Source organism: Benincasa hispida, chromosome 2 (assembly GCF_027475165.1).
Source record: "Benincasa hispida cultivar pf3 chromosome 2, pf3_genome.v1.1, whole genome shotgun sequence".
NCBI classification, from domain to species: Eukaryota; Viridiplantae; Streptophyta; class Magnoliopsida; order Cucurbitales; family Cucurbitaceae; genus Benincasa; species Benincasa hispida.
Window position 1 is genome coordinate 47,757,650 of NC_143479.1, and position 72,089 is coordinate 47,829,738.

The 72,089-nt window shown below is 33.8% G+C and overlaps 2 pseudogenes across 1 annotated transcript; both read right to left on the reverse strand.

Annotated features, from left to right (window-relative positions):
• Positions 1-13,227: 13,227 nt before the first annotated feature.
• On the reverse strand, positions 13,228-14,116 carry LOC120072097 (tryptophan N-monooxygenase CYP79A68 pseudogene; annotated as a pseudogene).
• A 377-nt stretch (positions 14,117-14,493) lies between these two features.
• Positions 14,494-50,150, reverse strand: LOC120072096 (tryptophan N-monooxygenase CYP79A68-like; annotated as a pseudogene). Its single transcript, XR_016527813.1, has 4 exons — positions 49,089-50,150; positions 48,038-48,677; positions 14,798-14,904; positions 14,494-14,686 (listed from the first exon to the last, which is right to left on the reverse strand). The product of XR_016527813.1 is annotated as a tryptophan N-monooxygenase CYP79A68-like (transcript).
• Positions 50,151-72,089: the final 21,939 nt, after the last annotated feature.

A 72,089-nucleotide genomic window follows, 5' to 3' on the forward strand; every position in this document is an offset into this window, starting at 1 on the left:
GCATAGGGGTTGCTTAGTGAAGTCTAGTGCTACGAGCTCCCTAAGAGTCTTTTCACGTCCAGTCATTACTAGTAAACTTTCAGGAACGCTTTCTTCTCTGGATGTGTCTTCAACACAAATATTTCTATCAAACATAGCTTGCTATCTTCTCTCTCTCCTGATTTTCTGCTCCTCCCTAGAAATTTTTACAAAATACAACTATTTAAAACCTTTGAGAATGTGAGTCATGCACCAAAACATAAAATTGATTAGCAAGGAAAGCACTACAAGCCTAAAAAATCAAGAAATACGTTGGCTCCACAACAATGATGCCAATTAGGTAAGCCACTGGATTCATCGTGGCCCGTGAACCTGTGCTATACAAATGATATTTATATGCACTAGACAAACTACTTCAACCAACTACTAGTACAAGCGGCATGTCTGAGGTCGAACCACAGAGAGCCGAATTGGATTCCTCAAAAATTGAAACTGGTAAGAAGTAACCAGAGGGGCTTTATGAAAATAGCGAATTAAAATTGCACGAAAAATCAAATTGCCCAATGTGAAAAAATGTGTAAAAATATCAATTGAATAAAATACTTAGCTTGGGTAGTTCTAGTTTATTTTATTCTTTTTCTATTCTATCATAAACTATTCAAAAGATATGCGAGAAATTCAAATTGCAACTTATCCTACTCGTTTAGAATCTTAACTGGTAGTCCATAAAATCAAGTTAATTAAAGGAAAAGCGAGAATCCTCAACTAATCAATCAATTAATAGGCATTAAGATATGAGGCAAAGCTAAGCCAAACAATTGGTTTCTATCATTTAACCAATTGTTTGAGTGAGAATTATCTAAGTTAGAAAGTAATGCTTATTAATTGAAATCCTAAATTAACTTCACAGACTTACTTAACTTTTGCTCTTCTAGGTTATGACTACCTAACGATTACAAATTAGGGCCAATCAAAGCAATCAATTATACGTGCATAGCTAATTTATCAGATTATCCCATACAAGACAATTAAATAATAAACTACAGATAGATTCTCATAAAATTCATAAAAGTCTCACATAATCAACATAGTCTCAAGAACGAGTTGGAAGGAAAGTAAACAACGAAACCCAAACTATGTTTTAACCCTTTAGCCACAAATCATCTTCTAATTAAATACAATGCTAAAAGGGATAGAAGATTTAGAATTCTGGTCAAAAGAGAGACAGAAAACCGAGTAGAAACAGAGTGACGGCCAACTATTCAAATGTGTCTAACCTAGGTTCGGACTAATGGGTTACTTATAGAATCTTTGGCAGCATCGCAACGCTATAGACAGCGTTGCGGCACCATCCTGCTTTCGCACGGTGCTCCAAGTGGTAGCATTGCAACGTTATCCTGTTCCTCGATCTTCTGCTTCAAGTCGTAGCATTTTAACACTACATGTAGTGTCACAATGCTACCATGTTCTTCATGGAATGGGTAGCTACTGTCTTATAGCATTGTGACGCTCTGGTTGGGTAGAAAATTTCAATTCTTGGCCTTCTTTCTTTATTTGTTCAATTTGGCTTCTATCTTGGCCATCTTAACGCCTTTTTTTCCTAAACACTTCATTCCAATGCTTTTATACTCGAGTCCTACAAAAAAATTGATTTAAACATATTAAGTAGCTTAACAATTCCGAATTAACTAGAGGAAAATAGTAGATTTCCGATGTTATCAAAGCTCCAGAAAATTGTGAAAAATTAGAATAGAATCTTGGTAAAAAAAAATGATAAAGAAAATGTGGTGAATCCTAAAAGACCTCCCAAAGACGGTACAGTGAATTTTCTCAATTATGTTTATAAAGGTGATGTAGAGTTAATTGATAAGGAGAAACTAGATCATTCATTTACTGGGTATTGCAATTCTGCTAATATTTTTTGTGAATGTCAGTGTGGGTGAAAATTGGTGATCTCAGGTTCTTCAGTCCATGGAATAGTGAAGCCCCCTTGGGATCCTATTTGACTTGGACGCCCTGTCTAGTTAAAGACGTTAAACTGAGCACTTCTTAGGAGGCTACTCAAGTGTTTCTAGTTTTTATTTCCTTGGCATATTTGGTTATTTTTTTTTAAGATATAGAGCTATTTCATGTTGTTTTCTTATGAGCCCTAGGATTGTGATAATGTCCAGGTACTTTCAAATTACTAGTCTGCCATCTAGATTCGTGGATTCCCGTTCTTGCCCAGGTTTGTATCACTCATCTGTGGGGTGGTTTGCTTTATTTTTCATGCATTGGGGACAATGCATCATTTTTATTTTTCATGCATTGCAACACTATTGTAATTCTTCTTAAAGAGCAGTAGCGCCATCTGATGAGAGGAAGAAGAGTTTAGAGAGGAGTATAAAGAAGAGCGCTGGGAGAGTTTGACTTAAGGCAAAGAGCACTCATCTGCAACGTGACTCCAAGTAGGAGATCAACTTGGAATTCGTTGGCAAAGATCAAAAAGATCATAATTAAGATCCAGTTACGGTGAATGAGATCGTTTTTTTAGTTCTTTAATTCATTTTTTCTCAATGATGAATTTTCTTTGTTTAAAGATTATTATTAGTGGAATCATGTGTAATTAAACTTTTAATTCTAGGGTGTTGTTGGATCTTTTAGTTTCTTGAATGAATTCTTGATATTGTGGTTGATTAATTCTTGATTAGGTTTCTAAACTATCTATTCTTAATTCTTTTGGTTAACTGGCCATTAATCAATTAATCTACGGCCAATTCTTCTACTTGTGAAAGAAATTAATTTGCTGGACATGGTTTTTTAGATTGTTATTCAAGATTGCATGAAAATGATTCAAGAATAAAAAGGGGTGTAATTAAAGGTTTTTAATACAATACTAGTTTAAGCAATGGGAAGAAATTCAAACTTGATAAACTAGAGTTGGAATGGATTGAACATGAAAAATGATTTCCCGAATTCAGAACTTCTAGCCTTAACGAATCTTTATTAGTCAATTGCATGTCAATTTTCATTTGTACACCCTTAATGAAACAGCACCCTGGAATCGAACTCTTCTTGATTGTCTCTTTCTTTTTATCAGTTGCACTTTAATTTCATTCATCAATCAATTTTCTAGTTCCTAACTAAAATCAATAAAGAACTACAATAGCTAAGCTTAGGAAAAATTATTCATGCGAGTCTCTGAGGACAATACCTGATTTTAATTGGGATTTTATTACTTCGATACGTATGCTTGTGTCCACCATCAGTGGCATTGGATGCACTTCCTCAAGGAGTTGGCCTTGGTGCATCTTGAACACGAGGAAAATTATATTGGATGCATAAAGGACTATACTTGGATGCATACTTGAGAAATAAAGAGGATTAGTATGCTTGGATACTTAGGAAAAATAAACAAAGAAAAAACCATGCATTGGAAAGGAGACAACAATCAAGAAAGGAGGAAAGAAGGAAGGTTTGGTGCATGGTGTGGAAACTATACATCCTAAAGTAGAGCATGGAGGTCAATTAGAAGTTCAAGCCACGTAGGTGGGGATTGGAAGTAATAGAGGCAAAAGGAGAAGAATAGTTGGATAAAAGTATAGAAGGATGTGGCGAACTCTGGGTTGAAGAAACATTAGAAGTTGGCACTTAGAAGCATGAGTTGGTGCATGCAATTAAGGTGGCTACTTTGAGGTGAGAATGCTTTAGGACTTGACACTTGGATAAAATTTTAGTAGGAGATGTCAAACAAAGAGGTGAGGTGAGGATGACAAGGATTGCTTGGAAAAGCCTATAAATACCAAGAGGAGAAGCCCATTTCATTCATTCATTTTCTAAATCTCTCAAAGGAAAGTAGAGAGGGGAGTGTGAGATGAAGAACTTAGGTTGTTTAGGTGAAAAGGATGATGTTGACCATTACCAACATTGTTCATCGACAAGCTAGGCGTGCAACTGAGGTCAGGGAAAATAAACTTAGGGCCAAGATGTTATTCTATGATTATTTTTAGCCCTAATTTTGGATTCTATGTTAAACTTGGATAAATTCAGGACGAATTGAAGTTTGGGAAAATTGGGGATCCAAGAAGAAACTAGAAAGCTAGAGAAGGCTTTGAGAAAGAGGAATCCTCGTCGGTGAATTGTGAATGGTTTATTTTCAAATATTTTGGTTGATATTATATACATATATGGCATTATATTTATATGTATGGTTTGGATTGCTGGCATGATCTATTTTGCATGTTTTCTACTAGTTGAAAACCCTGAATTTAAACAAGTATGTTTTATCTATGATTTTAACGGAAAAGGGTTTTCATCAAAATACCTTTTCTATCTATACATGATTTCTTGATAATTATGATTTGGATTGGAATCTCTAGATTTTGTTTAGAAACTTTCATTTGGAGTGGTTTTGATTGAAATGATTTCAAACCACTAAATTGTAAAAATAGTTTTCATACTATATACCCTGAAAGAAAGATTCTTGATACTCAAGGACAAACAGAAGGTATACGGGAAATTCAAGACTTCCAGTACTGAAGGACAAGAGAAGGTATCCAAAAAATCCATAACTTCTACGTGCTTGTACGAAAATTATTGATGCTGATTGTAATGGATTCATTCTACTTCAGCTAAGGTTTTCAATGTTGAGTGATTGAGCTTACTCTACCTCAACTAAGGTTCTGGGTACAAGATTTGGTTTGGTTTTCTGAAATTGGATGTGGTTCATGTGGATTTTATTCATGGATATATTTAAAGAAATTTATGATCATGTCATACTACTGTTTATTATGTTTCATTGGTTGATGCTCGTGTTTTGGAATTTATTTGGATATTCCACTATTCTTCTATTGGTTTACATTGAAAATAGTTTTATAAAAGGTTTTCAAAAAGAAAAACCTATGTTCATACAAAAACACCACTCACTGGGCTTCCCAACTCATACTTTTCAAATGGTTTGTCACCCCCTCTCCCAGGTAACAAAAGTAGAGAGTTTCAGGTGCCACGCAAGGTCAAGGTATCCCACACTATAGGAATGATTCGCTGTCTAGTTTCATTTCAGGATCTGGTTCTAAGAAGGTGTCACACCCCACCCCAGATTCACTATTAAACCTAGAACGAGATGTGATTACAATAGACCCCGAGTGTGCAATGGAATCTATTGTCAAAACTTATGTTAACTTAAACTTAACTTATTGTATACTTCATTGAACTTAACTTTTATCTAACAACATTTAACAAAATCTTAACCTGGTGGCAGATAATTGATGGCTAACTTTGCTTTAAACTTAAGAGCAACTTGGTGGAAAAAATAAAAGGAAAGAATGAGCTTGCCCAATGAGTCATGAAATTTTATAGAAAAATAATTCGAACAAATTATAATCATGCTAAATAGACTTCAAGCTCTATAAATCAAGTAAAATATGAGCAACTCAAAAACTTGCAAGACTTATTATGTTGAGAAAACCATATGCATTTAGTTGTAAGCATAATATGATCTTGTAAAAAAAAAAAAAAAAAACATCACTAAACCTATACTCCAACTTACTTTCATATTGGCGTAAAGTGATATCTGATAGAGTAAACTAACATTCAACAGAAGAAATCATAATCAATAAGCACTCTAATTACTCATAATTTGAGTTTAATAACATGCATTAAAACAACTTTCAAAAGAGGGTTTCATAAACATATTATCTTTGATGAAAACCCTTCAAATTCTAGCTGAATTCCACAAATTGTCCTTCACTCTTTAAGTAAACCACCAACAGGATTTTCTCTACTATCCCCAGTCTTGGATTGTGTGTTGGAAACATTGAATTGAGGGCAATTGGGTTGAGAAGGAAGAGGGTTTGGAGAGGAAAAATACAACAGAGTTTCAATGGACTTTCAGCTTGCATCCTTTCAAATTGAAGTCAAAATCTTAAATTTACCGTGGAGGACCATGCACTTCAGGATGTAAAGTTGATGCCACTACAATTTCCATTGAAATGTAATGTAAAGTTGATGCCACTACAATTTCCATAGAAATGTAAGTGGCTTGAGGTGGATTAGTGAGTGGTGGATTTTCCCACTTTTTAATCTATAATCCAATTTTTTTAATAAAATTTGATTAAATAAAACTTAACTAAAATTGACTTTTCAAATTTCAATTTTTAAATGAAGTTTATAATTTTGAATTTTCAAAAAATCTAAAATTTTAATTAATCAAATTGCCAATTTTGAATACAAATTTCAAAATTGATTTTCATTAAATTAGATAATTAATTCAGGGTTCTTTTTTTAATTATAGAAAAATAAACTAAAATATGGAAAAATATGGAAAAATTTTAGAACTATCAATAATAAACGCTATAGACACTGATAGACTTCTATCAGTGTTTATCAGTGATATTGATAGACACTGATCAATGTTTATCATTGATAATTCGAAAAAATTGTTATATCTTGTAAATATTTTCAACAGTTTTACCATTTGAAATAATTTTTCATTAATTAAACTAATTAATTAATTTAATTTAATATAAAATATAAAATATTATATTTACTTCATCAAATATTTAAATCATTATTTAAATATTTTTCAACTCTCCAATTTTGTTTATTTTTAACAAAATTAAACATTTTAATTATATCAAATACAATTAATTAAAAACTCTAATTGAATTTGAACACTTCAAATTCAAAACCCGAATTTTGAATTTGAATATTTTATAAATCTGCTCAATTCACTAATCTTAGATATAATTAACGAGCTAGTAAAGGGATCTTATGGATCTACAGATCATGACCTCCAACGATTTGAGATTAATTGGCTAAACTCTTTAGACAAAATTAAGCAATATTCGTTAACTACCAAGACACACCACTATAGCTCGATATTTGCACTCTCCTCACTGTAGATATATTTAAGTCCACTTTAACCATAATCAGAAAGTCAATCCTTCACAGGTTGTTCGTATTTACAACGAGGTCAAAATTACCGTTTTACACCTATAAATACATGTTTGCTCCTTAAGCTCCCATTGATCCTCATTGAATAATTTGGTTTACAGTCCAACTAATAAAACATGACTCTCTTGGTCATGAAAGGTTGGGGCCCCATTCTTCAAGACCAGGAATCAGTATTTAACCATAATTAGTAAGTCGATCCTCATAGATTGTTTGTATTTACAGCTAGGTCAAATTATCGTTTTACCCTTGTAAATACATCTTTCTCCTTAAGTCACCATTGATCCTCTGTTGAATAATTGGTTTATAGTCCAACTAATAAATCTTGTCCCTCTCTACCAAGAGAGGGCAATACCCCTTTATTTAAGACCATGAACCAGTACTTAAGAGAACAACCTATCTACTAACCCTAAATTAGGTAGAAGTAAATTTCTTCTTGCAGGACTATGTCCCCAGCTATCTATCCGGTTTTATCCCCAAAATGGGAGGCTTATTGAGCAACGTTGTTGAATTACTCTCACCTATGTAGATCAAAGAATAATCTCGAATAAGCAGGAGTCCATAGTTAACTCAGGATTAAGATCAAGTTACCGTTGGTCATCGAATTGAAATAGTCAGTTTTAACAGTAAATGGTCATTATAAAGAAAAATGACTATTTTGAGGTTCGCTCTTATGCAAATATCTTTTGCATAGAATGTCCCCACTTGCATGTCTCCACATGAACGATTTTGGGATCACATCGTTTGTATCAATATACAAAATGAGCCGCATCCATAGTGTCCTCAGGATGAGGTACCCAATTTCATCTATATACTTATAGACCATTTTGACTATATACTAAAATTCGATCCACTTTTGTCTCTACATAAAGTTAAAGTATTCATATTATAGTCATGAATTCATTAATTGGATTGTATAACATAATGAAATTTCATTAACACATTTGTTGAATAAATTCTTCGACAATACTTTTATTGATAAATAGAATATGTTTCTAAAATTTACGAATTTAAAAGACATTCCCAACACCCTCACACATCAACATATAGCTTATAGTAAAAATACTTGAAAATATCCACTAACATAATTATGGACCTTTGCATGGTAAGCAATCCCAACTTCGGTCGAACATGGAGTTCCAATAACCATTGGTATTAGGTTATGAAAATATTATCAATTTTCCTTTAACAATTAATTTCAAACCTTTTCCTATCAATTATAACTCGAAAATTGCACATTCACACGCTACCTATTTCCCTTGCACTTTTGTACTTTCCCCTCGTCCCTCTTAAATAACAATATCATTTTACTTCTACCCATGATGTGACCGTTCATTCATTTCCATCCTTTTTCTTCCTTTATCTCTCTTTTTTTAACAAAATATTATTTCTCACTCACAATACACACATTTGCTCTGTCTCTCTTTCCACTTTATGAATTCTTCTTCTCCCTGGTATCCTCTATTTTTCTTTTCTTTTTTATTTACAAACCCATACTTTCTTTGTTTTCACAAGTAAGAATAGAATCTATCGATTATAAGTTTAGTCTCAATTTGTTATTCTTTTTCCTCTAAACCCCTTTCTTTCCACTTAATCCTACCAATCCTTAGCATTGACGCCGATTGAACACCATCCATGGATGCTAGAGCAAAAAGAAGTGAAACAATTGGATTTTAATGGAAAATGGGATAACCCCACTTTTTCCATTCAATCACATCTCATGCTACTAAATTAATTGAAAAATGAAGTGGCTCTTTCTTGTTTAATCTGATATGCATGTTTAACTTCTATATATTGAGATTTAAATATCAGATTAAGGGATTCATGATTCAGAAATCAAAAATCACAAAGAGGAAGTTTTTCCTCTTGTTCAACTTTAAAAAACCCACGCTCAATTCCTCTCAATTTTAATTCTACCCACTCAATTTAAAATCTGAGATTAGTAGAAAAGATTTTTGTACTAGTCTACTGCATAGATTGTTAAAGAGATCTGTGGACAATTCAAGTAATTTGGAGGAAGCATCAAACGTATTCATCAGAAACCCTAATATATTTAAAATCATGAATATGCATGCTTTTTGGCTAAAATTGATGTAATTAGAGTGCTTAGATCCTTAATTGCTTCCGAGTGTTGAATGTCAACTCCATCATTTTCTAAATAAAAATGGTTGTTATTAGTTTTTTCTCTTAATTTGATAGACTTACTTTTTTAGATTTATAAGTAATTGTCCATTGAGTTGTATATAGTGGTTAGTTATAGAAGAATTTCCAAGCATTTAAGGAGTTTGTTATTGTTTATGTTTCCATTGAGTTGTTATAATTTCTATTAGTAGGCGAGGAAAGATTTGTAGTTAATTAGTTTTGGACATTCTTTATTAGGTAAAAACTCTTTTAGATCCTTGTAGACTTAATTAATATGCTATAAAATAGTATATTCTTGAGAAACTCTTTTTGTAGTTCAAGATTGGCTAGTTCAGTGTTTAAATTAATTTGTAAGATTATGGTTAAGGTAAGAACTGTTGGATTATATCAGCAAGCAGCGGAAGCAACAAGGATCAATAAGCACTTTAATTCATTAATTTTGGCAGAAACTAAAGCATGCTATTGTAGAAATAAATAGGTTTCAAGTCATACCTTTGTAGAAATCTTGAATAAATAGGTTTCAAGTCATACCTTTGTAGAAATCTTGAAATCTCGATTTTCAGCTACAAATCTCTCCAAATCTTGTTGTAAACCACCTGAAGATCTTCCCCATTATTCTTTTGGTGCTCTAGATTGAGTTGTGGAACTCAAAATAATCTTGAATTAAGGGAATTTGGAGAGTAACTAACAGCAACAACCCAATTGAAGAACACCTTCTTCACCACGAATTTTTCAGCAAAATTTCTACATGTTGCATGCCTCAAATTCACTCCCATCTTCTCAATATATTGCAGACAATAATGTAAAGAAGATGACTGCATGAGATGCAACTCATGCTTGGAGTAATTGAAGCCTAAAGATGGTGGGTTATGGGTGAGCTATTATGAAGGTGGATGGAAAATACTGAATTTTCATTTGTGCCTTTTCCCATCTTTTTCAACTTTTACAAAATTGATTTCAAAAATCAATTTGTTTTCTTATAAAATTGATTTCAAAAATCAATTTGTTTTCTAATAAAATTAATAAATAATTATTTAAATAATTTAAATAATTCTAATTAATTTAATATCAAATATTAAATTAATTTTACACAAGCACACCTTTATATATTTAAATCAAATTTAAATATTAATTCTCCGATTCCGTTTAATGCTTAAAATTAAACGTGTAATCATATCTCATATAATTACTAATTCCTTTAATTATAATTTGAACGTTTCAAATTAACTTATCACGCTACTCTAAAGTTAATCCATTACGAGGTAGTAGGAGAACCTCACAAATCTATAAATCATGGGCTCCAACGATTCGAGATTAATTAGCTAAACTCATTAGACCGAATTAACCCTCATTCATTAACTTATGGGTCACTCCACTAAAGCTCATAGTTAGACTCCCCTACTATAGATATATTATGTCAACTCGATATAACCATGATTAGTAAGTTAACCCTTCACAGGTTGTTAGTAATAACGGCTAGGTCAAATCTCTATTTTACCCCTGAAATTATCTCTTATTTCTTAAGCCCCACTGATCCTCTTATGAACAATTGAAATGTCATCCAGTCACCAAATTAAGTCTCTTTTGAGTGGGTCCCTTGTTCAAGACCCAAAATCAGCACTTAAGGGAACAACCTCTCTACTATCACTAATAGTGGGTAGGAGTGAATTTCTTCTTGCATTCTATGTCCCCAACTATTTATCTGGTCTTACCCCTGAAATGAGAGGTTATTGAGCCGGTGCTATTGAACCAACCTTCACATATGAAAATCTAAGGATAATCCTGAATAAATAGAAGTTTATAGTTAGCTCAGGATTAAGATTAAGTTACCTAAGTCATCGCTTTGAAATAGTCATTCTTAAATAGTAAACAGTGTTATAAAGTAAGAGTGACTGATTTCGTGGTCCGATCTTGTACAAAACTCATTTGCATAGGACGCCTCCACTTCTAATGTCATAACATGTACGAATTAAGATCGCTTCATTTGTAGCACTTTACAACTCTTTGTAAAAACTACAGAGTAGGTCGCATCTAATAGTGTTACCAGAATAAGACACCCAACCTTATTCATATACTATAGATCATATTGACTATTTACTCGAACCTGATCCACTTTTATGTCTCCACATAAAGTTCAAGTACTCATGTAATAATCAAGTGATTTTTAGGTTCATTGGATTTCTAATAAGCAAAACATCTATTCAATAGCAACTTATTGAATTTTCAGAATAAGTTCTATTGTTTACAAACCACGAGTTTTAGGACATAAAATCCAACAAAAACATCTCCCTTCAAAATTATTGTAGTTTAATTAAGAATATTGTACTAAGTTCTCTAAATTATATTGGAAGAGAGGTTTGTGTTGGAGTTGTGACTAATTTTAATTGCTTTATAATTTTTCTCAGCACTTGAAGCTTCTATTTAAAGCTTTAGATTTGTTTCGGACATGTTCAGATACTTTTCAGCTAGGTCCCAAATCATTTTTTCTTTGTTTTCCAAGTGAATTTGTTGTTAAGTTGTTTATGGTTTCCATTGAGTTATATGTGTATATAAGTCTTTTGGTTTATGTTATATATTTTGCAAAATTCTAGTTTGTTGTGTTTCCTATTGAGTTTAGGAGAATGTTGAGTTTATGTTGAATCGTTTATGTGTTCCTTTGTATTTATGTTTATGCATTTTATAAAATGAATTTGGGATTTATTAGTCTTTCGTCTTAGTTTAAAAATATTCAAGAAAAAAGTAAGAAGATGCTTGAGTTCAAGTTGGGTGTGGTGATGTCGACGACTTCATTAGAAAAAAAGCTAGGTGGTGAAACTGATAAGTATTTAAGCTAAAAAAAGACAATTATTTAGGCTCAACAAGTAATTTTAAGACTTTAGAGTCTTGTACCTATTACAGTTACTAATTTGTTGATCTTTATAAGTTGACTATAGCTTAAGGAGGGGGACGAATAACTATATTACTTTTGTGAAGTAAAAGAGTAAATTGTTATGTCTGTTGAAAGTTGTGTATACAAATATCTTATTAATTTTATTATATTCATATAAATATCTGTTAGTCAACCTTCTTTGATGTCGGTCAGTACCCCTATAATGTTGGTTTTCGACTTACATTATAGCTCAGCTTTGTACTGGTGATAATAGGTATATATATTAAATTGAATATTATTTTTTTAATTAATCGAATACTTTTACCGACACTGACATATGTGTCAAAAGATACTTACAATGATCATTGATCCAAATTTAGCAACAATCTTATATGTTGTTAAAACTTAATTTTTAGAGACAATTTTTCAACGTCACTGTATAACAAAAATAGCGACAAAACATCTGTTTCTAAAATTACACTTTTAGTAATGCGTTAGTGTTAGTAAGCGTCACGTTTTAGTGGCATGCAGTGAGTATGTCCTTGAAACTTTCGATTACGCGGCTATCGCAACATTCACAATGATGCGCCTCTACACATTGCTAATACTTTTGGCGGCATTTTTTTTTTTTTTTTTTAGAAATATGTTTTACTCGTCGCTGAAAGCTGTTTTTCTTGTAGTGTCTAAAAAATGGTCGCACATTTACTAGACACTCAAGAGAGGTTAAAATTACCTTAAATAGCCCTTAACGATTCCATATGACCAATTGAACTCAATTTAAGTCCTAATTTTTCACATTTTGCACCCTAAGCACATTTCTTTAAAATAACAAAAATAGTCCAAAAATCACTTTGAAATCTAAATTTATTCATTTTAGAGTAAAAATATCAAGGTGGGCTTAGAAAATGCTCACCAACATCCAAAATGGCTAAGGCAAGGCCAATCGGGAATGAAAATGGGTGTGAGCGTGCTGGGGTGCGCAGGAGGCGCTGAACATGGCACAAGGCACGCCCGTGCACTGAAGCTGGTGGGCGTGAGATGCACGCACTGGGTAGGTTATATGCGGCTGATAGGCTCATGGCCTAGGCAACGCTGAGCGGCAGGGTGGGTGTGTGTGGGGGTGGTTGGGCTGCTGTCTTCAGTCAGTGTTTTCCCTACTTCAAATCGATTTTTCAAAGCTTCAAAACACAATTTCCAATCCAATAAACCTCAACTAACTTTTATGGAAATCGAGAGAGACCTTTTAACTAGCTTACCAAAAATTTTGGATACCTAAAAATCCTCCCCAAATTCCCTTGAAAAATCCTTCAAAACAGAAAACTCTTGTTTATAATGAGTTCATCATACTTTCGAATGATATTCAAAGCATTTTTCATAATTTTCTGATGTCCATCTAAATCAAATGACTTCAAACAAGGCATGAAATCTGATATAGAAAATGCATGAACATGCCTAAGAATGGTCAGCAATGCTTGATTACGTTCTTCTTCTTCAAAAGTTGGCCCCCCATCTTCCCTTCCTTTGCCATAGTATCTTCTATTGAATAGCATTTGTCTAATAATGTTACCGCAATAATGTTGTGTTATACTTCTAAGATTAATCACTGCACCTCCTATCTTATTGTTGGTTTGGGTGAAAATATAGCGTAAAAGAGTATCAGCTTCGATGGTTCTTTGGCCAAGCATTTAATGGAGAGTTGATGGATTGAGTATTTCTGATGTGAGGATTCTTCTCATCTTCTTTCATTGGTCTCCCAATGGTGACAATACTGTGGAGACATATCCACGAGTTAAGATATGAACAACGTTGGAAGTAGAAGAACGTGATGCAAAGACAGAATCATAAGTCTTAAGAAATTCAAGAGGAGTTCTGGAGAAGTGACAGGGATTATGTAAGTATTTTCGAGGCGTATGGAAGCAATTTCAGTATTGAATTTCTTCATTACTGAATGAATCCATTGGTGTGTTGGGGATTTGTTGGTTAACATTGTTGGGAGGCAACCGACGAGAGGCCACGGCTTTGGGCCAGGTGGGAGAGGTTGTCGCTGGACTGAGTATTTTCTTCTACAGTTATAAATTGGGAAAACAAGATAGAAGTGAAATCCATAAATACAAACACAATGAAAGTTTTAGACGTTATGGCTATTGGAGAGTTTTGGTGTGCCAATTAAGTAATGAATAAAAAAGCAATTACCATGGCTTTCTCTCACTCCGTCAATGTGTAATAGATGAATGCTATGTAGCTACCTTTCACTTTGGAAGGTCCAACTTCTTGTTCTTATACTCTGAAGGCCCAACTTCACTTTGGAAGAAATGATTTGGGGTTCACAAAAGAGCTCAAAAATGGGAAAAATACAAGTTCAACTTCTTGTTCTTATACTCTTCACTGTTTATCAAGTAACAAATTCCCAAAACTCTCACAATAGTGTTGCAATCACAAGAAAAGAATCATTGTCACACCTTAACTTTTCACTTCCCGTTTCAATTGCCATTTAAAAAAATTAAACTGCCTTCCTTATCGATCATAGTAAATTAGATAAAAAATTGTGAAGAACTTCACACAACCCACGAGCTTCAACGGATTTGATCCGGAGCTCGAAGATTGGAACAGATCTGAGTTGAGACTGGAAGATCTGGCACATGCACAACGTCGGCGAGTGTCGGACCTATGAAATAGAGTTGAATCACCACATTGATGACTGGATCAGAAGACCTATGAGTAGATCGGGCAAATAGACGACTGGATCTGAAAAACTCACGACCAAATCTGCAGATCCGACACTGATGACGAGCTAAATGGCGAACAAACCTACACGATGAGTTGAATGGTGATCAGACCTACACAAGATGACGAGCTAATCAACACCGGAGATCTGACCTGCACAAGTTGCACGAGCGAACAGAGGTTTGACTTGCACGAGTTGCACCTCCACGAGCTGATGACAAGGTTCCAGTACGAGTAATGATGAACGATGGCAAAGAGGTCTACATGGTGAATGATGATGACGAATGGTGATGATAGTCAAAGCTAAGAGGTTTGGAGGAGAGAAGTGAGAAAGGAAAGAGAGAAAATATAGGCAAATAAAAAGAGGATATTTTTAACTAAAGAAAAAAATGGGCATCTACAATATCGGTTTAGCTTAATTAAAAAATATATCTTTAATCTCGATTTCAAACCGATATTAAAAAACCGCTTTATTTTACAAAACCCTGACATTATACCTCTATTTTTAGCTTTTCCAACTGACATTAAAGCCCAAATTTGTTGTAATGTGTAGAGAATCTTGAACCCATCAAATCATTTTCGTCTATGGGGGAGGTAGAAGTCTTAGTTTATTGTTTTTTATTTAATTTTTTTATCTTTTATATTATTGTTTATTTTCGGATTTTTTTTCCATTTTTATAGATTTTTTGTTTCAGATATTTTTTTTAAAATTTTTTTATGTCTTAATTTGAGAGTTTGTTTGTTTTTTTTTTAAATATTGGAAGTATTGAAACTTATTATAAATATATATAAAATTTCAAAACTTGTTGGAAAAATAATATTGTAGTTTTAGAGTAACTATCTCTTGAAAAGACATCAGTATTTTACAGTGCGATTTTGTTGAATAAACAAACATTATAATTTGGTATCTTAGGGAATATTAATTTTTTTTTTTTTCCCAATGATGAAAGAAAGAAATTTGTTGATTTATTCTATTTTAAGTAAGTATAGTTACTACCACATAATGGTAGTGGGGCAAATTTGTGCAATTCGGGAGACTAAGAGGACCTCCTTTCATAATTTGATAAGGAGGTGCACACCTAATAGGTTATGATATAGCTATCTCCAATCTTTAGTGAAAAAGATTACTGTTGTCCAAACACAAAAAAAAAATTCAAAGAAAAAAGATTCATGTACATGCATCAACATAAGGAAAATAAAACATAATATATTCACATATTAACACAGTTACTTAATACTTATTGAAATTGGGTATATCTAACATAGATTGTCACAAGTTATACATCATGTTAGAGCAAGATAGATGTTAGAGATTTGGAATTGGCTATATATTTGTTTAAGGTTGTTTGAGTTTGTTTCTTGGACTGTTTGAGTGATGTCACAGAAGTTGTTTCAGATAATGTCTCTCAAGTTACGATATTGAATGTGAATTGTTTCCTTCTTCTATTGTGCTTATATAAAAGAAGGGTTTTAGGCTTGCCAGGGTTGGCACATGTGGAATGAGATTGGAGCATAATCGTGTTTCAGAATCTTTCACCAAAGCTCTCTGTAATTCTAGTAGTTGTGAATAGGGGTAAGAATCGATTGATCAGAGTTAACCAAACCGCCATCAAACCAACTATACTTAGTTTAGTAAATGTTCAAACCAACCTCGACCGTCGAAGAGTAAAAGTCGGTCGGATGGTCGGTTTGATCGTTTTATGCTTTAAAAAAGATTTTCAAACTTTCTGATTTGTAATTTTCCCAAACCGACACCGACTAACCGACTTCGGTCCAGTCAGTCGGCTTATTTTTTCAGTCTATCATGCCCATCCAAAGTTGTGAATCAAGAAGTGAGAAAGTTATTTTGTGGCATGTTGCATATGTTGGGTTATATGTCCTAAAACTTGTAGTTTGTAAACAGTTAACATATATGAAGTTTATTTAGACAAATATTGTTAAATTAAAATGAATTAATTGTTTAATAACTCTAAATCCAATAAACTACGAACCCTTGGCTATTGTCAGGAATACTTGGACTTCATGTGGAGACATAAACTAGATCAAGTTCGAGTAAAATAGCCTAAACAATCTATAGTACTTGGTTTATGTCGAGTACCTATTTTTGGAGATACTATTGAACACGGCCCGCTTTGTGATTGTTACAAATGTTATAAAGTGTCATTAACGATGTGATCAGTTCATTCATGTAGAGACATGTGAGCGGAGGTGTTCTACACGATGAGATTGTGTAAGACTCACCACGAAATAGTCACTGTTACATATTAACACTGTTTACTGTTAACACTGATTAATTTCACTTCTTGATGACCTAGATAACTTGATCTGAATCCTAAGTTGTCTATGAACTCCTGTTTATTTGGGATTGTCCCTTGATCTACTGCTCAATATGCCTCCCATTTCAAGGATAAGACTGAGTAGATAGCTGAGGACATAGAATTTGCAAGATGGAACTCACTCCTACCCATTTTAGCTATTAGAAAGATTGTTCCCTTAAGGGTTGATCCTGGGTTATGAATAAGGGGCCTCATCCTCTCGCTGGCTTAAGAGGGAATGGATTTAGTGATTAAGATCCTAAATCAATTGTCATTAGAGGAACAATGGTACTTAAGGAGAAGAGATGTAATGCGGGGGTAAAACGGTAATTGACTTAGCTATCGATGACAGTTATATCAAATAGATACAAAATATATCTATAGTGAGAGGAGTGCAACTACATGTATAGTGGACAGTCATGTTAGTTAAGGAATGTTGATTAACTAGGTTAAAGAGTTGGATTGGTCAATCTTGGATCATTGAAGCCCATGATTTGTAGGTCATGTTATTAAGGAATGTTCAAATTTATTCTTTATGGAAAATTGTATTTTATAAGATATAATTTACAATTAAATAATTAATTTTTTAGAAGAGTATATTTTATATTAAATAAAATACTAGCATGAAAGTGTTTTAAAAATTGATTAACATGATTAATCAAAATTAGATGTCAAAGTCAATTTAATATGTGATATTAAATTTTTTATTTTTATTTTTTTTATTTAGTTAAAATTGTTTTAATTAAATAATTTCTAAAATATGAAAAATGTATTTCATATTTTTTTCAAATAGAATTGATTTATTATAAAAAAATTTAATAAAAAATTAGTTAGTAGAAAAATCCAATTGTTAGATTTTCCCACTAACTAAGTGGATTATGAAGTGGCTCATGCTAAGCTTGACACCTATAATTTATGCTAACAGAGTTTGAGGTGGAGACCATGCAAGAAGAGTTTTTGCATGTGTTTTGGTTTATAAAGAGTTTTGTTTTCCAAATGAAAAGGCTAATGCTTCCTTGATTTTTGATCATTTATCTTCCACAAAATCTCTTTTACTCTCCAAAATAATTTAGTGAAAATTTCCTATCTTTTCACTAAAAATAGGTCCCACAACCGTGTTCTTCAACCAGAGAATAGTGAGGATTTACCGTTGGTGGTGCCGATTGCTCACAGAGACAAAGATTCTTGTGGAAACTACCAAGGTTATATTTATAACCCACTTTGCCTGCTTAATCCTAGTTCTTTAATGTAATTAGAGCATGTTTTATCAATTGCTTCTGCTATGCATGCTTCTTTTATTCCATTAGCATCATAGTTTTTGAGTTATTCAAAGCAATCGTTAGAAGAGTTCTTGTTCTTATTGGATCCTAAGACATCATTGGTTGAGAAGGAATTGAATAAACCCGTCCGTCCACAACTCCAGTGAAACCTGATCCAATTTAATCTAGATAGGAACAGCATAAAAAACAAAGGTTTTAGGGACAATACCTGGAGACCACTGACGAAGTAAGATGGGTTTGCCACCCAAGTGCCATGGACCATTATCCATCATCCAATCACGCGATTTCGATTTAAGGATTTTGAAAATAATCAGACCATAAACACTTAGAAATAAAAGTATTAAATATCATAAATTTAAAATATTTAAACACTTACAAAAATAGACGTTAAATTGAAAATAAAAGTATAAATCTCATAAACAGTTTATACCATAAAGTCATAAAAACATTAAAGAAACAAAATTCAAACCTATTATATGAATATATGAAACTAATCTTAAACAATTAGAAACAAATGTAATATTCCACTTAAAATATTAAAAATTATTAAACACACGTGCATGCACGTGGTGAAATATTAGTTGATTGAAAAACTCCATAAATTAAAAGTTGTAAGATTTATGATCAACTTTTTAAGAGCATATTTAGAGTCGGTCGGAGTGGGAGTTGTTAACTCCCTCAATCAAGTATGTTCTACATGTTATTTTAATCTTTTCCTTTAGATAAAGGATGATTTGACATTATATACCAATTGGATGAACCTTAAATAATGAAATATATTTCACTCCAATTGGATGAACCTTATTTATTTATAATACATATTTATAAAGTTAAATAAAAAGTTACTCAACTTGTCGTAACTATTTTGGTTATCGATAACTAAGAAGTATTTAATAGATTCTTGAATTTTTAATCGGTATTTATTAAAGATCCATTTGGATTGACTTGAAAAAAAAATATGTTTCAAAAAATTCATTTTTATTTAAACATTTTATTGGTACCAATTTATTAAAAATACAATTGAAAAGTTATTTTGAACAATTGTCAAACACTTCAATTTCTTCGGAAATGATTTTTTTTTTCAAATTAAACACTTGAAAATGTATTCTAAACACACCTAAGTCTCTGAAATCTTTAGAAGGTGTTTAATAGTCTTTACACTTTAAATTTGATGTCCAATAGATCATTCAATTCATTGTCTAATAGGTCCTTCGACTATTAGAGAATTCATGAAACTATTAGAAATAAAAATTAAACTTTATTCTCCTACCTACTATACATAAAATTAAAAAAGCTTGAAGTCCTTTTCGATGCACGAACTTAAAAATTTGGGGATTAAAGTTGTAATTTAAGCATTTATAAATTGAAGTTTTTGTCTCTCTAATTTTTTTAACTTTCAAAATATTAAATTTTAGGTTTAAAATTATTAGTTATATAAGATTAGAAACATAATTCCTCAAAATTTATTAATTTTCATTTTTACGGCTACATCTCTGGCTAAACTTACGTTGTGTCGGTGAAAAATAGATACCATATGTAACATGTGTATTATATCACTATCCATATGTAACATCTGTTTATTTGTTAATAAGCATTTGAAGGTGAGAATTTGTCCATACCTACTTCCCTCTTTCTGTCTCTTCTTTATTTTAACTTTATTCCTTTAATGTCAATTATTGGTTTACATTAATAATTGGAATAGATGAGATTTATGGGAAAATGTTAAATCAAAATGTAGTTCTTGAATTATCTTCAAAAAAATGTAGTTCTTGAAGTTTGAAAAATGTGTCTAATAATTTTCTTTTTTTCAAATTCAAATAAGTCATTAAATTTTAAATTTTAAGTGTTTTTTTTTTTTAAATTATGATTTTATCCGATACAAAAATTAAAAGTTTTGAAATTTATTAGACACAAAATTGATTTTATTGGAAGGTTTCGAATGATGAGGTTGAATGTTGTTATCATCAACCTGCAGTTAGAGCACCAAATGTGACTTTATGGAACAAAATGCTTCAACAAACTTCCTCTCAGTAAAAGAAAAGAAAAACGATCAAAATAAAAGATTCCTAGGAGCTAAACATGGTATATGTAAGATCAACTACAAAAATATATTTATATAGATTGAAGTTTGTCTGTAATAGACTTTTATCATTTGTAGACTTAAAAGGACAACTATGTATTATGTATCATACATATAGGACTACCAATTATAGTAATTTGTTGACCACATCTTTTGTGATTGAAGTCTATGAATAATAGATAAAAATAAGTCTCATCATTAATAGACTTCAATCACAATACACAAGTAATTAGCTAGTCTCTTCGCGCTTACGGTTATGACGTGTCGTGTCTTCATTTTCAGGTAAGTTGAGGTCTTCGGTCAAGCTTCCTTTTCAAGTAACATGGTGCCCAGTATTATTGTCTAGCTATCAACTTCATGATTTGAGGGACGTTTTCATGTCGAGTTAAGGAACGGTTCCTCCTCAGAGTCAGAGGGCAACTAAAGTGGTTAGGAGTCTAATGAGGCTCATTACCTTCCCTCCGACTACCAAGTTGATGTCGAAATAGGAAGGAGTCCTTAGACTACAAGATCAAGCTAGCAACCCAGCTCGGAAGTGACCTCTCTTAGAATGTGAAGTCTCCTTCTTCATTGTGGGTCACTGAAGGAAAGAAGGTTGTTGAGGTCTTCAATCAATCAAATAACATTTATAATTACCGATCATGAACTTCAACTATTAGGTACTTTTAGTAGCAAGACCAAGACAAACTACATGGAGTCTAAAATATAATCTCTCTCAGGTAAATTTGTCTTTGGAAAGTAGTAAAGAGAGGAATTTTGACTGGATAACAAAAGTGTGGAAAGTAAGATAGATTGTATTGAGAGAGAGAGAGAGCGATCGCACGAGAATACCTTCACCGATTAAGAGATCGTTGGGCTATTTATAGAATAATTCATCGATTTATCATATGAATGGGGTTATTGGGTTATCTAATTAACAAGCCTAATCGATTGATTCAGTCATGCTAGTTAAACTCCATTAATAGCAAATTGACACATACGTCAATTTCTAAATTAGTTAACTAAATTGGTGTCATGCAATGTATACTACTTAGTTAATCACATTAAGCCCTTTGATTGATTAGGATATTAAATTAAACCGGCCTACTCTAACCTAACAACTTTGTATATTCCCTAGGTTTCATTATGTTTTGTTACAAGTGACCTTGGTAATGTCAGAAATAAAACCATAACTACAACTCAACTTATTTCTTACGCAAATTAAGCATGCTTTTGTGACAAAACCTAGTGTATATAGCATATATGAACAATCTATGCTTTGATATGACTAATTTGTCACATTAATTGAACATAAGTTGCACACGGATTCCATCAAATATTAGAAAACAAGAACAATTAGAAAAATCCATAAAATTCATCAAAATCTCATAAACCCATAAATAAACACCCAAAAATCTCAAAATCTACGTCTAGGACCTCAACCAGTCTAACAGGTCATTAAAACTTGATACTCGATGTCATTATCTTTATTACAAAAAAAAAAAAAATCAAGAGAAATCTCATGGGTTTTGGCCAATAATACCCAAAACCAAGCTTAGAGCTCCCAAAATTGACATCTAACACTCCTTTTTAACCCTAAAATGAGAAAGAATACATATATATGCTTTATTGACGACGTTGTGGAGGCCCCATTTCAATTTTTTTTTTTTTTTTGCAGCACTGTCGTGCAAATTTAGAAAATGTAGCACACCGCCGAGTTATTACATGTTATTGCCTTTTACCTTTTGTGCCGATGCAGGACTCTTGAGGGCATTTTGGTCATTTGATCTTCTTTGAAGCCTCAATGGCTCAAATAGGCTCCTAAGAACTCTAAATTAACCTTAAGCGAAGCACAACGCACCAAATTGCAAGTAATACTCGAGTGTTCCTACAAATATAGACATTGAAACTCGTTAGTCATTCTAAACGAGCTAGATTACAGGCACTAAAATAGCTCATTTAGGGAGTCATCAATGTTGGGGTTGATGTCCTAAATCTTGTAGGGTACTATAGTTTGTAAACTGTGTATGAACAAACTTATATGTGATTAATAATATTTGATATTTTATTCACTTTGTCTATGAAATATGTGATATTTTAGTTGTATTAACCACAAACCAATAAACTAACATGCAAGATTATCGTTGTAACTTAAACACGTATGTAGAGACATACAAGTGGATCCTGTTTAAGTGATAACTTAAATGGTCTGTAGTAAATGGATAAGGTTGAGTATCTTATCCTAGTGGTACTACGAGTATGGCCCACTTTGCTGGTGTTACAAATGTTGTAAAGTGCTATAGATGAACCAATCTTGATCATTCATGTATTAGACATGCGAGTAGGGATATTCTATATAAAGGAGTTTGTATAAGACCGAACCATGAAATGTTTAGTCTCATTATATAATGTCGTTCATAATAGAGATTTTCATTTCACTAGGATGACCACATGTAACATGACCTTAATCGTGAGTGAGTTGTGAACTCCTGCCTATGATGGTGGTCCTTTGATTTGTATGGGTTAGAGTGGTCAGATTGCCGACTCAACAAGCCTACCATCTTGGGGACTCATCTAATTGGGGAGCTGGGAACTCAACTACACAAGATGGAATTCACTCCTTCCCCGAAGTAGAGGTAAGTAGATAAATTGCTCCCTTAAAGAGCTGATTCTGGGTCTTGAATAGTGTGGCACCACACCCTCTCCTGGTTCAAGAGAGATTTAGTCATAGTGGGACTATGATCTATTGTTCGTTAGAGAGATCAGTGGTACATAAGGATTAGATGTAACTACAGGGGCAAAACGATAATTTGGCCCAACTGTACTTACGAGCAATTTGTGAAAGGTCATTGTATTGTTGATTGGTTATATCCAATGGACATTGAAATATATCTGTAGTAAGAAGGGTGCAGTTGTCGGTCTTTAATGGAGTGCCCGACCGTTAACAGATGGTGGATAATTTAATTAAAGAGTTTAATTAATTATTCACGCACCGTTGGAGTTTCAAGCTACAGGTCCATAAGGTCTCCTTGGTAGCTCAAAAGGATTTAGTTGAAAATCAGTTTTTGGGTTAATTTGAATTGTTCAAATTAATAAGAGGGAATTTAATTGTATATGACATAATTAAATTGATTAAATTATATATTATATAATTAACATAATGTATTTGATACATTATTATTTAACTGGAGGAATAAATATTTGAATGTGATTCAAATAGTTGTTAATTTAATATAAAATGCCATAAAATAGAGAAAAGGAACTATAGTTTATATTGTATATGATACAACATTAAAACTATAGGTTATAAATATAATACGATAAATTGGTTATCATATTTATTTATATTATTAATTGGTTTGAATAATTATATTAAATGCAATAAAATAGGAAAAGAAACTATAGTTTATATTGTATATGATACAATATTAAAACTATATGTTATAAATATAATATGATAAGTTGGTTATCGTATTTATTTATATTATTAATTAGTTTGAATAATTAATCCCTTTTTCTCTTTAACCACCTTAGTAGGAAGTTAATTCATTTTTATGGCAAAGTGGAATAAATAATATATGATTTTGATTATTCCAAAAAACTAATGTACACGAATAGTGAGAGTTTACACGATAAACATTTAGAGGCTATACGATAGCTCTTTGGTCTACACGATTGAAGAATTCTCTATGCGATAGTGTTGTTCTTCTTCAATCCTTTTCCTCCTCCAAACTCACGAACTCCCTCCTAACCAAAATAGCCAGAGCCCACCACTCCTGGGTTCTCAACCTGAGAATACCGAGGATATTAAGTGATAGTGTCTTCCGCTTTGTTTCAAGTTTTTGTTGCTGTTCGAGGAGTTCGTGACAGTTCAAGGAATTTACGTGAAGAAGTGTTCTTCAAAAGTATAATCACTTGAACCCTTGTTTCTTGTTTAAAGGCATGTTGTAATTTTTATTAAGATGCATAATCTATATATTTGCTGTAAATGTTTGTTTTCAATCAACATGGAATTTGGATATTCCGCTTCTACTCATGGATCTTGTAAATCGAGTTCCTTCAATTGGTATCAAAGCCAGGTTGTAATTCTGATTCCAAATTTCATTTTCTGTATTGAAATCATTTACCGTTTTGGGGGTTTTAATTTCTGCATTGTGTTTAATCATTAAATGTATGTGGATGGTTTGTTGATGGATGTTTACGAGATAGTTGTCTCTGTTTATGGCTTTCCTTTTAAATTACAAAAGTTAATTTATAATGGTCCCTGCGTTTTTGGGCATTAATTCTTGCAATTGAGTATGTATTCATTTTAGTTTTAAGTCGTTCCTGGAGCTTCAGAAGTGAAGGTTGCAATGCATTTCGATGGAGAAGACAAAACAGCAGTCGCATCATGTAGCTAAAGCTAAACGATCGTTTAGATTTTTCTATGCATTTGTGTAGAGTTTTCTGCATGATCATGTAGCATTTGCTAAACGATCGCATAGCTAATGCTACGCAATCATGTAGAGTTGTCTACACGATCGTGTTGCATTGGCTGCATGATTGCATAGGTGCTCGAGGAGTAGACGACTGTGCGGTATATGATACTCGACACAAGGGTTGCATGCTAAACAATCGTGTAGACTATCATGCTCATCAAATAGCCAATAGCTATACGATCGAATAGTAAACGATAATCAGTGCACGCTACTCGATCGTGTAGACTATCATGCTCATTGCATAGTCTTTAGCTACACGATCGCATGGTATGCGCTGTTCGACGCACGTTGCATGATCGCGTGGGCTTTCATGCTCATTGCATAGTCCAAAGCTACGCGATCGTTGTTACACGATCGTTTATACTCGACGCTCATTGCTCGACGATTAGGAGATTTGCTACACGATCAAGATGTAAGTCTTCAAGGCGAGTGGTTCAAGACCCGATTCACTTGTTTCGAACCGGAGGACTCAACTTTTGTAATAGTTTAGCCTTTTCTTTTCCGATTTTGAGATTAACTATAATATAAGAGTTATAATATATGTATGCATGCATTATAGCATATCCATGCATCATTTATATTATAAATGTTATAATATAAGGTTGAATGTTTGTATGGAATGTATGCTATAGTTTAATTCATTACTTGTTTATCCAAAAGTTATATATTAGTAATGAATGAACATTGCATGAAGCATAACACTACCTTAGGTTAATTTATAATTGTTATAAATGTCTTATGTATGTCTAGCTTGCAATGTTGATTGGTTTTAATTGTTTCATTTCTTATAATTTTTAAAATAAATAAAATTAGAATTAAATCAATAATAAGATCACGTTTTTATTATTTATCTAAGATCACGTTTCTAATCATTTTTTAAAAGTGTTTTAAAATTTGATTGTGATAGACCTAAGATCACGTTTCTAATAAGATTATAAATCAAAGTTTAATCTTTTAAATCGATTTGATAGGATTAAATTTATTCCTAATAAAAGATTAAATATGTAACAAATGTATCTATAAGGAAACTTTTGTCTAAGACTGGTTCTCGCTAGGTTGGGGTACTTAAGTCGATGAAAACGTCATACCCCCTACCTGGGAACCTACCTAGAGAGGTGAATTAGATAGATTTGTTATATGCATGCAAATTTGATGAAAGTCTATTAAAGAGTTTAATAAGACTTGAATCAAAACTGTTTAATCATCAAAAGAAAGTGTTGTTTTTGAACAAATTAAACAAATCACTTAGATAAAATCAGTAGCCGGATCTTCTAAGTTAATGAACCTTAGGCAAAACATTTAGTGGGAGGAAAATGGAGTATATGATACTTCACTTTTACCTCTACACATTTTTCCTTAAAAGTTCACACCGTGAGATCTATTCTCAGCCTCAAGGCACATGGGTGTCCCCCAACGAGTGGCATTTGGGTAGTTCAATACCAAGGTGAATGGAGAGAATGCTCATCGCCTCGTGGCATCGTTGGTGTCCCCCTAAATGATGGCAATTTTGCATAAATCTTTATCTGATCTCCAGAAATGGATAGGGTTGCTTTAGTCACTTGTCTTAATCGAGTTTTCCCTAAGGTTGGCTCATTAGGGTGATACTTTAGGACCTAAAATGAGGGGTTACACTTACACAAAATTGTTAAGGATGTTAACAAATTCAAGACTGAACAATGGTGGCTCTTAGATTCAGGTACAAGGAGTTGTTTCTGTCTAATGGTTGAGAATGTCTCATTTCAGTGAAAGGGCACTTGATCACCATACGGTGACTTTTGTTCTGCCTCACTGAAGCATCATTACAAAATAGATGTCACTTAGGGTACAATAGACTATTTTGCTAAACATGATTGGTTTTAGGACTGGTTTAATACAAGTGGACTTATTTAAGTTTGTTCATTTTTCAACAATTTAAATATGGCCATTTCGACATTAAGTTTACTTGTCGCTGATAAAATAACTGGCGAGAACTACGCTAGTTGAAAAAATACCATAAACACGATTTTAATCATCAATGATCTCAGATTCGTCCTCACGGAGGAGTGTCCTCCTATTCCACCTCCTACTCCTGCTCGAAACGTTTGAGAAGCATATGAGCGATGGACACTGGCAAATGAGAAGGCCCAAGTGTACATCTTGGCTAGCCTTAACAATGTAAATTAACTGGCGAGAACTACACTAGTTGAAAAAATATCATAAACACGATTTTAATCATCGATGATCTCATATTCGTCCTCACGGAGCAGTGTTCTCCTATTCCACCTCTTATTCCTGCTCGAAATGCTTGAGAAGCGTATGAGCGATGGACACTGGCAAACGAGAAAGCCTAAGCGTACATCTTGGCTAGCCTTAACAAAGTTTTGGCCAAGAAGAATGAGCACATGGTCATGGCACGTGAGATCATGTAGTCCATGCGGGGAATGTTCGAACAACTGTTCATGCAACTCAGGAAAGACATTCTCAAATACATCTTCAACTCACGGATGCAAGAGGCATCATCTGTTCGGGAACATGTTCTCAATATGATCCACTTCAACGTGGCTGAGATGAACGGGTCTAGCATCGATGAGGCCAATCAGGTTGGCATAATTCTGGAATTCTTGCCAGATAGCTTCCTTCACTTACGTAGCAATGTTGTTCTAAACATAATTAACTACAACCTTACAACTCTACTCAACGAGTTGCAGACTTTCCAATCCTTGTTGAAAAGAGAGGAGAATAAGGGTGAAGCAAATGTTGCTTCATCATCTAAAAAGTTCCACAAAGGTTCGACCTCTAGAACTAAGTCTGCACCTTCTTCCTTTAGCACTAGAAAGTGGAAAAATAAGAAGGGTGGTAAGGGGAAGGCACCTGCTCACCCACATGCTGCTGCTCCAAAGGATAGATAACCAGTGTAGGTTGACAAAGGAAATTGTTTCCATTACAATCAGGACGATCATTGGAAGAGAAACTTCCCCAAATATTTGTCAAAGAAGAAGAAGGCCAAACAAGGTAAATAAGATTTGCTTGTTTTGGAGACTTGTTTAGTGGAGAATGGTGATTTTGCTTGGATTATTGACTCTGAGCCCACTAACCATGCTTGTTCTTCATTTCAGGGAATTAGTTCCTAGTGGCAGTTTAGTGATGGTGAGATGATGATGCGAGTTAGAACCGCGCATATTGTCTCAGCTGTGGCAATGAGAGGTCTCCGGTTAACTTTACAGAATAAATTTCTCATTTTGAATGATGTATTTGTAGTTCCTGATTTAAAAATAAACTTAGTGTCTGTAAAGTGTTTGTGGGAATGTAAATATTAACTCTTTTTCTCTTATAATAAAGTGTTTATTACTAAGAATGGTGTTGATATATGTTCTGCAAAAGTGGGAAGTAATTTGTCTGTGCTAGGGTTGTTAGCACCAAATTCCTTCCATAACATAAAGATGTTTAAAACTGTCGTCACTAAAAATAAACGACTAAGAATTTCTCCAAAGAAAAATGCTCATCTTTGGCACCTAAGATTAGGACACATTAATCTCAATAGGATTGAGAGGTTGGTGAAGAATGGACTTCTAGGCGAGTTAGAAGAAAATTCTTTACCTATGTGTGAGTCATGCCTTGAAGGCAAAATGACTAAAAAGCCTTTTACTAGAAAATTTCATATGGCCAAAGAGCCTCTAGAGCTCATGCATTCAAACCTTTGTGGTCCGATGAATGTAAGAGCCAGGGGAGGTTATAAATATTTCATCACTTTCACTTATGATTATTCAAGGTATGGGTATGTTTATTTAATGCAACAGAAGTCTGAGTCTTTTGAAAAGTTCAAAGAATTCAAGGTTGATGTTGAAAATGCATTAAATAAAATGATTAAAACACTTTGATTTGACTGAGATGGAGAGTTTTTGGATTCCTCTTTCCAGAACTATTTGATAGAACATGGAATAGTTTCCTAACTCTCAGCACCTAGTACACCTCAACAAAATGGTGTATCAGAAAGGAGAAATCAAATCCTATTGGATATGGTTCGTCTATAATGAGTTATACTTCCTTACCTGACTCGTTTTGTGTTATGCAGTCGAGACTGCAGCTTATATCCTGAACTGCATTCCCTCCAAGAATGTTGCCAAAACACTTCTGGAGTTATGAACGGTTGTAAAGCTAGTTTACGTCATTTTAGAATCTGGGGCTGCCCAACACATGTGCTTGAGGCCAACCCTAAGAAACTTGAACCACATTTAAGGTTATGCCTATTTGTAGGCTACCCTAAGAGAACGAGAGGTGGTTATTGATGCGTGTTTAATACGATGAAATAATGGAGTAGAATGCGATAGTGGAATATGCATTGTGCATGCAAGTTTTCTCAGCAAGATCCAAGTATAAATCCTACTGGGTTTCCTGGTAAGCCCAGGGTCGAACACAGGGACTAAGGAAACAGTTTGCGATGGTAATTTTTTATTATTTTGCGGTAACAAATAAATCATTACATTGGATGGTATGTTGTTTGAAGTATAAATTTTATGCGACGGAGTTGAGAAAAGAGTTAATAATACGAAAGATGCGATGAGTATGCAGGGGAACGGGTTGAGAAGGGATTTAGCTAACACTTCCTAAGATTGCATTCATGTTATGTGATCATGCTACATACATACAACAGCAAATCATCTCTCAATGCAAATGCTACGGCTTCTAGTTTTAGAATGCATGCGATGTATGCAATGATGTCTATAGGACTTACATCTCAGCCTCTATTCTTGTCTATGTGATGATGAATGGCACCCACATACACAAGGCGATCACATACTACCATAACCTATCTTTAGGGTGCATGCGATGCATGTTGGCAAATAGAGCTTATCTCTAAGTCTCTATCTCTTGCTTATGTAGATCTAATATTGTTTTCTCAAGTCTAGATTCTAACCTAGCTCTCTCAAGTCTTAGGTTCTTTCTTTAGACTCTTTCTCGAGTAGCTCTAAAAGGGTGATGGATGCAACATAAGGCAAGATGATCGCATGCAATGAAGGTCCTAGGTCATGTTAGCTAAGTACTTCTCAACCCATTCGAAAGTTTAGTTACTCATGCGTATTTTAAAGAGAGTGAACAGATGTAGAAATGAAAGTTCCATTCTATATATGAAATCAAAGTACAGAATGACAATGTCAAATAAAGATAAAGAGTCTAATAGCAATTTCTTGGTTCCCAAGACTTTTACACTGTTCTTCTCTACTCTGCTCAAAATATATTCTTGCTCTCGCAAGAGTCGGCCCTCTCTCTATTTTCCATGCTCCCTGGCACTCTCTCAAGCTGACCAGGACGATCTTTCGACATCTTCTCCCTTTTCTCGCTTTCGCCTTCTAAGTATAAGAAAACTATGAACAAGGCTTAACTATCATTTATATGGTGAACTCTTTGAACTGAGTGAACTCCTTCAATGAAAGTGGCCTTCGGTATTTATAGAGCTTCAAGGTGAAGAACTTTTTATCTCGAATGATTGCACTGATGGGATGTCATTAATTCTCTATCTGATGCACCGAATATTTGTCACAGAAAAGTTGAGTGTACTTGCTACAGTATGTCGTTAACGGCTTGTCAACTTAACTCGGAATCGACCGTCATCAGCTTTCTGTCCCATCGTGATTTATTAAACTTTCACTTTGATCCACCGGCTCTATGCAGCCACCTTCTTGAGCATATTTTCGCAAGCGCATATGATCGCATAGCCTTGCGGTCGCAATCTCTTAATGCACTCGGACGTTAATTTCTTCAGATCGCATTTTCGCCTTGTGCCAATGCATTTTCTGCACAAAATACATAAGTTAGCAGTTTTAATGCGATGGACGCATGCGACCGCAATGTTGTGAACTTAATACTTTTGGATGCAATATTGTATTTTACCATCGCAATCCTGCATTGTTTTATATCTTTGCGCTATAATAACGTGCATTTCTGCCTGTTATCAGTTATTTCTATGATCATAAAGAAAACAAAGTATTTGTATCGACAAATGCTACTTTTCTTAAGGAGGACCACATAAAGGAGCACAGACCTAGAAGTAAAATTGTGTTGATTGAGCTTTCCAAAGAAACTATTGAATCTTAAACAAGAGTTGTTGAAGAGCCTTGTACCTCAACAAGAATTGTTGAAGTAGGTTCATTTAGTAGGTCAAATCAACCTCAAGTTTTGAGGGAACCTCGATGTAGTGAGAGGGTTGCAAACCCACCTATTCGCTATATGGGTTTAACTGAAATCCTAGCTATGGTAGCTGAAGGCGAGGTTGAAGATCCATTGTGTTACAAGAAGGCAATGGGGGATGTTGATAGAGATGAATGGATCAAAACCATGATCTCGAAATGGAGTCTATGTACTTCAATTCAGTTTGGGATCTTGTAGATTAACCTGATGGGGTTAAACCTATAAGTTCCCCAAGTGGATCTATAAGAGAAAACAGGGTGCTGATGGGAAGGTGTAAACCTTCAAGGCTAGACTGGTGGCAAATAGTTATACCCAGGTAGAGGGAGTCGACTATGCGGAGGCTTTCTGGCCTGTTGCCATGCTGAAGTCTATTTGAATCCTCCTATCCATTGCCTCATATTATGACTATGAGATATGTCAAATGGATGTCAAGACTGCTTTTTTTGAATGACAGTCTTGAAAAGACCATTTATATGATGCAACCCGAGGGATTCATAGTCCAAGGTTAAAAGAAAAATGTTTGCAAGCTTAATCAGTCCATTTACGGACTAAAACAAGCATCTTGATCTTGGAATATAAGGTTTGATACTACGATCAAATCTTATGGCTTTGATCAGAACGTTGATGAGCCTGTGTATACAAGAAGATCATCAACAGTTCAGTAGTTTTTCTAGTGTTGTATGTAGATGATATCCTACTCATTGGGAATGATGTAGGTTTACTGACTATAGTTAAGAACTTGCTAGCAACCCAATTCCAAATTAAATATTTGGGAGAGGCTCAGTTTGTTCTTGGTATTCAGATCTCGAGATCGAAAGAATAAAATGCTAGCACTGTCTTAGGAATCGTATATTGAAAAGATGTTGATCAAATTTTCGATGCAGAACTCCAAGAGGGGCCTATTGCCTTTTAGGCACGGAGTTACTTTGTCTAAGAAACAGTGTCCTAAGACACCTCTTGAGGATATGAAATGGGTCCCCTATATATCTGTCGTGGGCAGTTTAATGTATGCGATGTTATGTACTAGACCTGACATCTTCTATGCAGTGGGGATAGTCAGTAGATATCAGTCTAATCCAGGATATGATCACTGGACAGCCTTTAAGAACATTCTTAAGTATCTAAGGAAAATGAGGGTCTACATGCTTGTGTATGGTTCAAAGGATTTGATCCTTACAGGATACATTGACTCTGGTTTTCATACTAATAGGGATTCTCAGAAATCCACATCAGGATCAGTGTTCACTCTTAATTGGGAGGGGGGGCTGTAGTATGGCAAAGCACCAAGTAGGGGTGCATCGTGGACTCCACCATGGAGGCTGAGTATGTAGCGGCTTGTGAAGTGGCTAAAGAGGCCGTTTTTCTCAGGAAATTCTTGATTAATCTAGAAGTTGTTCCAGACATGTCAAAGCCCATCACACTTTATTGTGATAATAGTGGTGTTATGGCTAATTCCCGTAAGCCTAGGAGTCATAAGTGCGGCAAGCATATAGAGCGGAAGTATCATCTTATCCGAGAGATTGTGCATCGAGAAACGTGATTGTCACGAAGATAGCTTCGAAGCACAACGTGCAAGTCTGTTTACAAGGGCCCTCACGACTACAATGTTTGAGGGTCACCTACAGAGTATGGGTCTATGGGACAGACCACGACTAGACTAGGGCAAGTGGGAGATCTATTACTGGGCATGTTATGCCATAGTTTATTGTTTTGTGTACTTGTATTTTTTTATCTTGTACACCCTACTAGCTTTAGGAAAAGTGGGAGATTTTTTTGGTTGATATCCTAAATCTTGTAGGGTTCTATAGTTTGTAAACCATGTATGAACAAACTTGTTTGTGATTAATAATATTTGATATTTTATTCACTTTGTCTATGAAATATGTGGTATTTTAGTTGCATTAACCACAAACCAATAAACTAACATTCAAGGTTATCGTTGTAACTTAAACATATATGTAGAGATATATAGGTGGATCATGTTTGAGTTATAACCTAAATGGTCTGTAGAATATGGATAAGGTTGCATACCTTATCTTGGTGACACTACGAGTATTTCCTGCTTTGTAGGTGTTACAAATGTTGTAAACTTCTACAAATGAACTGATCCTTATCATTCATGTACTAGACATGTGAGTGGGCATATTCTATACAAAAGAGTCTGTATAAGATCGGACCACGAAATTCTTAGTCTCATTATATAATGTCGTTGATAATAGAGACTTTCATTTTACTAGGATGATCATACGTAACATGACCTTAATCCTAAGTGAGTTGTGAACTCCTACCTATAATGGTGGTCCTTTGATTTTTATGGGTAAGAGTGGCCAGACCGCCGACTCAACAAGCCTACCATTTTGGGGATTTGTCTGATTGAAGAGTTGGGAATTCAACTACATAAGATGGAGTTCACTCCTTCCCCGAAGCAGAGGTAAGTAGATAAATTGCTCCCTTAAGGTTTGATTTCGGGTCTTGATTAATATGGTGTCATATCCTTTCCTGAGCCAAATGGAGTTTAGTCTTACTTGGACTATGATCTATTGTCCATTAGAGGGATAAGTGGTACATAAGAAGTTAGATGTAACTATAGGGCCAAGACGATAATTTGGCCCAACTGTACTTACGAGCAATTTGTGAAGGATCATCGTACTGTTAATTGGTAATATCCAATGGACACAAAAATATATGTGTAGTAAGAAGAATGCAACTGTCAGTCTTTAGTGGAGTTTTCGACATTTAATGGATGGTGGATAATGTAATTAAAGAGTTTAAATAGTTATTCATGCACCGTTGGAACTTCAAGCTATAGGTCCATAAGGTCCCCTTGGTAGCTCAAAAGAATTTAGTTGAGAATCAATTTTCTGATTAATTTGAATTGTTCAAATTAATAAGAGAGAATTTAATTATATACGATATAATTAAATTGATTCAATTATACATGATATAATGGACATAATGTATTTGATGCATTATTATTTAACCGGAGGAATAAATATTTGAATAAGATTCAAATAGTTATTAATTTAATATAAATATGATTTATATTCAATGTTATAAAATAGTGAAAAGGAACTATAGTTTATATTGTGTATGATGCAATATTAAAACTATAGGTTATAAATATAATATGATAAGTTGGTTATCACATTTACTTATATTATTAATTATTTTGAATAATTAATCCCTTTTTCTCTCTAACCACCTTAGTAGGAAGTTCATTCGTTTTTATGGCAAAGTGGAATAAATAATATATGATTTTGATTATTCCAAAAAACTAATGTACACGAATAGTGAGAGTTAACACGATAAACATTTAGAGGCTATACGATAGCTCTTTGGTCTACACGATTGAAGAATTCTCTATGCGATAGTGTTGTTCTTCTTCAATCTTCTTCCTCCTCCAAACTCACAAACTCCATCCTAACTAAAATAGCCAGAGCCCACCACTCCTGGGTTCTCACCCTGAGAATACCAAGGATACTAAGTGGTAGTATCTTCCTTTTTTGTTCGAGTTTTTGTTGTTGCTCGAGGAGTTTGTGACAATTCAAGGGATTTACACTATGAACTATTCTTTAAAGGTATTATCACTTGAACTCTTGTTTCTTGTTTAAAAGCATGTTGTAATTTTTATTAAGATGCATAATCTGTATGTTTGCTGTAAATGTTTGTTTTCAATCATGGAACTTATAAATCGAGTTCCTTCAATCAAACCATCCCATTCTAAATATTTCTTATTCTATAACATAGAAAAAAAAAGTAATTGTTGAAGAAAGTACACTTCCCATGTAAGGGACTGGGAGCGATAGGGGATATTATTTGTTGATTGTCTATATATTTTTCTAGGCAGCTCCTGGCCGTTTTTGCAGTTGTCACAAATGAAGTCTTAAAATCTGCCTCAGACATGTCTAATTACTATTTAATTGCTCATTTTCCAAAGATGGAATTCTTATGCAATTTTTTTTTTATTTTCTAATTCTAGAAATCTTTGCAGAAATATATTGATTGATAATTTTATTTTTATGGTGCATCTTATTTTTTAGAAAAAGGGAAATATTTTTTGAAATTTCTTTTCTCAATTTTCCATGGTTTTTTTATGGTGAATTATGATCTTCTTCGAGGGTTGCTGCATTTTTTGTTTAATGAGAAGACTTTCTGAGAAGATAGTGTAATACTTTCCGAGAAGATAGTGCATCATCTGAGAAGATAGTGCATCATGAAAATATTTTCTGAAATTATGATCAACTTCCGATTTGTTCTTGATTTTCGTTTTCTAAATCATGGGTTTTATCGATCTTTGTCCACTTTATTCTGCTATGCGTACCTTTTGCATAAATCATTCAAAGAACTTGAAGACTCTACTTGTCTTAAAAGGAGTCTAAGGCATCGCTGAAGAGAAGGGATTCTCAGTCTTTTGGGGAACCTAAGACTTCATACTTTAGAAAGATTTATCCATCTTAAGGAGGACCTAAGATTCATCGGTGAAGGGAGTTCACTGAGTTGCAAGGAAGATAATCAAATGGAAAGGAGTCTCATAAACTATCAAAAGTCGAAGTGTTCAAAACTAATATTATTACACTTAGAGGGAGCATAAGTTTAATTGAGAGGGAAACTCACATCTAGGGGGAGCCTAGGTGACTTGTGAGTTGGGCTATACGTGAGTCCATGTAGCAGTTAGAGTATTACAGATAAGTACTACGTTGTAATTACTTAATTAGTTAATATTAGTGGATTATCTTTCTTGGGCATTGCAACCCAGACGTAGATGGTTTATCAGCAAATTGGGTTACCAATTCCTGTGTGCTTTTACTTGTTTTTTTGTTGTTTTTATTTTATTGTTACATTGTTTGTCAATGTTTTCCATTTAACATCCATATTTCAAGGGATGAGTTATCCTTTTGCCTTTTCATTTGGTATCAAGTAACAGGTCACCTTTATCTCAGGTGTTTCGATCATGAACGAAATCAAAGAAGGTGGCTCCACCATTCATCTCCTGTCTTAGATGAAACAAACTATTCATGGTGTAAAGCTCGAATGACGACTTTTCTGAAGTCAATTGATAGCAAAACATGGAAAGGTGTGGTTACTGGTATTGGGATTGATATCCTAAATCTCGTAGTCTTTTAGTTTCTAATTGTATTGTTCAAACTTTTTTATTTATCTAATAAAATTTGAGGTATTTTATTTAACATTTAGTTGTAGTAACTCACCAAAAACCAATAAACTAACATCCAAGGTTATCTTTTGTAACTTAAACATGTATGTGAAGACATACAAGTGGATCATGTTTAAGTGGTAACCTAAACAGTCTGTAGTAGATGGATAGAGCTAGTTACCTTATCCTGATGACACTATGAATACAACCTATTTTGTAGTTGTTACAATTGTTGTAAAGTGCTACAAATGATCTAATCCCGATCATTCATATTGAGACTTGTGAGTATGGGTATTTTACACAAAGAGCTTGTATAAGACCGAACCACGAAATGAATAGTCTCTCTGTATAACACCATTGCAAGATGAGACTTCCATTTCATCGGGATGGCCATAGGTGACTTGACCTGAATCCTCAGTGAGTTGTGAACTCCTGTCTATGAAGGCATCTGTTTGATTTGTGTGGGTGAGAGTGGCCAATTACGGCAACTCAATATGCCTATCATTTTGGGGATTCGTCTGATTGAAGAGTTGGGAAAGCAGCTATATAAGAAGAAATTCACTCCTACTGTTAAGATAAGTAAAGAGTTTCTCTCTTAAGCGTTGAGAGGTTGAACAATGTGGCTTCACACCCTCTCCTGGTCTAAGAGGGGTTCGGTTATAGTTGGACTATAACTTATTATTTATTAGTGGGATCAGTGGTTCTTAATATTGGATTTAGTGTCCTAAGTCTTGTGTATCTTGTAGTGTATATTTTGAAAGAAAAAATGTTTAAACAAATTAAAATAATTTAGATAAAATTGAATCTTGTAACAAATAATTAAAGAAATAAAAAATGATTAGAATAGAAAATTAGCTTTATAGACTAAAAATTGAAACAAAGATGGACAAATATAAAATTGAACTTCATATGAAAAAAAAAAAGTGATAAAACAGGATAGGAAGGTAGACTAATGAATAGAAAAAGATAAAAAACACATAAATGTATAAAGAAACAAAAAAATTGGAATATAATTGAATCCTATAACAAATATTTTTTAAAAAAATTGAAAAATTGTTTGATAAAACTAAATCTGCACAGAAAATATAGGTACCAAACACATATTTGGGGAGAAAAATCAAGAAGGGTTGTTTGTTTAAATGAAAAAATATTGAGAATATAAGACCCAATATATTTACGGTTAAAAACTTATAACTCAAGGATTTACAATTACATACATTTATACTATCTAAAAAGGGCAATGGAGAGTAATATTTGTTTTTTCCATGGGCCCCTTTTAGTGATTCGTTTTAGAATTATAAAATGTTATTGAAAAATTGTCAGAAATAACACCCTCAACTTTTCATCTTTCACAACTAGTACGTTTTTTGAAAAGTCGTTAAACTAGTTTTTTTCGGTGGATCTCGAGCGAGATCAACCACCAAATCTTATATATTTTAAAATTTTCTCCTATTATCTTTATCGAATATTATATTCAATTCTTATGTAATTTTAGACCAATTTCTGTTTCATGATTATATGAATTTCTAAATTTCCAAATCAATTTAGCAATTAGATTTTTTATGATTTAAGTTTTAGGAAAGATTAAATTTTGCAAAAAAAAATAATAATAATATAAAATCTCGGTATTAACCTACCCAAGAATTCACCGATCTTTGTGTTAATCTGCCCGAGATTCATGTCAAGATTTTATATATTTTCCATATTTTACCTTTTTTAAAAAAAAATTAATCTTTCCAAAAATTTAAAAATCAAAATCAATCACCTGGCATCTATGTTAAAAATTTATTAGGATAATTGGTAAATTTATTTGAAAATTACAAATTTTGCTAAATATTTAATAAGTTATATAAGATTTTGATATAATATTTGGTAAACATAGTTGAATTGGAAAAAATTTTAAAATATATAAAATTTTGTATAAGATTTATGAGGACCACATAATATTTGGAAAGAATTACTAGAATCTCGGTCTAACTTCTACCGGATGAGATTTTTTTTTAAAAATTAAATCTCGGTGCTCGATCTTGCTCGAGATGGATCGATAAAAACTATTTGAACAAGTTTTCAAAAATAGTGCTAGTTTTGTAAGTGAAAACTTAAAGGTGTTATTTCTTACAATTTCTCAATGTAATTTTACATTAAAATCATTATTTTTAATTCACGTAAAATAAATTTATCTCTAATATTTGATTACAAAATTTCTAATAAATTAAAATTTTTAAAATTTTAAAACATTCAATTAAATTTATCTCTAATAATTTATAATTCACATAAATTAAATTAAAAAATATTTCATTCATCTAAAAAAATTCTCTCATTCACAAGGGTTTCAAAAAAAAAAAAAAGATCATTCAGATGGATTGATTTAAAATTTGGTTTCCTCTAATATTTAATTCTTTAAAAAAAACTGATAATATTTAATTCTAATATTTGATTTAATATCTAAAATTTATCGTTAAAAAACAAAAATTACATGTAAATTATATTTGTTTAAAATTTAGTTGTGGTTAATATTTAATTTAAGATTTAAAATTTATCATTAAAAATTACATGTAAATTACAATCTCTAATTCACATTTAAAAGAAATCTCAATCTCTCAATTACATTAAAAAAGTTCTCTCTCAATCACGTTATTTATTTTGGAAGATATCTCACTAGGTAATTATAGTATTAAAGATTAATTAAATAATTTATTTATTTCAAATAATATAATCATTGCCTTTTGTAATTTTTTTCAACAAACATCACTTCAAAATAATAAATCTAAATTAATTTTGTAAAATCAAATTAAGATTTCAAATAAAAATTTGCTACCTTAACTATGTTAAACATTCAATTTTCATATGGTATCCTTTTTCATTTTCTTCTTTTTTACGCTTCTTTTGTTGGAAACTTTTATTTTTGTTAACCCACTATGTATTTTTTTAAAAAAAAAAAAAAATTGTTAACTTGTCCCCCTATTTTTTTTTTTGTTTTAATTTTTTTATAAAATTCTATTTTCTTTCATATAATAATTTTTCAACTTTGGTTCAGTCGGTCAGCTTATTTTTTGGTCTATCATGCCTACCCCTAGTTGCGAATTAAGAAGTCAGAGAGTTATTTTGCGACATGTTGCGTATGTTAGGTTATATGTCCTAAAACTCGTAGTTTGTAAACAGTTAACATATATGAAGTTTATTTAGATAAATATTGTTAAATTAAAATGAATTGATTGTTTAATAATTCTAAATCCAATAAACTACGAACTCTTTGCTATTATCAGAAATACTTGGACTTCATGTGGAGACATAAACTGGATCAAGTTCGAGTTAAATAGCCTAAACAATCTATAGTACTTGGATTATGTCGGGTACCTATTTCTGGAGATACTACGCTTTGTGATTTTTACAAATGCTGTGAAGTGTCATAAACGATGTGATCAGTTCGTTCATGTACAGACATATGAGCGGAGGTGTTCTAGATGATGAGATTGTATAAGACTCACCACGAAATAGTCACTGTTACGTATTAACACCGTTTATTGTTAACACTAATTAATTTCACTTCTTAATGACCTACATAACTTGATCTGAATCCTAAGTTGTCTATGAACTCCTGTTTATTTGGGATTACCCCTTGATCTGCATAGATGAGGGTAAGCTCAGCTGCACATCTTAATATGTCTCTCATTTCAGGGATAAGACCAGGTAGATAGCTAGGTACATAGAATTTATAAGATGAAACTCACTCTTACCCATTTTAGCTAGTAGAAAGGTTGTTCCCTTAAGGGTTGATCCTGGGTCATGAACATGGGGCCCCATCCTCTCACTGGTCTGATAGGGAATGGATTTAGTGATTAAGATCCTAAATCAATTGTTCATTAGAGGAACAGTGGTACTTAAGGAGAAAAGATGTAACTCAGGGGTAAAATGGTAATTGACGTAGCTGAGGTTACGAACAACCTGTGAAAGATCAACTTATTAATGATGATTATCTCAAATGGACACAAAATATATATACAGTGAGGGGAGTGCAACTATAGGCTATAGTGGACAGTTCTGTTCGTTAACGAATGTTGATTAACTATGTTAAAGAATTTGACCAGTTAGTCTCGGATCGTTGGAGCCCATGATTTGTAGGTCTATCAGGTCTCCTTGCTAGCTCACTACAGACAAAATTGAAGAACTAAGTGATGTGAGAATTTGAAATGTTCAAATTCGGTCTTTAGAGAAAATTGTATTTTATAAGATATAATTTACAATTAAATAATTAATTTTTTGGAAGAGTATATTTTATATTAAATAAACTACTAGCATGAAAGTGTTTTAAAAATTTATTAATGTCATTAATCAAAATTAGGTGTCAAAGCCAAGTTAATATGTGATATTAAATTATTTATTTTTATTTTATTTTATTTAGTTAAAATTGTTTTAATTAAATAATTTATAAAATATGAAAAATGTATTTCATATTTTGTCAAATAGAATTGATTTATTATAAAAAAATTTAATAAAAAATTAGTTAGTGGAAAAACCCAATTGTTAGATTTTTCCACTAACTAAGTGGATTACGAAGTGGCTCATGCTAAGCTTGACACCTATATTATTCATGCTAATCGAAATTGAGGTGGAGGCCATATAAGAAGAGTTTTTGCATGTGTTTTGTTTATAAATAGTTTTGTTTTTCCAAATGAAAAGGCTAATGCTTCCTTGATTTTTGATCATTTTATTTTCCACAAAATCTATTTTACTCTCCAAAATAATTTAGTGAAATTCCCTATCTTTTCACTAAAATTCAGTCTCACAACCGTATTCTTCAACTAGAGAATAGCGAGGATTTACCGTTGGTGGTGCCAATTGCTCACGGAGACGAAGATTCTTGTGGAAACTACCAAGGTTGTATTTCTAAACCCACTTTGCATGATTAATCCTAGTTCTTTAATGCTTATCAATTGCTTCCGCTGTGCATGCTTCTTTTATTCCATTAGCATCATAGTTTTTGAGTTATTCAAAGCGATCGTTAGAAGAGTTATTTTTCTTATGGGTATCCTAAGACATCATTGGTTGAGAAGGACTTCTCATCCTTAGAAGGACCTTACTGCATCGTTGGTTGAGAATGAGTTCTCATCCTTAAGGGGATCCCAAGGCATGGTTGATAGAAAAGGAGTTCTCGCACTAATGAGGAGCCTAAGTGCTGACTCCAGGTCTTGAACAAGGGGCCGAAACTGTCATTGGCCAGAAAGGGACTCGGTTTGATAATCAGATCACAAACCAATTGTTCATTAGAGGATCAATGGGACTCAAGGAACAAGAGATAATCTCGGGGTAAAACAACCTTTTGATCTAGCCGTTATTATGAACAACCTGTGAAAGGTTAACTTACTAATCATAGTTATATCGAGTGGACACAATATATCTACAATGAGGGGAGTGCAACTCTGGGCTTTAGTGGAGCGACCTAGTAGTTAACGAATGAGGATTAATTCGGTATAAAGAGTTTAACCAATTAATCTTGGATCGCTGGAGCCCATGTAGGTCTTATAGGTCCCCTACTAGCTCACAAATGGATAAGCCTTATAATAGCGTTATAAGTTAATTTGAATCGTTCAAATATGAATTAAAGGAATTAGTAATTATATGTGATATAATTAAACATTTAATTTTGGAATTAAACAAAATTGGAGAATCGATTAATATTTAAATAAATTCATAAATAGAGATTCATGATAGTGGAATTGGTGATGAATCAATTTGATATTTGATATTAAATTAATTAGAATTAATTAAATTATTAAATTAATTATTTATTAAAAATTATTTATTGAATTAATTTTTGTAAAATTAATAAAAAATCAATTTTAATTAAAGAATTAAAATTTAAAAGTTAAGTTTTAGTTTTTAATTTTAATTTTGGAAAAGTTTCAAAATTGAAATAAAAATTGAAAAATTGGAAAAGTGAGAATTTCCCACTTTTTCACCTAGCAGGTTAGTCACAATTCCATTCCATTTTCAGCTCAAATTCTCAAGGTAGAGTTGTGATTCATACATGCTTTTTGATTGCATGATAGTCATGCAATATATAGCTCAAAGTTTGAGTGGAATGGTCATGCAATTGTCACTGAATTACAGAAAAAAAAGGGACTGAAGAAGACTGTTCTTCAAGCCTGTGATAAACCAAAAAGTCTATCATCTTCTCCTTAACAATTTCTTAATCCAAGCTTATTTTTAGTCTCACAACTCAATCTAAAGCATCAAGAGAATAGTAGGGAAGACCTTGTGGTGGTTCACAACCAAAGAAGAACGAGATTGCAGCTGGTTTTCGTGATTCAAAGGTATCTTCAAAGGTTAGTGTTAAAACTCTGTTTTTAGTTTATGAACATGCTGAATTTGAAGCCAAAAATAATGAATTAGAATGCCTAATAATTCTGTTTTCTTCCGTTGCTTGCTTCCTTAATCAAAACTTACTTAAAGACAAAATACATGCAAAATCTCATCTTGCATGTCTTCCATCTCAAACTCCACTAACATGAAATCTCTAGATGTCAAACTTTGGAAGAGCCACTTCAAATACCACTTAGTGGGAACCACTAACTAATTTTTTATTAAAATAAATTTTATAATAAAACAATTTTTGAAAAAATATGAATTATTATTTTCATATTTAGAAATTATTTAATTAAAACAATTCTAATTAAATAAATAAACAAATTTAATATCACATATTAAATTGTCTTTGGCATCTAGCTTTCTATTAATCACTTAATCAATTTTCAAACACTTTCATGCCAATATTTTATTTAAAACAAACTCTCCAAAATAATTAATTAATTATAAAATATATCTTATATAAAATGTAATTTTCCCTAAAGACCGAATTTGAACATTTCAAATTATAACTTCACTTAGTTCTTCAATTTTGTTCGTAGTGAGCTAGCAAGGAAACCCGATTAGACCTACAGATCATGGGCTCTAACGATCCAAGACTAACCAATCAGACTCTTTAACCTAGTTAATCGACATTTGTTAACTAACGGGACTATCCACTATAGCCTGTATTTTGCACTCCTTTCACTGTAGATATATTATATGTCCATTTGAAATAACTGTCATCAATAAGTTGATCATTCAAAAGTTATTCGTAACCTCAGCTAGGTCAAAAACCAAAATATCCCTCAGTTACATCTTTTCTCCTTAAGTACCATTATCCCTCTAATGAAAAATTTATTTAGGATCTTAATCACTAAATTCATTCTTTCTCAGGCCAACGAGTGGATGGGGCCCCTTGTTCAAGAATCAGGATCAATGCTTAAAGGAACAACATTTCTACTATCCCTAAAATGGATAGGAATGAGTTCCATCTTGCGAATTCTACATTCCAGCTATCTACTCGGTGTTATCCTTGAAATGGGAGGCATATTGAGTAGCGTTATTGAGCTTACCCTCACCTATGCAGATAAAGGGACAATCCCGAATAAGCAGAAGTTCATAGATAGCTTAGGATTCAGATCAAGTTAACGGTGTTAATACGTAATAATGATTATTTTGTAGTTAGTCTTACACAATCTCATCGTGTAGAACACCCCTGCTCACATGTCTCTACATGAATGAACTAATCACATCGTTTATGAAACTTTACAACATTTGTAACAATCATAAAGTGAGTGGTATTCAATAGTATCTCCAGAAATAGGTACCCAACCTAATCCAAGTACTATAGACTATTTAGGCTATTTTACTCGAACTTGGTCTAGTTTATGTCTCCACATAAAGTCCAAGTATTCATTACAATAGCCAAGAGTTCATAGTTTGTTGGATTTATAGTTATCAATTCAATTTTATTCAACAACATTTTTCTGAATAAACTTCATATATGTTTACTGTTTACAAACTACGAGTTTTAGGACATATAATCTAATATAACACAAGAGTCCTGAACACCTTCTACTTACATTCGAGCTTAAGGTGTCTCCGCCATGTGAAGTCCAATGCATAGGCCTTCCTTGAGTCGTCATTCCGACCTTTTTCACGTTCTATTATGCGTCCACCTCATCCTAGGCTCGACCGGGGCTTCATTTGGTTCAGCCACTTACCCCTTGTTGTCGTAAATCCGACTTTGTTCTTCAAGTTTCTCTTACCAACGTATGTTGACCTGGGTTAGTCACATGGTTACTTCATCAACAATCCTCCATGCATCCAACATTTCCTCCATGCATCCATAGGGTGCCTCTAAGGCATGCTCCCTTAGGTTTGGACGTATGGTTCCTTAACTATGTTACCAACTTGACTCTTACCCACCACCTAGCTTCCTCTTCGGCCTTTACCAAAAGCATACACCCTTCTTGCCCCAAGCATGCATCCAACTAGGGTTCTTGGGCTTCCTTGGTGTAACACTTCCCCCAAATATTTATCTCATGCTTTCATCTTGCTTCTTATAGATCCAAAATGGAACTCCCAAAGCCCCCTATGTGCCAACCATAGTTCTATGCGCCCAATTCAACCTCCTACACCAATCCTTCTTCCTCTTCCTTCTCCTTTAGTTTCTATTTACTTTTCAATGTATAGCTTACTTCCTTAACTCAAAAGCTTAGTCATTTTTCTTCTTTGTCTTACTTTTCCCTTCAGGATATGCATCCACATGGCTACTGATGCGTCCAAAACCCATCTATGCATCTAACTCTTCCCTCATCAGGGTTTCCTCCACTTGTGTTGTCCTATGTTGTCCAACACTTAGCCAATTCCTTTTCTAGAATATTTTATGCATCCATCATGCCTTCCCTATGTATCCATGATGGTTCTCTATGCGTCCATCCTGTTCTTCATGCATAGTTCCCTTAACTCACCTCATAGCATAGCTTCCTATATTCCCTAAACATCTAAGTTGTCTGAAAACTCCTCTTGGGATGCATCCACTATGCTTCCATGCGTCCAAGACTCATGTTTGGTTAAACCTTCCTCTTTCAAGACCCAAACTCCAAGCTCTTCTCTACCTTTAGGGGCCATTTGGATTAAGGTTTTCTCAATGCCCAGGAATTAAGGATGTCTGGGAATAAAATTACTAGGAATCAAGGATGACTATGTTTGGTTGTGCATGGGAAAACAATGTTTGGTAATAATATGTGTGGGAATAGTATGTGGGAATTAAAAAAAATTGAGATTGTAAAAAAAAGTCCAAACGATCATTTACAAAATATTATACATGTTGGGAATGTGATCAAAGTCCCACATTGTTAGATAAAAGGGGGATCATGGGTATATAAGTGAGAATGACTATCTCCATTGGTATGAGGCCTTTTGGGGGGAAACAAAAAATAAAGCCATGACGATTTATGCCCAAAGTGGACAATATCATACCATTGTGGAGATAGTTTGAGGGTCTTGTCCCTATCAAGTATTTGTTAAAATGCCTGTAATTTTCTGAAAACATTCTTTCTAATAATAACCACGTTATCTCTATTTTCCCTTTTTTGTGTTCTTTAATTGTCGATTTCGTAACAATACGATCGCTTAAATTATCTACATGATCGTTGAGCTCCACTACACGATCGTTGAGTAACAAAACGTTATACGATCGTCTACCCAATGCTATACGATCGACTACCAAATTCTATACGATCTCTTACCAAATGCTACACAATCGCTGAGCTCGACTACAAGATCGCTTAGCTCTGCTATACGATTTTTGAGTAACAAAATGCTATATGATCGCTTACCAAATGCTATACGATCGCTTACCAAATGCTATATGATCGCTGAGTAACAAAATGCTATACAATCGCCTACCCAATGCTATATGATCACCTACCCAATGCTATACGATCACCTACCCAATGCTATACGATCACCTACCCAATGCTATACGATCGCCTACCCAATGTTATACAATCGCTTACCAAATGCTACACGATCGCTTTCGCTGAGTAACAAAATGCTATACGATCGCCTATCCAATGCTATACGATCGCTTACTAAATGCTACACAATAACTGAGTAACAAAATGCTATACGATCGCCTATCTAATGCTATACGATCGCTTACTAAATGGTACACGATTGCTTACCAAATTCTACACGATCCCTGAGTAAACAAATGCTATACGATCACCTACCCATTGATATACAATCGCTTACTAAGTGCTACACGATTACTTCCCAAATGCTACACGATCGCTGAGTAACAAAATGTTATACGATCGCCTACCCAATGCTATACGATCACTTACCAAATGCTACACGATCGTTGAGTAACAAAATGTTATACGATCGCCTACCAAATGTTATACGATCGCCTACCAAATGTTATACGATCACTTACCAAATGTTACACGATCGCTTATCAAATGTTACACGATCGCTGAGTAACAAAATGTCATACGATTTCACGGCTGGAAGGAAGGAAAATCGTGGTAGGAAGCGGAAGAAGAAATGAAAACCCATACTTCTCAATGGGTATGCAATTCCTTCATTTGTGTAGGTAAAAGATACCTAGAAATTGCCTTTTCCAAGATAAATAAACAAAAACTACCAACCAATACATGGGCTTTGTAAACCCATTCCCATTCTCACCCTCTTTTCCCTCCAACCAAATGGCCCCTTAAGGGGATCCTGTGAAGATGAGGGTGTTACAGTGCATCCCATCTAGAACTAGTGGGCGTGTAGTAGATCCACCTTCCCTAATAGACTCCATTGAGGAACTAATGAGCAAGAAGTCAATCCCCTATGATACCAATTGAAATAGAGTGAATCACAATAATACCATGAGCTAGTAAAAAAGCCACTGACAAAAGTACAAACAAATAGACAGAAGTAAAGAGTAAAAGAGACGAACACAGAGACTTGTTAACCTAGTTCGGTGAAATCATACATACGTTTAGGTGGTTTTCTGCCTAGGTGAAAAGAAATCCACTAGAATGTAACTTAGTTTTTACAACATACACTTCAACAAAGATTACATAAAGTCAGTTTACTCATAACTAAGTACTAGCGAGCAATTTAGGCTCCCCCTAACATTAATATTGCTTATGATGAGTCTGCAAATTTAAAGTCCCCCTAAATCTAATGTCACAGCAATGATTCAACGCCCTTTTCACCTGCTAGTTGAAGGAACACTTATCCAGTACTCTACCACAACAAAACTACTTGATCAGCTCATGCTTCAAAGAACTACCCTGTTTCTTACTCTGATTATACAACGATGCCTAACACACGAAATCCTTCTAGATTACAATGAATCAGTCCACACTAGCAAGAATACAGCTTGCCCCAAAACAACACAGATAAAAACAAGCCACATAAGGTAAGAAAACCACCAACGACAACAAATCAAACGAGGAAAAGGTCACCCTAACGAATATGCCATCAATAAGTAAAGAATATTGACACCATGTCAGTGACAAATTATCCAACAAAATAAAAGAAAATATTGCCAACCAGCACTAGAACGTAAGCTATTCTATTAATCATACAACCTATAATCTAATCCAAATTTCACTTTCTCAAGTTAAAACTTAAATTAATGAAAAAAATTAATACTTGAACTGAGAACTAAAAGCAATAAGAACATATTGGATAAATATACATGTTGCAATATGGAAATACCTCTTGAATAATTAAGGATATAAACATCAAAACATATCAATACTATTTTTAAATTACTGTGTTCTCCTACTCATATCACAATAAATCACAAACACCATACAATCTAGAAAGAAATCTGCTAAAATTTAAATCAACATCCAGAGTCACATCTAGCTCATATTATGTACCAATACCAACTCCAAATAAGTTATTCATTTCTATATATATATATATATATATATTTACTCACACAACGTCTAATTTACCTCCACAAATAAGTGTGATGGTACATAAAAAAAAACATGACATATAACCTAGAACATAGAAATTAAACACACTACCTATTTTTATCTTGTCAACATTGTGTTTTTAGGTAGTTTATGCATGCCTTTTGGTTAATAAAGGCTTGGGTACATACTATGAGATAAACGTGGCTTTGCATGCAAATGTAATGGCTTCGAGAGAGAGAGATCATCAGTATCAGAAAGGTCTATTTTTGTGATTCCTACCATTAAACTCCATGTAAACCCTTGTAGAAGTCTAGCAAATAACATCATGGTAATGTTAGTGCCCAGTAAGCTACCAGCACAACCTCTCCTCCCTCTAGTAAAGGTGATGAATCGCAAATTGGGTTCCGAAATTCCCAATTCAACTGTTCCGTCTTTTAGATGACGTTCTGGATCAAATCTCATTGGATCCTCCCAAATCCTTGGATTTCGACCGAGACCTGAACGACTAAGCAACACTTCACTTCCTTTGGGAATAAAGTAGCCAGCCACAACAATATCAGAAGTGGAAATGTGAGGAACATTGAAGGATGAAAACGGATGAAGCCGAAAAGATTCTCTAGCACAAGCTGTGAGATACTTGAGTTTTGGGATATCAGATTCTTGAACTAGCCTTTCTCTTCCAACTACTTCGTCCAGTTCTTCAATGACTTTTTCAATAATTTTTGGTTGGTTAAGTAATTCCGCCATTGCCCATTCCACTGCGTTCGAAGGATTATCTATTGTTGCAATTTGTAGGTCCTATTATTATAATGGTGGGAAAAGTTGGCATTAGTATAAACAACAATATGTGACCAAATTTCAAGAAGCATAAATTACAAGTTAATTAGTTTTTTATGTTTAATTTTAAGCTTGTATTTGTAATTGGACCTTCAAAAATATCATTAAATAGTAGTTTCTCAACCTTCAATTTTGTGTCTAGGGTCTTTACATTAAAAATATTTAGAAGGTTAGTGTGTAGTAAGACCCGTGAAGTTAAAAACATATGTCAAAATAGGTCAAACATCTTATTGTTGAAACCAAACCAAATAGTTACAAACTTAAAAGTCTAGAGACTAAGTAGAATTATATATAATTTACCACATGTGTATGCATGTATGTGCGAATAATTTATCGTGATTATTATCATATTCAAAATTGTAGAACGTTTACCGTGATTTGAGCCTTGATCTCTTCAATTGACAACAACGAATTTGTATTCTCATCTTTAAGTGAAATGAGGATATCAAGAATATCCTCTACCTCTTTAATTTTCTTGTCCTTCCATTCTTGCACTCTCTCGTCAATAATGAGTTCGTCATACTTTTGAAGGATATTCAAAGCATTCTTCATAATTTTCTGATGTCCATCTAAATCAAATGACTTCAAACAAGGCATGAAATCTGATATAGAAAATGCATGAATATGCTTAACAATGGTCAACAACGCTTGAACATGTTCTTCTTCTTCAAAAGTTGGTCCCCCATCTTCCCTCCCTTTGCCATAGTATCTTCTATTGAATAGCATTTGTCTAAGAATGTTACCGCAATAATGTTGTGTTATGCTTCTAAGATTAATCACTGCACCTCCTCTATTGTTGTTGGTTTGGGTGAAAATATAGCGTAAAAGAGTATCAGCTTCGGCGGTTCTTTGGCCAAGCATTCGATGGAGAGTTGATGGATTGAGTATTTTTGATGTAAGGATTCTTCTCATCTTCTTCCATTGGTCTCCCAATGGTGATAATATTGTGGAGACATATCCACGAGTTAAGATATAAATAGCGTTGGACGTAGAAGAACGTGATGCAAAGACAGAATCATAAGTCTTAAGAAATTCAAGAGCGAGTTCTGGAGAAGTGACAGGGATTACGTAAGTATTTCCGAGGCGTATGGAAGCAATTTCAGTGTTGAGTTTCTTCATTACTGAATGAATCCATTGGTGTGTTGGGGATTTGTTGATTAACATTGTTGGGAGGCAACCAACGAGAGGCCATGGCTTTGGGCCAGGTGGGAGAGGTGGTCGTCGGACTAAGTGTTTTCTTCTACGGTTATAATAACATTGGGAAAACAAGATAGAAGTGAGAGCCATAAATCCAAACACAATTAAAGTTTTAGACGTTATGGCTATTGGAGAGTTTTGGTGTGCCAATTGAGGAATGAATAAAAAAGCAATTACCATGGCTTTCTCTCACTCCTCTCTCTTTTACTCTCTCTATGTGTAATAGATGAATGCTATATAACTACCTTTCAGGGATGTGTGTGTTTGGATATATATATATAATATATATTAATATAATTTGTAGTGACATATAAAGTATTTAATTAAATTATAAATTTAGTCGACCAACTTTTGTTATTGATATCTATTTGATATTTGAACTCGAATTAATTTCTAGTTTAACTTTTAACTTTTAATTAAAAACTCAATTAATCTTTACCAAGCATCTATTAAGTCTTTAAAGTTTTAATATCGTATAGCTTAAGTTTTCAAGTTTCCGCTAATAACTTGGCCTTCAACTAATTGACATTTTTAATTCCACTTAAGACAAAAATACATGGACAGTTTTTTTTCTTTTGAATACAAATGGAATAAAAGAATTTGCTATAGACCTCGTATTTATTAACACAATTATATGTCATTTGAGTTATGCTTACTTTGATAAAAGTGTATGGATAATTACTTACAACAATGTGTAATTTTATATCAAAATTTTATCTATTAATACAATTATATTATATTAGAAAAGTATGATTCTTAAAAAAATATATTTTCAGACTGCATTACCTTTTTAAATTTTAATTTATCACATTTATGTCATTTCATTAGTAATTAATATTTTTGTATATATTCAAACATTAATGCGTTATTCAAGTTGATATCTAACAAAAAAAAAAAAATATGTGGAAATACTCCTATTATCTTTTTTCTTTTCTGTGCACCAACGTGTAAAGCAAAAAATAAATTGATAAAAATGCAACAGTTACTTTTAAAATTTATTATTACTATTAAATTAATGCCAATAAACAACGCCCTCACTAAAATTTTATTTCATATATCGAATTAAAAAATCTAATTTAAAAAGTTTTGTATCTCTAACTTTCCACAAGTACAAAAATAACTCTTTTGGATTATCATTCTTCACCAATGCCTAAAATTTTATCCTCTTTTTTTTCTTCAATTTTGTTCTCTCAATACCTTATTTTGGAAGCCATTTTACTTTTTTTTTTTCTCAATACATTATTTTCGAAGCCATTTTAATCTTCAAGACTACTTAGGGATGATGGTACATTCAAATTGAAAAGGAGGATCTACAGTGTCATATTTAATATCTCGATGTCTAGCTAGGTTTGTGAAATGTTATAACTCAACTTTGATGAAATTGAATGAGAGTTTTTTCCTACTAAGGGACAAAAGGTTGTCAATGCCTTCAATCGATCAAATAATATTTATAATATCGATCTAGGACTTCAACTAACAAGTAGTCTTAGTAGCAAGAACAATTCAAACCACAAGGAGCCTAAGATAGAATTTCTCCAAGCTAAATAAGTCTTTGGAAAGCAGTAAACAACGAGAGTTTTTGGTTTTTTCACATTCTTTTTAAGCCTGATTAACTTTTATTAGGCACCTAATTACTCCAAATTAACCCCCAAACAGTCTATAATGCTATGAGTAGACTCAAAATGGTAGACTCATGGCTCAAGAGTTAAATTTCGTAGACTCAAAATTGTAATGACACATTTGAGGGAACTGAATTTTTATTCTTATTCTTTTTCATTTTCCATATATATATATTACTTAACAAAAAATGGGAAATCTTAACTAAACAGGTCACCTTCCTTTTAGCTTGCCCACACAGATTACGTGAATGATTATCAAACTACGAGCACTGTATCCTTAAAGTTGTCAAAGCTTACTCACTTCCTCTAAGTATATACATGTACTAGCAACTAAAGGTATTATAGCCGCCCTTGATTACTAATACCTTGGGAAGGTGGAGTAATCATATTAAAAAAATATCATACATACTTTCTTTGACTCTACAACATGTTTGCCTTTTACAACTTTCTTTTATTCACTTTACAATAGGCTTTTACTATACAGAACAAGAGTTTGACAAAAAATCTAAGCATGTATTACTAAGTTGAGCTAGGAATGGCTTAACCACTATCACCTAGGCCTTTTGGGGGTGACAACAAGCATATGGGCTAAATAATTGAATCATAAGTCTTCAAAACTATAGATAAAATTTTAAATTTGGCTATGTACTCAAAGATATAGGGGAATCAAGAAAACATTTGGCTCAGAATCATACACACATTCTTATAAATCATAAAAAAATTGAATAGGAATTATCTAAAGCTCATCACAGTCTGTCATTATCACGTTACATGCAGCACAATCATCATATAATTGAACTCAACAACAAAGTCTAAGCTCATATGCTCAAGGACTTCTCAGACATACAAACCAACCATCCCTAACCTAAAACGATACATTATCGCTAAGGTATCTATAATAATACAATAAAATTAATAAAAGACAATGGAATAGAAAACTTCCCCTGATAGTGTTATTCTTTGAGTTGTGGTGATAGGGCTCGCCACTGCAAATGATCTTTTTTATCTTCTAGAGCCAAGGGGGAACCTACAAAAGAAAAATAATAAGTTAAAGCTAAGAAAGCAATAAAAGAAAGTAATAAATTGTTTTTTCTTGGCTTCCTCCAAGAAGCACAAACTTTTGGCATTAGCTACACAATGGTGTTTTCTTGTCAAGATACGTAAACACTCTCATATTTCTCGGGCACTTTCTTCCTTGAGTCCACAAAGCTGTTTAAGGTAAGCAAACTTTTAAAGCATTCAAAGGCATCAATGACAGAGATATTTTTTTAATTTTTTTCATTTTGGAAAAAGAAAATAAAAAGAAAGACTCGGTTGACTCAACTGAATATAAGACTCAATGGACTCGTGAAGAAAAGATGAGCAATATTAAAAAAAACATAAAAGAGATACCAGAAAGAAGAATAAGTCGATGCTTTGTAGTCTCTAACTCTATTACCTAAGGCTCCTCGAGATGAAGCTCGGGCTCATACTTAACTTCACATACTTATTATGGGCACAATAGAGGGTACGCATCCTCGTCATTGCTAAATGGAAGCAATTGTAGTATTGGCGATGGATGGCTCTAGTCTGCTCTCCAGTCTCTGCATGAAATCTGTAAACTCAATGACATGGTAACCATGACTTGTAGCTTGGTGTGGGTCTTCTATTGAAACACTTAAAGTTAGAAAGTACCGTTAGCAAGTTCACAAATAATATTTTCCAACGTCTTACATTGGCCTTAAGTTTGGGATATCTGCTGCTCAACTTGGCTGTTAATATAGAATATCTCACAACTGCTCACCTCGTTAGTCTTAGAGGATGGTGGTAATAAGGGTTCATCTTGCCTCCCAACTAATTTAGTGAATTGAGTGATTAGGTTACTTAAACTCTAAAGATTAATTTAGCCTCTGCTTTAGAATATAGATTGTCTTGTTGGAAGCCCGAGAACTCTCACTGCCTACAAAGGTTTCCTGCTCAAACTCAAAAGAGATATTAGCAACCTTCACAACCATTTCCTCTAACAACATGCTTGAGTTGGCAGAAGGAGAATGCATTAACATGTTGGGCACAGCGGGATATGGATCGTCATGCTTAACAACCAAATCTTGGACAAGAGAGGTTAATTTAGAAATTTGACTTTTAAGCTCATTAAACTCTCCTACCTTCTCTTTGTCCCATAGAGTAGCATGCCTCCCACAAAGCACATAGTAGATGCAAGGCGTGTTATCTGTCATGATCAAAAAAGTAGACAAAAGAAATGGGCCTAATTTGACGAACAGAAGATTGTCGAGGCCTTCAATCGGTCAAATAACATTTAATACTGATCTAAAATTTCAACTAACAAGTAGTCTGAGTAACAAGAGCGAGTCAACCCACATGGAGCCCAAGATAGAATTTATTTAAGCTAAGTCATTGGAAAGCAATAAAAATGGGAGTTTTGGTTTTTTCACATTCTTTTGAAGCCCGATTGGTTTATTAAGCTCCTAATTGCTTCAATTTAAACCAAATGATTTGTAATGTTCTGAAATGCATGTATCTCGAGTTCCTACCATTATAGAAATTTAAGCAAATTAATTATTATAAACAAGCGACATTAGAGGCACTAAGATAGCTCATTTAAGGAACTATCACCTATACCAATTTTTATATGATCAAATCTATTTGAGAAACATAAGTGTATAGCAAAAGTCTTTGTTTTTCTTTTCTAATCAATGTATTATTTTTTTCTTTGATTGAAAAAAATGAAAATTTTGTGGTCTATTGCAAATATGTCCTTGATTGTGTATTTGTCACATATGGTGTGACAAAAATTTTAATATTCAATCAACAATAAAAAATTAAAAATTAATCGTTCAATGATAATTTGTATGAAGAATGAAGAATTAAAATAAAACAAAATTTATCATTTCATTCTCCGCTAAGTTAAAAGAATATTTATTTATTATATGATTACAAATTATATAATATAAAATAAAATTAATAAGCCTAATTTATACAATATTAAAAAGCAAGGGTCTTAAAAAAATATATTCTTAATCTATTTTACCTTTTTAAATTCTAATGAATTGCAGATACATCATTTGTTTAAGGGTTCGTTTTCAAATATAAGGAAAATGAGTATTTTATTTATAAATATAGTAAAATGTGGTTGTTTTATCAGTGATAGACAGTCACATTTTGTTATATTTAAAAATATTTATAGTAGTTTGGTCATTTAAAATAATTATACTTTATTTAATTCTGTTTGACCATACTTTTTTTTTTCGAAAACCTAAATTTTTTATTATATAATTAAAATAATCCAATTGTTTGTAAAAAAAGAAAATAATCGTGACTGATTATCGTGTTAAATGCATAATACCGTTACCATACAAATTTATTAATATTGTCATTATTACTATATTTAAACACACAACCTTTAATTTCACCATCTATATATACATCTAAGACATTAGAATTAAAACTCCCTTAATTTTCCAATAGAAAAACATATGAATTCAATTCAACCATGAAAGAAGTTCTTGCAAAGTGTATGATTTTGAACAAACATAAATGACAATTAATGTTAGAAAATGAATGAGAAAAAGAGTAAGAAAAACAAGAAAAAAAAAATTGAATACGCATATAAATGACAATCAGAAATCGCAACAGAAAAAAAAAAAAAAGAAAAAAAAGAAAAAGAAAAAAAAGGTGGTATATGCAATGAGATTAATTTCAAAAATGAAAAAAAAAAAAAGCATTCATTATTTTAACTAATAATATTTTACCCTAAAACATTTTGAAATTAATTTTTTAAAATGAAAATAAACTATATGTTGCAAGATTAAAAATTTTTCCTTTTAAGAAATAAGAAATTTGTAGAAGTTTTGCTTTAATTAGTTTTATTTTTATTTTTTGGACTTCTTTTAACACTTCTTTTCTCATCTAAATACTTATTGATGTATTAAATAATCTATTACATAAATTTATTATTGGTCAAATTTAATATTGAATCTTAATGAGAGACTAAACGGAAAAATATTAAAATATAAAGAATAATTTTTTTTTTTTGAATAGGTGATATTATTATACAACAATAAGAGGGATCCCACAATCTGGGATCAAGGCACCAACACGAAAAGAGCACCTACAAAGACGCACAATAGCGAAAAAATAGAACCAACAAAAAGGCTAAAATGAACAAATAACCAAACATCCAGAAGAATAAAAAACACTCCACAATCTGGGGACCTCAGAAACTAGACAAACAGGATTAAAGTATCCAAACAAAGAACGAGGAAATCAAACAAACTAGATCTGTCTATGAAGATAAATCTGCCACGAAGTAGCACTTGCACGAACCATAGATATAATAAGCTGAAACACAATAGACGCCAATCTCGGCTGACCGCCGTGTAACCGACGGTCCCTCTCCTTCAAAATATAGTAAATCGATGCACACCAGAAGACTCTAAATAACTTACTAATCACATCCTTACCAGCCCTTACCCGACACACCCAAATCAACTCCACATCCCACCCTGCAACACGATGAGATGAACTCAACAAGCGTACTAAACCCTCCCAAATTTTCCGCCCAAACACATAGTCAAAGAACATATAATTCCTGGACTCAATCTCACCCAAGCAGAGCAGACAACCATTATCCACCAAATGATCCCATCTTCTCAATCAATCCCGAGTGCCCAACCTATCCTTCACCATCAACAAGGCCCAAAATGAATGCCTTGGAATATTACCCCTAAACCAAAGTAGACAAGCCCAAGCCACCCTAGGACCCCTAGGACGCAAACTCTTCCACGCACTGGCAACAATAAAACGATCAGTACTACTTAGAACCCAAACCCAACTATCCACCTCATCCACCCTCGGAACCACATCTTGAACCAAATCCCACAAATCACGCAATTCCCAAGATAACAAAAGCCTATGCCAACAACCATCATCAGATAAGAAATCTGAGGGCCTAGCCTCAAGATAGCTCGCAGCATCATAGACCACCCCCTCCCCATAATTCTCCAAGATAGACCCCACAGGCAACCACAGATCACACCAAGCAAAACATCTCCTCTCGTTACCAACTTGTATCTTGAACAATGGCTTAAGCCTATGTCGACAATGTAATATCGCCCTCAGACACCATGACCGCCCCATCTCCGATCGAATTTCCCATAAAGATCGCCCTTGAAACACCTATGCCTCCATCCAAGTAACCCACAAGGACCCAGACCAGACCAGCAATAACCATAACAATGTCATGATAGCTGCCACATTCCAGGAAGATGTGTGGTGAATACCCAAACTGCCTTTAGATTTTGGCAAACAAACCTTATCCCAAGCAACACACACACTCCCTCTAACATCAACCTACCCACGCCATAAGTACGCCCGTAAGATATGATCCACCTCCTGCCCAACAGAAACAGGCAACATAAAAATGCTAGACTAGTAAACCTGAAAACTCTACAACACTGACTGGACTAACTACAAGCGTCCCACAAAAGAGAGAGATCTCGTAGCCTAACTTCTAACCCTCGCAATAATCTTCTGAATCAACGGGGCAAAGGCAACCCAAGATAACACACAGGTAAAGACCCTAGGGCAAGCCAGGTCTCTTGCAACATCACCAGAAACACCAACCACAAACATAGAGCTCTTCCCAACATTAACCATTAACCGAGAAAATTCTGCAAATTGATTTAACCCCTGATTCACAAAACTCAATGAGGCATAATCAATTGCACAAAAAATCAAGAGGTCATCCGCAAATGACAAGTGAGTTAGCCTCACCTTCTCACTCCTATGATAAAATACAAAGGAGAGAGGAGGATTGTTCAACATACGAGATAAGACCTCCATAAATACCACAAACAAAAATGGAGACAGAGGATCTCCGTGTCGTAACCCTTTCCTACCAGGAAGGTAACCCTCTAGAGCTCCATTAATCATCATGGAGAAAAACGGGGAGGTAACACAAGCGCGAATCCAGCTCACAAACTTTAAAGGTGTTCCAGTAGCTAGAAGAACACCAAACAAAAAGTCCCAATTAATAGAGTCATAGACTTTTTGAAGATCCACCTTCATTACACAACATGGTTTGCCTCTGTTAAGTTAATAACCCCCAATAAGATCTTAGCAGAAAAGAATGTTATCAATGATACTTCCCTCTTGAACAAATATTTGTCGGTACCCATTAATAAACTGAGGCAAACATACACGTAGTCTATCAGCAATCATGCTACGGATGCACTTATATATAACATTACAACACGCAATAGGGCAAAAATCCTACATACGATCAGCCCCAGATCTCTTAGGGATGAGGGTAAGAGTCGTGGCATTCACCCTATTAGGAAGATGACGCGTATCAAAGAAATGGAAAGAAATTGAGAAAAATCATCCCCCACCACATTCCATGTGAATTATAAAACTCAACAGGAAAACCATCTAGACGAGGAACCTTTCCCGAATTAATTAAGAACAAGACATTACACACTTCCTCCCTTGTAACCGGTCTACACATCTCCCGAATACAATCATCAGGCCACTGAAACTGCACAATAGCATCAATCTGGGACATAAGATCTCTATAACCCACCCTATGCGACCCCAAACTCCCACTAAAATATTTGACAGCCACATCCGCTACCATGCCATGAGAAGACTAACAAATTCTATTAGAATCATAAACTGATAATAAACCATTCCTTACCAAATGTATACGAATCGTCCAGTGAAAAAACGATGTGTTCTGGTCCCCCAACTTCAACTACCGAACACGAGACTTTTGATGAAGAGAAGCCTCTTCCAATCTTGCTAGTCTCCATAACTCCTCAGTCACCATGGCAGCCTCCCCAATAAAAATATCAGAAGATGGGTTAGACTCAATAGCAGCCTAAGCAACCTCCATCCTACCACTAGCCTCCGGAGTCAATCTACTCATTCCCTCTATCTTCCTCTTAAAAGTACTACGTAGGACGGGTTTTAAGGCCTTCAAGTTCCTTTTCAAACTAACCAAAGTGGATACTTCAGGATGCAATTTCAAAATAGAATCCACAACAGTAAAAAAATCAGCAAAATCGGCCCAATGATTAAAATAACTGAACGTGGGAACTGGACAAATAACATAATCATCAATGGTGACCAGAACGGGGCTATGACCAGAAATTCCCCACGACCACACCCTATTGGATTGTATCAGCAAGCAACGGAAGTAACAAGGATCAATAAGCACTCTAATTCATTAATTTTGGCAGAAACTAAAGCATGCTCTTACAAAAACAAATGGGTTTCAAGTCATACTAGAACTCTTGAAATCTCAATTTCCAGCTGCAAAAATTATCCAAATCTTGTTGTAGACCACCTCAAGATCTTTCCCCCTATTCTCTTGGTACTCTAGATTGAGTTATGGGTTCAAAATAAGCTTGAATCAAAGGAACTTGAAGAGTAGCTCACAGCAGCAACCCACTTGAAGAACACCTTCATACAAATTTTTCAACAAAAATTCTATCGATTGCATGCCTCAAATTCACTCCAATCTTCTTAATATATTGCAGACAATCATGCAAAAAAGATGGCTGCATGAGATGCAGCTCATGCTTGGAGTAATTGAAGCCTAAAGTAATGAGTTTTGTGTGAGCAACTATGAAGGTGTAATGGAAAAACCCAACTTTCCATATTTGTGTTTTTCTTAAAACTTTTTCAATTTTCAATTGATTCCAAAAATTGGCTATAAGGGGACCTTGCGGACCTACAGATCATAGGCTCCAACGATCCGAGATTAATTGGCTAAACTAATTAGACCAAATTAACCCTCATTCGTTAACTAATGGGTCATTCCACTAAAGCCTATAGTTGAACTACCCTCACTATAGATATATTATGTCCACTCGATATAACCATGATTAGTAAGTTAACCCTTCACATGTTGTTCGTAATAACGATTGGGTCAAATCTCTGTTTTACCCCCGAAATTACCTTTTGTTCCTTAAGTCCCACTAATCCTCTAATGAACAGTTGATTTGTGATCCAATCAAGAAACCGAGTCCCTCTTAGACCAATGAGAGGGTGGGGTCCCTTGTTCAAGACCCAGAATCAACACGTAAAGAAACAACCTCTCTACTATCCCTAAACAACGGGTAGGAATGAATTCCTTCTTGCACCCTATGTCCCCAACTATCTATTCGGTTTTACTCCTGAAATGGGAGGTTATTGAGCCAGGGCTGTTAAGCCAACCTTCACCTATGCAGATCTAAGGATAATCCCGTATAAACCGAAGTTCATAGTTAGCTTAGGATTGAGGTCAAGTTACCTAGGTCATCGCTTTGAAATAGTTAGTCTTAAACAATAAACAATGTTATAAAGTAAAAGTGACATATTTCGTGGTCCGATCTTGTACAAACCCTTTTGTGCAGGGACGCTCCCAATCCCCATGTCATAACATGTACAAATTAGGATCACATTGTTCATAGCACTTTACAACTTTTTCTAACAACTACAGAGTAGGCCGCATCCAATAGTGTTACCAGAATAAGACATCCAACCTTATTCATATACTAAAGATCATTGTGACTATTTACTCGAACCTGATCCATTTTTATGTCTCCACATAAAGTTCAAGTACTCTTGTAATAGTCAGGGGACTTTTAGGTTTGTTGGATTTCTAATAAGCAAAACATCTATTCAATAACATCTTATTGAATTTTCAGAATAAGTTTTATTGCTTACAAACCACGAGTTTTAGGACATAAAACCCAGCACACCCTAACCCCAGTAAAAGGACTTAACTACAACCATAACTCATTCACAAGGAATTTATCGAACCTGTGCAGAATACCAGTCCCCTTAACTTTACTTGTCCATGTAAACCAGTTACCCTGAACACCCAACTCCACTAGGTCAACCTCACGAATAGCTGCATCAAACTCCTCCATCTCACCCCTACAAGGATTACCCCTAAAGGCCCCCGAAAGGTTGTGAATGTCATTAAAATCACCCATGACTGCCCCTCTAATTTGCCAAGAAGAGTAAATACCCACCAACGACCTTCTAAAGGTATGTCTCTCAGTCACATTATTAGAGGCATATACAACAGCTACATTCACAGTATCAGATGAACTCAGCTCTTTAAGACATCCTACAATACACTGCTCATTAATAATCGAAGGAGAGAACTCAAACATATTCTTCTTCCACATCACCCAAATACGCCCCACACCCCTAAGGCTATAACTACACACACAATTCTAGGAACCCCGAAATCTACCAAACACCATATCAAAGTCCTCCGCTTGAACCCTAGTCTCAAGCAAACAACAAAAGCTAACTGACGACGAATAAAGAAAATCCATCACTGCCCTTCATTTAACTGGGTCGTTCAACCCCCTAACATTCCATGAGCACCAGATCACAAAACTGACAAAACCTCCCCACTACTACCTCTCACAGGTATATTGCCCGTACTCCCAGTATTACCATCCAGAACAAGCAACGAATTAGGATAAGATTGCAATAATACCAGTGCAAGCGAGTCACCCCCTCCTCTCGCAAAATACCGAACTGGTTATGCTGATCCACATGCTGCATAAACCTCTTAATCCCAGGGGATCCATGAACTAGTTTACCCAGAGGCGTAGATCCTAGAGACCCGCTACCAACTCTACAACCATCAACACCCCTCTCACGTCGACGACAACTAACCAATGTGAACTCATCATCACCCCTTACACCCCTATTCACACCAACTGGGTGAGCATCCCCTCTCCCCCTCCCCCAACCCCCAACATCAACTACATCAATCCCCACACCCTTAGGAGTAAGTCCACCCACATGTCCACCTTTCTCCCCAAAACCATTTTCAGTCACCATAATACTCAAGTCCTGAAACTTAAACATACTCTGCTTCTTACATATACTAGTTGTATGTCCAAACGAACTACAATGGCCACACTTACGAGGTTTCTACTCATATGATACTGGAACTATAAATTCCTGATCCTACATTCTAACAGTAACCATAGGGGGCATCTAATCACCATCCACCTCCACACAAATCTGGCATACGATAAACGACGTCTCTCTCTAGTTGCAGCATCAAGTGTTATAGGTCTACCTACTACACTATCCAAAAAAGCTAGCCCCCTATCCTTCCACAACTCTAGTGAAACCTGATCCAATTTAATCTAGATAGGAACAGCATAAAAAACAAAGGTTTTAGGGACAATACCTGGAGACCACTGACGAAGTAAGATGGGTTTGCCACCCAAGTGCCATGGACCATTATCCATCATCCAATCACGCGATTTCGATTTAAGGATTTTGAAAATAATCAGACCATAAACACTTAGAAATAAAAGTATTAAATATCATAAATTTAAAATATTTAAACACTTACAAAAATAGACGTTAAATTGAAAATAAAAGTATAAATCTCATAAACAGTTTATACCATAAAGTCATAAAAACATTAAAGAAACAAAATTCAAACCTATTATATGAATATATGAAACTAATCTTAAACAATTAGAAACAAATGTAATATTCCACTTAAAATATTAAAAATTATTAAACACACGTGCATGCACGTGGTGAAATATTAGTTGATTGAAAAACTCCATAAATTAAAAGTTGTAAGATTTATGATCAACTTTTTAAGAGCATATTTAGAGTCGGTCGGAGTGGGAGTTGTTAACTCCCTCAATCAAGTATGTTCTACATGTTATTTTAATCTTTTCCTTTAGATAAAGGATGATTTGACATTATATACCAATTGGATGAACCTTAAATAATGAAATATATTTCACTCCAATTGGATGAACCTTATTTATTTATAATACATATTTATAAAGTTAAATAAAAAGTTACTCAACTTGTCGTAACTATTTTGGTTATCGATAACTAAGAAGTATTTAATAGATTCTTGAATTTTTAATCGGTATTTATTAAAGATCCATTTGGATTGACTTGAAAAAAAAATATGTTTCAAAAAATTCATTTTTATTTAAACATTTTATTGGTACCAATTTATTAAAAATACAATTGAAAAGTTATTTTGAACAATTGTCAAACACTTCAATTTCTTCGGAAATGATTTTTTTTTTCAAATTAAACACTTGAAAATGTATTCTAAACACACCTAAGTCTCTGAAATCTTTAGAAGGTGTTTAATAGTCTTTACACTTTAAATTTGATGTCCAATAGATCATTCAATTCATTGTCTAATAGGTCCTTCGACTATTAGAGAATTCATGAAACTATTAGAAATAAAAATTAAACTTTATTCTCCTACCTACTATACATAAAATTAAAAAAGCTTGAAGTCCTTTTCGATGCACGAACTTAAAAATTTGGGGATTAAAGTTGTAATTTAAGCATTTATAAATTGAAGTTTTTGTCTCTCTAATTTTTTTAACTTTCAAAATATTAAATTTTAGGTTTAAAATTATTAGTTATATAAGATTAGAAACATAATTCCTCAAAATTTATTAATTTTCATTTTTACGGCTACATCTCTGGCTAAACTTACGTTGTGTCGGTGAAAAATAGATACCATATGTAACATGTGTATTATATCACTATCCATATGTAACATCTGTTTATTTGTTAATAAGCATTTGAAGGTGAGAATTTGTCCATACCTACTTCCCTCTTTCTGTCTCTTCTTTATTTTAACTTTATTCCTTTAATGTCAATTATTGGTTTACATTAATAATTGGAATAGATGAGATTTATGGGAAAATGTTAAATCAAAATGTAGTTCTTGAATTATCTTCAAAAAAATGTAGTTCTTGAAGTTTGAAAAATGTGTCTAATAATTTTCTTTTTTTCAAATTCAAATAAGTCATTAAATTTTAAATTTTAAGTGTTTTTTTTTTTTAAATTATGATTTTATCCGATACAAAAATTAAAAGTTTTGAAATTTATTAGACACAAAATTGATTTTATTGGAAGGTTTCGAATGATGAGGTTGAATGTTGTTATCATCAACCTGCAGTTAGAGCACCAAATGTGACTTTATGGAACAAAATGCTTCAACAAACTTCCTCTCAGTAAAAGAAAAGAAAAACGATCAAAATAAAAGATTCCTAGGAGCTAAACATGGTATATGTAAGATCAACTACAAAAATATATTTATATAGATTGAAGTTTGTCTGTAATAGACTTTTATCATTTGTAGACTTAAAAGGACAACTATGTATTATGTATCATACATATAGGACTACCAATTATAGTAATTTGTTGACCACATCTTTTGTGATTGAAGTCTATGAATAATAGATAAAAATAAGTCTCATCATTAATAGACTTCAATCACAATACACAAGTAATTAGCTAGTCTCTTCGCGCCTACGGTTATGACATGTCGTGTCTTCATTTTCAGGTAAGTTGAGGTCTGATCAAGCTTCCTTTTCAAGTAACGTGGTGCCCAATATTATTGTCTAGCTATCAACTTCAGAATTTGAGGGACATTCTCATGTCGAGTCAAGGAACGGTTCCTCCTCAGAGTCAGAGGGTGACTATAGTGGTTAGGAGTCTAATGAGGCTCACTACTTTCCCTCCGACTACCAAGTTGTTTTGGGTCTTTGGTTTCAAGATCCCCCAAAAGTCAACATGATGTCAAATTAGGAAGGAGTCCTTAGACTACAAGGTCAAGCTAGCAACTCTACTCTTGCCTCAACCCCAGCTCGGAAGTGACCTCTCTTAGAACGTGAAGTCTCCTTCTTCATTGTGGGTAGCTGAAGGAAAGAAGGTTGTTGAGGTCTTCAATCAATCAAATAACATTTATAATTACCAATCATTAACTTCAACTATTAGGTACTTTTAGTAGCAAGACCAAGACAAACTACATGGAGTCTAAAATAGAATCTCTCTAATGTAAATTTATCTTTGGAAAGTAGTAAAGAGAGGAATTTTTACTGGATAACAAAAGTTGGAAAGTAAGATAGATTATATTAAGAGAGAGAGCTATCGCACGAGAATACCTTCGTCGATTAAGAGATCGTTGGGCTATTTATATAATAATTCATCGATTTATCATATGAATGGGATTATTAGGTTATCTAATTAACAAGCATAATCGGTTGATTCAGTCAGGCTAGTTAAACTCCATTAATAGCAAACTGACACATACGTCAATTTCTAAATTAGTTAACTAAATAGGTGTCATGCAATGCATACTACTTAGTTAATCATATTAAGCGCTTTGATTGATTAGGATATTAAATTAAACCGGCCTACTCTAACCTAACAACTTTGTAAATTCCCGAGGTTTCATTATGTTTTGTTACAAGTGACCTTGGTAATGCCAGAGATAAAACCATAACTACAACTCAACCTATTTCTTACTCAAATTAAGCATGCTTTTGTTACAAAACCCAGTGTATATAGCATATATGAACAACATATGCTTTGTTACGATTAATCTGTAACATTAATTGAACATAAGTTGCACATGAATTTCATCAAATATTAGAAAACAAGAACAATTAGAAAAAAACCATAACATTCATCAAAATCTCATAAAGTCATAAATAAACACCCCATAATCTCAAAATCTACGTCTGGGACCTTAACCAGTTTAACTGATCATTAAAACTCAATATTTGATGTCATAATCTTTATTAAAAAACAAAATCAAGAGAAATCTCGTGGGTTTTTACCAAGAATGACCAAAACTAAGCTTAGAGCTCCCAAAATCGACATCTAACACTCCTTTCTAACCCTAAAATGAGAAAGAATACATATATATGCTCTATTGACGACGTTATGGCATCTATGTGGGGCCCCATCTCAAAGGTCTTTTTCTGCAGCACTGCCGTGCAAATTTAGAAAATGTAGCAACACCGTAGAGCTATTACGTGTTACTGCCTTCTACCTTTTGTGCCAATGCGAGGCTCTTGAGGGCATTTTGGTCATTTGATCTTCTTTGAAGCCTCAGTGGCTCAAATAGGCTCCTAAGAGCTCCAAATTACCCTTAAACGAAGCACAACGCTCCGAAATGCATGTAATACTCGAGTTCCTACAAATATAGACATTGAAACTCATTAGTCATTCTAAACCAGCTAGATTACCGGCACTAAAATAGTTCATTTAGGGAGTCATCAATGTTGGGGTTGATACCTTAAATCTTATAGGGTCTTATAGTTTATAAACCGTGTATGAACAAACTTGTATGTGATTAATAATATTTGATATTTTATTCACTTTGTCTATGAAATATGTGATATTTTAGTTGCATTAACCACAAACCAATAAACTAACATCTAAGATTATCATTGTAACTTAAACATCTATGTGGAGACATACAGATGGACCATGTTTAAGTGATAACCTAAATGGTCTGTAGTATATGGATAAGGTTGGGTATCTTATCCTAGTAAAACTACGAGTATGGCCTGCTTTGCAGGTGTTACAAATGTTGTAAATTGCTACAAATGAACTGATCTTAATCATTCATGTATTAGACATGCAAGCAGGAATATTCTATACAAAGGAGTTTGTATAAGACCGGACCACGAAATACTTAGTCTCATTATATAACGTCATTCATAATAGAGAATTCCATTTCACTAGGATGACCACAAGTAACATGACCATAATCGCGAGTGAGTTGTGAACTACTGCCTATAAGGGTGGTCTTTTGATCTGTATGGGTGAGGGTGGCCAGGTCGCCGATTCAACAAGCTTATCATTTTGGAGATTCGTCTAATTGAGGAGCTGGGAACTCAACTACACAAGATGGAATTCACTCCTCCAAAGTAGGGGTAAGTAGATAAATTACTTCCTTAAGGGCTGATTCTAGGTCTTGAACAATGTGGCGCCACACCCTCTCTTGGTCCAAGAAGGGTGTAGTCATAGTGGGACTATGATCTATTGTTCATTAGAGGGATTAGTAGTACTTAAGAAGTTAGATGTAACTACAGGGGCAAAACGGTAATTTGGTTCAGCTACTTATAAGCAATTTGTGAACGGTCATCGTACTATTGATTGGTTATATTTTATAGACACATAAATATATCTGTAGTTAGAAGAGTGCAGTTGTCGGTCTTTAGTGGAGTGTCCGACCATTAACGGATGGTGGATAATGTAATTAAAGATTTTAATTAATTATTCATGCACCGTTGGTGCTTTAAGCTACATATCCATCAGGTTCATTTGGTAGCTCAAAAGGATTTAGTGAAAATCAGTTTTTGAATTAATTTGAAAATTTGAAATTAATAAGAGGGAATTTAATTGTATATGATATAATTAAATTGATTAAGTTATATATGATATAATTGACATAATGTATTTGATACATTATTATTTAACTGGAGGAATAAGTATTTGAACGAGATTCAAATAGTTGTTAATCTAATATAAATATGATCTATATTAAATGCCATAAATAGAGAAAATGAACTATAGTTTATATTGTATATGATGCAATATTAAAACTATAGGTTATAAATATAATATGATAAGTTGGTTATCATATTTATTTATATTATTAATTAGTTTGAATAATTAATCCATTTTTCTCTCTAACCACCTTAGTGGAAAAGGTGATTTTTATGACAAAGTGGAATAAATAAAATATGATTTTGATTATTTCAAAAAACTAATCTACACGAATATTGAGAGTTTGCACCATAAACTTACAGAGGCTATATGATAGCTTTTTGGTCTACACCATTGAAGAATTCTCTATGTGATAGTGTTGTTCTTTCTAAATCGTCTTCCTCCTCTAAATCACAAACTCTCTCCTAACTAAAATAGTCAGAGCCCACCATTCCTGGGTTCTCACCCTGGGAATACCGAGGATACTAAATGGTAGTGTCTTCCCCTTTGGTTCAATTTTTTGTTGCTGTTCGAGGAATTCGTGACAGTTCAAGGTATTTAAGTTAAGAAGTATTCTTCAAAGGTATAATCACTTGAACCATTGTTTCTTGTTTAAAAGCATGCTGTAATTTTTATTAAGATGCATAATCTGTATATTTGTTGTAAATGTTTGTTTTCAATCAAAATGGAATTTTGACGATCCGCGTCAGTACATGGATCTTGTAAATCGAGTTCCTTCAATTGGTATTAGAGCCTAGTTGTAGTTCTGATTCCAAATTCCATTTTGTGTATTGAAATCGTTTATAGTTTTGGCGGGTTTTAATTTCTGCATTGCGTTTAATCGTTAAATATATGTGGATGCTTTGTTGATGGATGTTTACAGGATAGTTGTCTCTATTTATGGCTTTCCTTTTCAATTACAAAAGTTAATTTGTAAGGACCTCTGCATTTATGGGCATTAATTCTTGTAATCGAGTCTATATTCATTTTAGTTTTGAGTCGTTCGTCTAGCTTCAGAAGTGAAGGTTGCAGTACGTTTCGATGGAGAAGACGAAACGGTGGTCGCATCGTGTAGCTAAAGCTAAATGATCGTTTAGACTTTTCTATGCATTCCTATGGAGTTTTATGCACGATCGTGTAACATTTGCTGAACGATCGCATAGCTAATGCTACACGATCGTGTAAAGTTGTTTACACGATCATGTTGCATTAGTTGCATGATCGTGTAGACGCTCGAGGAGTAGACGATCGTGCGATATATAATACTCGACTCAAGGGTTGCGTGCTAAATGATTGTGTAGACTATCATGCTCATCGCATAGCCAATAGCTAGATTAGATAGTATATGATACTCAGTGTATGCTACTCGATCATGTAGACTATCATGCTCATCGCATAGTCTTTAGCTACACGATCGCATGGTATGCGTTACTCAAAGCACGCTGCACGATCGCGTGGGCTTTCATGCAGAGTCCAAAGCTACACGATCGTTGTTATACGATCATTTATACTCGACGCTCGTTGCTCGACGATCAGGAGATTTGCTACACGATCAAGCTGCAAGGCATTAAGGCGAGTGGTTCAAGACCTGATTCACTTGTTTTGAATCGAAGGATGCAACTTTTGTACTAGTTTCGCATTTTCTTTTTCGATTTTGAGATTAACTATCCTGGTCCATCAACTTTATTTAAATATGCATGTGATGTATGTTTATTTTATATGCCAGAATGTATGTCATATAGTTTTAAAACCCACCATAAGTATGCATTTTTTTTTTATGTATCATTTTATATTATAAGTATTAATATATTAGTATGCATGATTTAAATTACATAAAGCATGCTCATGCATCATATAATATAAGAGTTATAGTATATGTATGCATGCATTATAGCATATCCATGCATCATTTATATTAAAAATGTTATAATATAAGGTTGAATGTTGTATGGAATATATGCTATAGTTTAATTCATTACTTGTTTATATAAAAGTTATATATTAGTAATGAATGAACATTGCATGAAGCATGACACTGCCTAAAGTTAATTTATAATTGTTATAAATGACTTATGTGTGTCTAGCTTACAATGTTGGTTGGTTTTAAGTGTTTCATTTCTTATAAGTGTTATAATAAATGAGATTAGAATTAAAATCAATAATAAAGAGTTGCATGGAAACCTTAGCCTTTAATCATTTTTTTAAAATATTTTAAAATTTGATTGAGATGGACCTAAGATCACGTTTTTAATAAGATTAGAAATCAAAGTTTAATCTTTTAAATCGGTTTAATAGGATGAAACTGATTTCTAATAAAAGATTAAATATGTAATAAATATATTTATAAGGAATCTTTTGTCTAAGACTGGTTATAGCTAGGTTGGGGTACTTAAGTCGATAGAAATGTCACACCCCTATTTGGGAACCTACCTAGAAAGGTGAATTAGATAGATTTGTTACATGCATGCAAATTTAATGAAAGTCTGTTAAAGAGTTTAATAAGACTTGAATCAAAGTTGTTTAATCATAAAAAAGAAAAGTGTTGTTTTTTACCAAATTAAATAAATCACTTAGATAAAATCAGTAGCCAGATTTTCTAAGTTAATGAACCCTAGGTAGAATATTCAGTGGGAGGAAAATGATACTTCACTTTACCTCTACACGTTTTTCCCTAAAATTCCACACCGTGAGATCTATCCTCGGCGTCGAGGTACCATGGGTGTCCCCCTACAGGTGGCATTTGGGTATGTCAATACCAAGGTGAATGGAGAGAATGTTCATAGTAAGTGAGAGCGGGATGTGTGACAACATATCCCTCGGTCTCTCTCATTAGGTTGGATAAAGTTTTATGCATTGCCTCGTAGCATCGTTGATGTCCCCCTAAAGGATGGCAGTTTTGCATAACTCTTTATCTGATCTCCAGAAATGGATAGGGTTGCTTTAGTTTCTTGTTCTAATCGACTTTTCTCTAATGTAGGCTCATTAGGGTGGGACTCTAAGACCTAAAATGAAGGGTTCCACTTACACAAAATTGTTAAGGATGTTAACCAATTCTGAACTGAACAATTATGGCTATTAGATTCAATTACAAGGAGTTATTTATGTCTCATGGTTAAGAATGTCTCATTTCAGTGAAGGGGCACTTCACCACCCCACGGTGACTTTTGTCATGCCTCACTGAAGCATCATTGCAAAATAGATGTCACTTAGGGTACATGACTATTTTGCTAAAACATGATTGGTTTTAAAACTGGTTTAATGAAGTAGACTTAATTAAGTTTGTTCATTTTTCAGCAATTTAAATATGGCTACCGCGACATTAAGTTTACTTGCCGCTGATAAAATAACTGGCGAACATTATAAACACGATTTTAATCATCGATGATCTCAGATTCGTCCTCACTGTCTTCATATTCCACCTCTTACTCCTGCTCGAAACATTCGAGAAGCGTATGAGCAATGGACATAGGCGAATGAGAAGACCCGAGCATACATCTTGGCCAACCTTAACAAATTTTTGGCTAAGAAGCATGAGTCAATGATCACGACATGTGAGATCATGGAGTTCCTGTGGGGGATGTTCGGACAACCGTCCACGTAACTCAGGCATGACGCTCTCAAATACATCTTCAACTCACGGATGCAAGATAGGTCATCTGTTCGGGAACATGTTCTCAATATGATGATCCACTTCAACGTGGCTGAGATGAACAGGTCTAGCATGGATGAGGCCAGTTAGGTTAGCATAGTTCTGGAGTTCTTGCCAGATAGTTTCCTTCACTTTCGTAGCAATGCTGTTCTGAACAGAAATAACTACAACCTTACAACTCTACTTAACAAGTTGCAGACTTTCCCATCCTTGTTGAAAAGCGAAGAGAATAAGGGTGAAGAAAATGTTGCTTCATCATTTAAAAAGTTCCACAAAGTTTCGACCTCTGGAACTAAGTCTGCACCTTCTTCCTTTGGCACTAGAAAGTGGAAGAACAAGAAAGGTGGTAAGGGGAAGGCACCGGCTAACCCACAAGCTGCTTGTCCAAGGGGTAGACAACCAGTGTGGGTTGACAAAGGAAAATATTTCCATTGCAACTAGAACGGTCATTGGAAGAGGAATTGTCCTAGATATTTGGCAAGGAAGAAGAAGGTCAAACAAGGTAAATATGATTTGCTTGTTTTGGAGACTTGTTTAGTAGAGAATGATGATTCTGCTTGGATTATGGACTCTGGGGCCATTTACCATGTTTGTTCTTCATTTCAAGAATTTAGTTCCTGGTGGTAGCTTGGTACTGGTGAGATGACGATGCGAGTGGAACCACGCACGTCGTCTCAGCTGTGGCAGTGAAAGGTCCCTGATTAACTTTACATAACAAGTTTCTCATTTTGGCTGATGTATTTGTAGTTCCCAATTTAAAAAGAAACTTATTGTATGTAAAGTGTTTGTTGGAATGTAAATATCAACTCTTTTTCTCTTATAATAAAGTGTTTATTACTAAGAGTGGTGTTCATATATGTTATGCAAAACTAGAAAGTAATTTATATGTGCTAAGGTCGTTAGCAACAAATGCTCTTTCATAACATAAAGATGATTAAAATTATTGTAACTCAAAATAAACGACTATGAATTTATCCTAAAGAAAATTCCATGCCATCTTTGGTACCTATGATTAGGACACATTAATCTCAATAGGATTAAGAGGTTGGTGAAGAATGGACTTCTAAGCTAGTTAAAAGAAAATTCTTTACATGTGTGTGAATCATACCTTGAATGAAAAATGACTAAAAAGCCTTTTATTGGAAAAGGTCGTAGGGCCAAAGAGCCTCTAGAGCTAGTGCATTCAGACCTTTGTGGTTCGATGAATGTAAGAGCCAAGGGATGTTATAAATATTTCATCACTTTCACTAATGATTATTTAAGGTATGGGTATGTTTATTTAATGCAACAGAAGTCTGAGTCTTTTGAAAAGTTCATAGAATTCAAGTCTGAAGTTGAAAACATATTAAATAGAACGATTAAAATACTTTGATTTGATCGAGGTGGAAAGTTTTTGGATTCCTCTTTCCAGAACTATTTGATAGAACATGGAATAGTTTCCTAACTCTCAGCACCTAGTACACCTCAGAAAAATGGTGTATCGGAAGGGAGAAATCGAACCTTGTTGGACATGGTTCGGTCTATGATGAGTTACGCTTCCTTACCTGACTCATTTTGGGTAGTGGAGATTGCAGCTTATATCTTGAACTGTGTTTTCTCTAAGAGTGT